The sequence below is a fragment of the Ornithorhynchus anatinus genome, chromosome 9 (assembly GCF_004115215.2).
Source record: "Ornithorhynchus anatinus isolate Pmale09 chromosome 9, mOrnAna1.pri.v4, whole genome shotgun sequence".
Classification (NCBI taxonomy): domain Eukaryota; kingdom Metazoa; phylum Chordata; class Mammalia; order Monotremata; family Ornithorhynchidae; genus Ornithorhynchus; species Ornithorhynchus anatinus.
The window spans coordinates 58,367,350-58,439,033 of NC_041736.1; the positions used below are offsets into that span (position 1 = coordinate 58,367,350).

Consider the following 71,684-nt stretch of genomic DNA (forward strand, 5'->3'; position numbering starts at 1 on the left):
ATTAGTAGTAGTAGTAGAAATACCCTGGGCCTGTGAATCAGAGGGCCTGGCTTCTAATTCAGCCTCTGCCTCTCGCTTGTTGTGTGATCTTGGGCGAGTTACTTAACTTCTCTGGGCCTCAGGTTCCTCATCTGTAAAATGGGAATTGGATACCTGTCCTCCCTCCTACTTAGACTGTGAGCCCTCTGTGGCACAGGGACTGCGTCCAATCTGATGATCTGGTCTCAACTCCAGCGCTTAGTACAGTGCTTGGCCCAGAGTCAGGGCTTAACAAATTACACAATTATTGTGATTATAGTTATTGTTATTATTATTCTTGGGCCACTGGGCCTCTTCAGCCTTAGCTGCCTCTGCCTTCCGCGAGCGTCAGCACTATTCCTTTCCTCAGGAACTTCAAGTCTGACGTGTCAGCTCAGAACATTCTTTTTTGTGGTACTTATTGGGCGCTTACCATGTGTCAAGCGCTGTTCTAAGCCCTGCTGAAGATACAACTTAATCAGGCAAGAGTGTCTCCCTCTCTAGACTGCGAGTTTGTTTTGGGCAGGGAATGTGCCTCTACCAATTCTGTTATACTGTGCTCTCCCAAACGCTCAGTACGGTGCCGTGCACCCGGTAAGCGCTCAGTAAATTCCACTGATCGATTGAGACTAAGCTGGCAAAACTGGTATCTGCCAATCTTGCTTTTGGTTATAATAATAATAATAATAATGTTGGTATTTGTTAAGCGCTTACTATGTGCCGAGCACTGTTCTAAGCGCTGGGGTAGACACAGGGGAATCAGGTCGTCCCACGCGGGGCTCACAGTCTTCATCCCCATTTTACAGATGAGGGAACTGAGGCACAGAGAAGTTAAGTGACTTGCCCACAGTCACACAGCCGACAAGTGGCAGAGCTGGGTTATGCCTGGTGCTCTATTGATTCTCTTGTTCTTGTCCGTCCGTCTCCCCCGATCAGACCGTGCGCCCGTCGAAGGGCAGGGACCGTCTCTATCTGTTACCGATTTGGCCATTCCAAGCGCTCAGCACAGTGCTCTGCGCATAGTAAGCGCTCAATAAATACTATTGAACGAATGAATGCTCAGGTGAACAATATTGAGAAAATTAAGCTTTTCCACCAGGAGAGCTCTTATTGAGTTACTCAGCCCATATTATTAGTACGAGTAAATCACATGCAATATGCTCACTGATATATTTCCAATGAATCATGATCATTTTTATTACCCTTCAAATGATTAAAAATTTCAGGGAAAGGTTAAAAAAACCCACCAGTTTGGAAAAAAACGTGGCTTCTCATTGTTGGATTGCTAGAGTCTCTTAGAAAGGGGATGGTTACTTGTGCCATAGACTAAAGAACGATTTAATCTTTTCTTGCTCTTTCAACTGCCTCTCAGATCACTCTCCAAATGATGTGGGAATTTCTCGTCGAGTTTTGAATTTGAATTCGCCACCGATCTTTCACGTCCGAACACTGGCACCGCGGACTGCGGACTGTCAGAATAACGGTCGTGTGTCTGGAGAACGTTGCGGTCATAATACTAATGGTGGTATTTGTTGAGCGCTTACTGGATGCCAAGCACTGGGCTAAGGGCTGGAATCAGATCAGACGCAGTCCCTGTCCCACGAGGGGCTCACGGTCCCAAAAGTATTTCATCCCCGTTTTACAGATGAGGGGACTGAGGTCCAGGGGAGTAAATCGGGTTGGACGCAGTCCGTGTCCCACACGAGGCTCACGGTCTCTATCCCCATTTGACAGACGAGGTCACGGAGGCTCCCAGAACTGACTTCCCCAAGGTCAGCCAGGAGACGAGTGGCAGAGCCGGGATTAGAACTCGGGTCCTTCTGACTCTCAAGCCCGGGATCTATCCACCAGACCACGCTGATTCTCATTCTGCTCCTCAAGTCCCAGTTCCCTCCTGATTTGACCTCTATTTTGTGTATTTGTGTTGTGGTTCACTGCTGCGTCATTCCTGATATGCTTGGCTCTGGTCCCTTTTCCCCCCTTCGACTCTTAGATTGTGAGTCCAGTGCCTGGCACATAGTACGCGCTCAACAAATACCATCATCATTATTGTTCAAGTACTCGCGACACCATCCTGCCATTGTTCACTCTCCTTATTTAAATATCCGGGATTTATTTCTTTGCATTCATGTCCGTCTCCCGCTCCGGGCTGAGAGCTCGTTGTGGGCAGGGAGTGTGTCTGTTCATTGTTGTATCGTCATCTCCCCAGCGCTTAGTACAGTGTTCTGCACACAGTAACTGCTCAATAAATACGACTGACTGACTGACTGGAGATACATCCTGCCCAGCGGAGTTGCGTGGCCGGGAGCGTTGCTTCGATGCGGATCAGGCGACTGGCCCACCACCTCACTTACGCTGATTTTGTCCTGCTATTGTTTATTCACTCATTCAATTGCGTTTATCGAACACTTACTGGGTGCAGAGCACTGTACTAAGCGCTTGGGAGAGCGCACAAGCACAACAAACGGACATATTCCCGGCCCACAACGAGCTGTATGGTTGCCCATTTTCGGTGCAGCCTGGTCCGGACTGCCTGAGGGAGAGCAGCTGCGTAATCCCCATTTTACAGATCAGGAAGCCGAGGTGCCGCGTGGTTAAGTGACTTGCCCAAGGTCACACAGCACTCGGACGACAGAGCCGGGACAAGGATCGGGGTTTCCAGACGCCCGGTCTCTGCGCTATTGCGGCTGGACCACGCTAAACCTCCCGCTGGCTAGTGATGATGGCATCTGTTAAGCGCTTACTATGTGCCAAGCACTGTTCTAAGCACCGGGGGATACAAGGTAATCAAGTTGTCCCACGTGGGGCTCACGGTCTTCATCCCCATTTTCCAGATGAGGTCACTGAGGCCCAGAGAAGTGAAGTGACCTGCCCACAGTCACCCAGCTGCCAAGCGGCGGAGCCGGGATTCGAACCCATGACCTTCTGACTCCCAGGCCCGGCCTCTTTCCACTGAGCCACGCTGCTTCTCTGGGCTTACAGTCTAGAGAGGGAAAGAGACATAAATAGAAAGAAAAGAAATAGAGATACGTACGTAAGTGTTGCGGGGCTGAGGGAGGGGTGAACGCAGGGAGCAGATTCAAGAGAGGGTGACGCAGGAGGAGAGAAAATGAGGGTTAAATCAGGGAAGGCCTCGTGGAGGGGATGGGCCTTTGAAGACGGGGAGAGAGCAACGATCTCAAAACAGCTTCGGTGTGGCTGTGGGAGACAGAATCCTGGGCTGGATCTTGGTCTTGATCAAGCAAGGTGACGCACAAGGATTTTTACTCCTTTGTCTCCCGCCCTCCTGCCTCTCCATCAGTCAATCCCCAGTATATATCGAGGGCTAACTGGGTGCCGAGCACAGCACTGAGTGCTCAGGGGAGAAGCAGCATGGCCCTCGTCCTCGAGGCCTTCGCTGGTGAGATGGTAGATGAAGTCATTCTTCTTCTTTAAGAAAGAAGCCTTAATGCCAGGCAAACCGTAAAATCCTCCGCGGGGCCGAGGACGGAGCCATTTATCGTCCCCGTGTTCTTGCCGATTCTCCTCGCCGCCCACGCGGACCACCGCGGAGTGGGGCGTTGGCGTTCCAGCTGCAAATTCTCCCCGCTTCACCGCCCACTTGCTCTGGCAGTGACATGACACCGGAATCTGGGGGAGGCGCCTGGGTGCGAGCACGCACGTGTGTGCCTGCACGCGGGTCTCCGCACACGCGTGTGATGGGCAGAGCCCCGGGCGACGGAGGAGGCGGAGGAAGGAAAAAGCGGGCGGTGGGAGGGAAGAGCTCTCGTTCCCACACACAAATCTTCCCATAATTAGCCACTACCGGGGGAATTCGGGAAATTGCCGGCAAAGTAAATTGCTTTTCGTTTGAATGTTCGAGCCGGTCCCGGAGCGAGAGTCTTCTCTTCCAGGCTGACTCTGCCTGGCAGCGAGGCGGGACGGTGAATGCCTTTCGAGAACGGCTGGAAGCCGGAGTCCGGGCGACCTCTTTTCCATTAACCCGGTTCCCTTTGGGACCGTCTACCCTGCTCTCGGTCGGCGCTCAGTAAATACCCTCGATTGAGCGACTGAGTGGATAAACGGGGTGCTGGGTCTGGGGGAAAGAGACACGGGGCTGGGGCAGAGTTGTTCCGGGCAAGAATTTCCTGAAACCCGTTATAAATTTTCCCCTAAATGCAATAGGCCAAAGCCTCCGATCCATCGACGAGCGGCCGCGCGGACCGGTGGATAGAACTTGGGCCTGGGAGTCGGAAGGACCTGAGTTCTAATCCCTGCTCCGCCGCCTGTCTGCTGGGTGACCTTGGGCAAGCCTCTTCTCTTCTCTACCCCGGTGATTAGAACAGTGCCCGGCACATAGTAAGCGCTTAACGGATAAAAAAAATCCATCAATCGTATTGATACGGAGCGCTGAACTAAACTCTCCCCTCCCCAGTTAAGAGAAGCGGTGCGGCCTAGTGGCTACGGCCTGGGTCAGAAGGAGCTGGGTTCTAATCCTGGCTCCGCCGCTTGTCTGCTCTGTGAGGTTGGGCGAGTCACTTCACTTCTCTGGGCCTCATTTACCTCATCTGTAAAATGGGGATTGAGCCCCATGTGGGACAGGGACTGTGACCGATCCGATGAGAGCTTAGTCCAGGAAGGTTTCCCGGTGGAGCGGTGATTTCAGTAATAATAATGTTGGTATTTGTAGCGCTTACTATGTGCAGAGCACTGTTCTAAGCCCTGGGGTAAATACAGGGTCATCAGGTCAGGCCACGCGAGGCTCACAGTTAATCCCCATTTTCCAGATGAGGTCACTGAGGCCCAGAGAAGTGAAGTGACTGGCCCACAGTCCCACAGCTGCCAAGTGGCAGAGCCGGGATTCGAACCCATGATCTCTGACTCCCAGGCCCGGGCTCTTCCCACTGAGCCACGTTGCTTCTCTAAGCAGGGGAGCAGTAGGGGAGCGGTGGTCTTTGGGACGTGTAGGGGAAGGGAATTCCAGGAAGACAGGAAGGAGGGCTCGATCACGGGGTCCAGCGAGGGGCGGTGAGCGGGTGGGTGTTGGAGGAGCAAAGCGTGCGGGCTGAGTTCTTTTTTCCTTCTTTCTCCGTCTTCTTCTCCTCCTCCTGCCCTCTTACCTCCTTTTCTTAAGAGAGGCAGCATGGCGTAGCGTGCGGAGCCCCGACCTGGGAGTCAGAAGGTCGTGGGTTCTAATCCCGGCTCCGCCGCTTGTCACTTCACTTCTCCGGACCTCAGTGGCCTCATCTGTAAAATGGGGATTGGGTCTGTGCTCCCCACGTGGGACGGGGACTGTGTCCAATCTGATTTGCTTGTAACCACCCCAGCGCTTAGCGGAGTGCCTGGCACACAGTAAGCGCTTAAATGCCACAATTATCATCATGACTATTATTCTCTTCAGCCGAGCGGAGGGGTCTCTCGGCGGCCACCCTTCTGCTCCTCTCAAACGGAGACGGTGGCCTCGTTGGACGGGACGCGGGGAAGACCGATCGAGTGATGTGTGAAAGGGCCTTTAAGCTCCCCGGAGACCGCGGCTCTCAACTTTCTGTTCAAGCTATTTTCTGCGGTTCACTTTACCCACGGAAAAATTTGCAGGCAGGAGTAGCCCATAAATATTTGTTCTGGTTCAGTAGCCGAGAGGCAGGACGATGTTTCCGGTACACTATTTTATTGATAGAACAATCTGGCTGAATTCTGCGGGGAAATCCCGACTAGGAAAGGCACGACTGCCATGCTAGAATGATGCTTCAGAGACGTGCGGCGCTACCGACTTTGCCGGCGTGGTCCTTGACTTCAGAGGCTTCGCGGCGGGGTCGTCACCCATCTTCGTCTGCCTCGCTCCCCTCGAAGGATTTGTCGAACGCTCAGAATAACTCGCGGGAGACTTACTTCTTGGGAAACCCGCGTCTCCTCCGAGAAGCCTTCCCCGACTAAACCCTCCTTCCCTCTTCTCCCGCTCCCTTCCGTGTCACCCTGACTTCCTCCCTTTATTCATCCTCCCTCCCAATCCCACAGCATTTCACTCATTCATTCGATCGTATTTACTGAGCGCTTCTTGTGCGCGGAGCGCTGTGCTAAGCACTCGGAAAGTACGATCCAGCAACGGATAGAGACAATCCCTGCCCGCGGTGGGCTCGCATTCTGGAAGGGGGGAGGCAGACGTCAAGACAAGTAAACAGGCATCAGTCGCATCAATATAAATAATTATGGAGAAGCAGCGTGGCTCAGTGGCAAGAGCCCGGGCTTGGGAGTCCGAGGTCATGGGTTCCAATTCCGGCTCTGCAACTTGTCAGCTGTGTGACTGTGGGCGAGTCACTTCACTTCTCTGGGCCTCAGTGACCTCATCTGCAAAATGAGGATTAACTGTGAGCCTCACGTGGGACAACCTGATGACCCTGTATCTCCCCCAGCGCTTAGAACAGTGCTCTGCACATTGTAAGCGCTTAACAGATACCAACATGAATGTATTCACATCCTTAATTAAACAAATAGAATTATAAATATGTACATATATACACAAGTGCTGTGGGGTGGGAAGGTGGATAAAGCAAAGGGAGTGAGTCGGGGCAGAGGGGAGGAGAAGTAGAGGAAAAGGGGGGCTTATTCTGGGAGCATTTATAAACATATCCATAATTTATTTCTATTAATGTCTATAATAAAAATGATAATTACGGTATCTGTTAAGCGCCTACTATTTGCCAAGCACTATTCTAAGCACTGGCGCCGATACGAGGCAATCAGGCTGTCCCACGTGGGGCTTACAGTCTTAGTCCCCATTTTACAGAAGAGGTAACTGAGGCACAGAGAGGTTAGATGACTTGCCCAAAGTCACACAGCTGTCAAGCAGCCGAGCGGGGATTAGAACTCACGGCCACTGACTCCCAAGACCGGGCTCTTTTTGCTAAGCCACGCTGTTTCTCCCCCTCTAGACTGTAAGCTCCTTGAGGGCAGGGAATGTATCTGTTCTACTGTTATATTGACCAACAATAATAATAATAATGTTGGCATCTGTTAAGCGCTTACTATGTGCCGAGCACTTTTCTAAACGCTGGGGGAGACACAGGGGGATCAGGTTGTCCCACGTGGGGCTCACAGTCTTCATCCCCATTTTCCAGATGAGGGAACTGAGGCCCAGAGAAGTGAAGCGACTTGCCCACAGTCACGCAGCTGACAAGTGGCCGAGCCGGGATTCGAACCCATGACCTCGGACTCCCGAGCCCGGCCTCTTTCCACTGAGCCGCGGACCAAGCGCTTAGTCCACAAGATCAGTACCCAATAAAGACGATTGATTGATAGATTACAGTCTGGAGGAGGGGACCGACCTTATAAAGATTTCAGAGGTGGAAATAGTAAGAGTGCAAGGATCTTGACCCAAGTGCCGTGGGGCTGGGGTGAGTATCGAAGTCCTGACTACTTGCTCATCCTTCAACTAGCGCTCGGTCTTCTCTCCTCCAGAAGAGATAACCTCCATTCTCTCGGCCAGGTCTTATTTTCAGCGCTTTGATGACTCTTTAGGCCTGCCTGGCGTCCAGAGGATCTACTCTGAGTTGCTTACATTTTCTGAAAAACGTAAATGGGTCAGAGCAGGTGGAAAGGGCGTTAACCGAGGGCCTGTTTGGTGCAACGCACTGTACTAAGCGCTCGGGAAATAATGAACCGGAAAGGGATACGGGCGAGGCCAGGCTAATACATAAATCGCTCGTTAGTCTATTTTAATTAGTAAGAAGTATATTTTGGACTCTTCAAGGTAGTTAACTGACTTTTGGAATGGCTTTATTCAGGTAGCGTCTTCCCTAACACCGGCTGCGCCGATGTGACGTCCTCTTCTTATTCTTGATTCTATTTACTCTCGATTCTATTTGTTGCGCTTGATTCTATTTATTGCCATCGTCCTCGTCCGTCCGTCTCCCCCGACTAGACCGCGAGCCCGTCAGAGGGCAGGGGCCGTCTCTATCTGTTACCGATTTGTCCATTCCAAGCGCTCAGCACAGTGCTCTGCGCATAGTGGGCGCTCAATAAATACTATTGAATGAATGAGAGTCTTTTTTTTCTCCAAGGCAAAGGGTAAAAACCCGTATAAAAAAACCAAACTGGGCTTGTCATTCGTTCAGTAGTATTTATTGAGCGCTTACTATGTGCAGAGCACTGTACCAAGCGCTTGGAATGTACAAGTCGGCAACAGATAGAGACGATCCCTGCCCATTGCCCGGCTCACGGTCTAGTCGGGGGAGACGGACGGACGAAAACAATAGCCATAAATAGAATCAAGGGGATGGACGCCTCATTGACCAAATAAATAGGGCAGTAAAAATCTATCCAAATGAGCACAGGGCAGAGGGGAGGGGAAGGGAGAGGGGGAGGAGCAGAGGGAAAGGGGGGAAGGAGCTGAGCTGAGGGGAGGTGAAGGGGGGCTAGAGGGGGAGCAGAGGGAAAAGGGGAAGCTCAGTGTGGGAAGGCCTCTCGGAGGAGGTGAGCTCTCGGTAGGGCTTTGAAGAGGGGAAGAGAGTTAATTTGGCAGAGGTGAGGCTCTAAATCAATCAGCCAATCAATAGTATTCGATAGTACCATACTGTGCGCAGAGCAGTGTATTAAGTGTTTGGGAGAGGACAAGAGATTTGGAGGACACAATCCTTGCCCCCAAGGAGTTTTGAGTACAGAGCCCTGTAGTAAGGGCTTGATAGACTACAAAAAGGAGTCCTAAAAATCCATCACTCTACAGTTCGGGATACACGCGGGGCATGCCGATAATTCTGTTGTACTCCGCCGAGAAATTAGTACAGTGTTCTGCACGTAGTACGCGCTCAGTGAATGCCGCTGATCCATCGACTGACTTGGGTTCTAATCCCAGCTCTGCCACCTGTCTGCTGTGTGACCTAGGGCAAGTCACTTACGGGGCTCAGTGGAAAGAGCCCGGGCTTTGGAGTCAGAGGTCATGGGTTCGAGTGCCGGCTCGGCCACTTGTCGGCCGGGTGACTGTGGGCGAGTCGCTTCGCTTCTCTGGGCCTCAGTGACCTCATCTGCAAAATGGGGATGAAGACCGGGAGCCCCACGGGGGACAACCCGATTCCCCCGTGTCTACCCCGGCGCTTAGAACGGTGCTCTGCACGTAGTAAGCGCTTAACAGATACCAACGTTATTATTATTATTAACGTCTCTATGCCTCGGTTATCTCATCTATAAAATGGGGACTAAGGTTATGAGACCTATTTGGGAAGAGCATGTGTTCAAACCTGATTATCTTGTGTCTACCCCAGCGCTTAGAACGGTGCCTGTCACATGGTAAGCGCTTAACAAATACCATAAAAAGTGGTATTTACTGAGTGCCTACTGTACTAAGCGCTTGATACTCTCCCAAGCGCTTAGTACAGTTCACACTGAAGGTTCTCCGCTGGTCCACCTTGGAATGAAATACAGTCCTCACTCCTACTTTATGGGCAGTTCACAAAGGGAGGGGTGATCACGTTGTTTACGAAGTTTCCAGGTCTTTGAAAAAGGCACTTTTGCCTTGCTTCCACGCAAGACTCTGACCCCAGTCAGATTCCGTCAGAATTCGATCTTGCCTCAGTCGGCCAGTTGCATTTATTGAGCGCTTACTGGGTGCACTGTACTAAGCGCTTGGGAGAGTACAGGATAACAATATAACAGACACATTCCCTGCCCACAACGAGCTTACAGTCTAGAGGTGGAAGAAAGGACGGAAAGTTGGCTGAATTTCCTCCCCATCTTCTCCCTCTCCCCCTACCCTTTTCCCCTTCACCAGAAGCAGAACGAATCGGCCCGGAGCGGTGTAGTTACCGTTCCGAGCATTTTGAGGTTCGCGTTTTCCTATTTATGAGTTGTCAGGGAAACGTGGTTTTCCGGGGTGGTCGGATCTGTTTTTGTGACCTTTATTCAGGCGTATCCTTCGTCCGTGCCTGGCACAGCGAGGCAGGGCTGATTCGGAACACCTCGGGAAAAAGATCAAGGCTCCACTTTATAAAAGGTCTCCGGATTAGAAAATTTAGTCCATCCAGTTTTGCGATAACGGTGGACGGAGGTGAGGAGGGGGCTGGGAGGGTGGGGAGAAGCCGGTGAAATCACTGTTTTCTGCTCAGGCCTCTGGCCCTTCCATGCCAACGATGACCCCCCCCCCCCCCCGCCACCCCTTCCCGCCCACAAAAAAAATCTTCCACTGCGAAAATGGAGATTTGGTTTTTTAAACACAAAACGGCTTATCAGGTCGAGCCAAACAACCGGCGTGTTTCCGAGCGAGTTAATCTTGGCAAAAGGCTGCCGCTGGGAAGAGGGGAGGGAACAGAACTCGTGAGGCAATGAAGAAAAGGATTGGGTGGTTCTGCAGATTTAAAGATCAGAATTGGGCTAATTTCCCCCCTGTAAACTCCTTGGGGTGCAAGGATTGTGTCCACCAGAGCCCGGGGGGTGATTTCTGGGGCCTCCGAGGAAACGTATCAGGTACAAGATCCTGTCGGATGATAGTTGCGGAACCATCCTGGGAGCCTGTAGGTGGTAAATCCGCATCCATGGCCTAGTGGAAAGAACTCAAGCAACGAGCTCACAGACTAGGGATGAACTCCCTTGCCTTCCGTGTGATCTTGGGCAAGTTGCTTCATTTCCCTGGGCCTCTGTTTCCTCACCTGCAAAATGGGGAATAAATATCTGATCTCACTTCACTTGGATTGTGAGCCTCATATGGGTCAGGGACTGTGTCTGACCTGATGATCTTTTTTGTGCTCCAGGGCTTAGCGCAGTGACAGATAATAAATGCTTAACAAATACCAGAATTATCATCACTAACATTAGGACCTGTGTCTGTATAATAATAATAATGTTGGTATTTGTTAAGCGCTTACTATGTGCAGAGCACTGTTCTAAGCGCTGGGGTAGACACAGGGTCATCAGGTCCGTCCCACATGGGGCTCACAGTCTTCATCCCCATTTTCCAGATGAGGTCACTGAGGCACAGAGAAGTGAAGTGACCTGCCCACAGTCACACAGCTGACGAGTGGCAGAGCTGGGATTTGAACTCATGACCCCTGACTCCAAAGCCCGGGCTCTTTCCACTGAGCCACTGTATCGTATCTATACCAGTACTAAGCACAGCGCTTGGCACGCAGTAAGTGCTCAATCACTCAGTGGTATTTATTGAGCGCTTACTAAGTGCCGAACACTGTTCTGAGCACTTGGGAGAGTACAACTTTCCATCACGACTTACCGTTCAGAAGGGAGTTTACAATCTAGAGGGGGATTTAAATACCCTAATAATAATAATGAGAAGAATAAGAAAAATTCTTCCTTCTTTTCTTCTTCTTTCCATTAAGAAAAAAATGAGACCAAATATTCCAAGGGGTTGGAGAGTTATTTGGAAAGTTCGAGGGGAGAGATCTTAGGAGGATTTTCAAAGAAGGAGGCGGACTGAGATCTTCAAGAAGGAGCAGATCCTTCTCAAATTCCTCACCTGGCTGTCAAGCACCAGGACTGAGTTACTTAAGAAACTCCCAAAACCCCAGATACCCTGAACAGCGAGGAGGGCTCCCATTTTTCTTTCATCTTCCAGATGAAATTGAACCTGGTCTCCAAATCCTGGTAGCTCTCAGGATGGCTTTTCATCCGGCGATAATCGTGGAACTAGAGGCCTCTCTTGGCCAAGGTGGGCTGGCTCGCCTGCCTTTTAGAAAAACACACACAAATTTAGAGTGGAGGAGCATTTTTCTTGGCACGCAGAGAGAGGCGATTTATTCTGATCTCTGTTCGTGTTCTCCTGTTTCCTAGCACCCTCCCTCCTCAAGAAACTCCGCTGGTGGCTCATGAACCTCTACATCGAAGAGAAACTCCTCACCATTGGCTTTAAAGCCCTCCCTGACTCAACCTTCCTTCCTCTTCTACTCCCTTCTAGGTCACCCTCACTGGCTCTCTTTATTCATCCCCCCCCTCCCAGCCCCACAGCACTTACGTACATATCTGTCATTTATTTACTTCTATTAATATCTGTCTCCCCCTCTAGACGGTCTATCTGTTGCCGAATTGTCCATTCCAAGCGCTTAGTACAGTGCTCTGCACATAGTAAGCGCTCAGTAAATACTATTGAATGAACGAATGACTGTAAGCTTGGCGTGGGCAGGGAAGGTGCCCGTTTATTGTACTGTCGTATTCTCCCAATTGCTTAGTACAGTGCTCTGCACACAGAACGTGTTCAGTAAATATGAAACCGAGCCACCTGCGAATGAATGAAACACTCTCACCTGTCACACCGCTTGGTACTGTGGGTGTCTGATGGCGGAGATGGGGGAAATGCCAGATTCATTCTTATTTATTGAGCGCTTACTTTGTGCAGAGCACTGTACTAGGCGCTTGGAGTGTACAGATCGGTAACAGAGACAGTCCCTGCCCCTTGATGGGCGCACAGTCTAATGGGGGGGACGGACAGACAAGAACAATAACAATAAATAGAATCAAGGGGATATAAATAGAATCAAGGGGAGATAAATAGAATCAAGGGGATAAGATGCCACGAAGAATTTGGGGTCAAGCTCAAAATGGCCATCGACTTGCACCTGAAAAGCAGGCCTGGAGCGTACATCTGGATTGGTGATACAGAGCAGCACGGCCTAGCGGGGAGATCCCAGGCCGGGGACTCGGGAGACCTGACTTCTAAACCCGGCTCCGCCCGTTGCTCGCTTTGTGACGCTGGGCAAGTCACTTCACTTCTCTGTGCCTCAGTTTCATTCACTCATTCATTCGACCCTATTTATTGAGCGCTTACTGTGTGCAGAGCACAGAGCCGTGCTGCTTCTCTGGAGGTGGAAGACACACTCTCTGTCTTCAAGGAGACTACTAATATCACGACTTTTATTACTGCTATTACTCTCCCAGCCATTACTATCTCTACGGCTAGTACTGCTATTGCGAGTCTTATTCGGTCAGTAGTATTTATTGAGTGCTTACTATGAGCCGAGCACTGTACTAAGCGCTTGGAAGGGACATCTGGGCAACAGATAGAGGCAATACCCCTGCCCAACGACAGGCTCCCGTTTAAACTATTACTACTGGTTGGGGTGAGTAGATGAGCCATGCAGAGTGAGTAGAGAAGAGTAGGGAAACCCCATTATTCCCTGCTCTCGGGGAGCTTCCAATCTCACCGCAGGAATTGTTTCTGCGGCTAAACGATGAGCCAAGCGCGTCGTGCCCACGTAGGCTTTTTCAGCCACCCTCGCGTGCGGGGATGAGACTTGACCATCCGTGGCTTCATCCCGAGGGTGAGAGGGCGGTGAGAGATGAGACAAATAGCAGTGTTTGAAGTCCAGTGTGGAGTTCAGGCTCCTTTTTCACGGAAAAATTATTTTTTACTACGTTATTAGGATACATTATATTCATGCCTGTCTCCTCCCCCATCTAGACTGTAAGCTTGTTGTGGACAGGGAGCGTTATCTGTTTATTGTTATATTGTACTCTCCCAGGTGCTCAGTCCAGTGCTCTGCACACAGTAAGAGCTCAATAGAGCCGATCGAAGGAATGAAAAGTTACAGATTACAATGGCACGAAGACGTTAAAACTCCACGTGTCCTTCAGTCATGGTTTGCAAACCCAGTTGGGTTCTACTGATTCTGGAACGGGGGGGGGGGGGGGGGCGGTATAAGTTTGCATGGGGCTGAAATAGGAAATGGAACAAAAAAGGAATTAGAGCTAACGAAATTGTCCCTCCTTTCGTCTCTGCGTGCCTCCAGATCTTTACCTCTATCTCTCCTCAAAGAGGAGGGAATACGTCTCCCAACTCTATTATATCGTACTCTCCCAAGCGCTTAGTACGGTGTTCAACGTACAGTAAACGCTCAATCGTTACAGTTGATCTATCGGTTGTGTGGCTCTTTTCGTCTCCGCGTGTCCTTGGTTCTTTCCTTCTCCACCTCTCCTCCGGGAGGTCGTCCCTGATTAATCCTTCATTTCCTTCACTCCCTCTCACTTCTTCATCACCCTTGCACTTGGATATGCGCCCTTTATTCACCCCACCCTCAACCCCTCAGCTCTTCTATACCCATCCATAAATGCCCAATAAATACGACTGATTTATCAACGGCGTGCCTCTGCATTTCTGTCTCTTGGCTCCAGTGTGTCTCCGTATCCTGTCTCTCAGCGTCTGTGTGTCTCTCTCTCTTCCCATCTCTTTCTCTTGACTGCTTAGCCCCTGCGTCTGTGTCTCTGAGGCTTTGTGTGTGTGTGTGTCTCTCTGCATCTCTCTCTGCATCTTTATTTTCCTCTTCATTTCTAGACTTTATGGTCCCCTCTAGTCCGTAAGCTCCTTGTATCGTACTTTCCCGAGTCCTTAGTACAGTGCTCTGCAAACCTCTGATTGATTGATTAATATCTGTCTCTCGGGCCTCTGTGTCTCTCAGCCTCTGTTTCTTAATAATAATAATAATAATAATAATAATAAAAATGTTGGTATTTGTTAAGCGCTATGTGCAGAGCACTGTTCTAAGCACTGGGGTAGATACAGGATAATCAGGTTGTCCCACGTGAGGCTCACAGTCTTCATCCCCTTTTCCAGATGAGGTCACTGAGGCCCAGAGAAGTGAAGTGACTTGCCCACAGTCACACAGCTGACAAGTGGCAGAGCCGGGATTCGAACCCATGACCTCTGTCTCCCAAACCCGGGCTCTTTCCACCGAGCCACGCTGCTTACGTCTCAGTCTCTGTGGGCCTCTTTCTTCATCTCTGTCTCTCGGCATCTCTTAACTCTCGGCATCTCTGTCTTCGGCCTTAGTGTCTCTCAACCCCTTGTGTGCCTCTGTCCATCTCTGTCTCTCAGCCTCTTTGCGTCTCTGTCTCTCCATGTCTGTTCTTCCATCTTGGATTGTAAGATTGATCATCGGTGGTCTTCTCCTTCTCCCTCCCCAGAATTGCTTGAATACTCCATTTTCATCTGACTCTTGAAGAAAATATTCATCATGAAGTAATCTTCTTGAAACAGAGCTTCAGACCACCTTTTATGACTAACATCATTCTCTTCTGGCTCAACATCATTCTTTTAAGGGTTGGGAAATAGCCATTTTCCCCATTTTCGTCAGTAATTACTTTAAAATCATTTTGTGTAGAGCCGAAATGGTGTCTTCTTCTACTATCCCTCTCCAACTCCCCCTTCTTCTCTCCATCCTTCTCCCTTTCTCTCTCTCTCTCTCCCCCTCTCATGTTGCTTATCAACAATTTCTGAGTATAAAATGAAGAGAGAACAGCAAATACCAACCTCTCATGAGTCACTAATTTGCCTATTACAGTTTCAGTGCTGCTTCCCAGTCCTGTGAGTCACAAATGAAGAGGAACTTTTTGCTGGCTCCTTCTGTCTCCAACAGTAATGGAGTCTGTGGTGTTAATATAATTTTACTCAACCGAAAGGGGTGGGAAAATCTGGACTTTCTGAATCCGGGACTACATAGGCAGAAGCTGTGTATGTTGTCAGCGACTCTACTGCTACAGTAGATATAAAAAAAAATATTTTTAGATGAAAATTTATAACCATTTCCAGAAAAATGCCCCAGACAAGATGTCGAGTTAAGAGTAGTAGAAATAGTCGCCGTCGTCGTCTCCTCCTCTAGACTGCAAGCTCCTTGTGGGCAGGTATTGTGTCTACCAACTCTGTTGTCCTTTCCCAAGCACTTAGTATAGTGTTCTGCCCACAGTAAGCGCTCAATAAGTATCATTGATTGATTGAGTGATAGTAGTATTTATGGAGCACCCAATTAGGGCATTGCATACTAGTCCCTAATTCTTGAAGTATCCAAGGTGACTCCCTCATCGATGAGTTTATTAAAAGTTAACGTTTTAGCCAAGTAAAGCGGGCACAGTGCTTAGTGGATGGTGCTCTTTGAGAGTCTAGGGAGAGACAAAAGAACTTTCTGCAGAGCAGAAATCTGAGGGATAAAGGAAACATGAATGCGATTGGCTTATTTAACTGGTAAATCTTTTTAGGCGTTATTATTATTATTGCTATTATCAACATCACGGGTTTATTAAGCTCTTATGTGTCCAGCACTGTGCTAAATGCTGGGGAAGATACAAGATAATCAGACTGGACACAAACCTTAAAGCTCCCAGGGCTCAGAATCTAAGAAGCAGGGAGAGCCGGTATCTTACCCCCAATTTATAGACGAGGAAACTGAGGCCCAAGAAAAACTAAGTGAGTTGTCCAAAGTCGGCGGGAGAGCCGGGGTGAAAACCGCAGTCTACGGACTCCCAAACTCTTTCCAACAGTCAGTCGATTGTATTTATTCATTCATTCATTCAATCGTATTTATTGAGCGCTTACTGTGTGCAGAGCACTGTACTATGCACCTGGAAAGTACAATTCAGCAACAAAGAGAGACAATCCCTGCTCACAAAGGCCTCACAGTCTAGAAGGGAGAAGACAGACATCAAAACAAGTAAACAGGCATCCATAGCATCAATATAAATGAATAGAATTATAGACTGAGCACGTCCTGTGTGCAGAGCATTGTACTAAGTGCTGGGTAGAATGCAACAATAAATAGACACATTTCCTGCCCACAACGCGCTTACGATCTACAGTTAACAGAATGCTACAGGCCATGCTACAGTTGAGTTAATAGAAAAAGCCCAGAAAAGAGGGTTCTTGTCCCATCTCTGTCGCTGATCTGCTGTGTGGCCAAGGGCCAGTCATTTAACCTCTCTGGGACTCGTTTCCTCATCCGTAAAATGGGATAAGATAGATGGCGAGCCCTGTGCAGGGTAAAGACTGCGTCTCATCTGCTAATTTTCTGTCTTCCCTAAGCTTAGCACACGATATATGCACTCAACAAATGCCATAATTTTTCTAGATCTGTGTAGCGTTTTCGATCTGGGAAAGCTTTCATTGGCCACTAGCCTCGGATCGCCGTGATTGAAGTTTTCAGAACGGACGGGAGAACCGATAGCTTGAAGCTGCTCTCTCAACTCTAGAACGGTATCTATAATTCTTACCCTGATCGTTGGTAAGATAATAATGCTGATAATAATTAGTAGTGTGGTAAGCACTTACTATGTGCCAAGCACTGTACCGAGTCCCGAGGTAAATACAAGATAATCAGGTAGGACACAGTCCCTGATCCACTTGGGGCTCACGGTCTGAGAGGGAGGGAGAACCCGTTATTAAACCGAGGCGCGGATACGTTAAATGACTTGCCCAAGGTCACCTAGCCGGCAAGTGGGAGAGTTGGGATGGGAACCCGGGTGCCTCGACCCCGAGGCCTGGGATCTTTTCACCAGGCTGCGCTGCTCCTCTACTTGGCCAAAAATAATTCAAGGTGCCCGAGAGCCCTGTCGAAGCAGAAGATTTTGCATCCCGGTGTCCTTTTGCTTTGCTTGGCGACACTAATACAGATTAAATACCTCAGAGGATCTCCCTGGAGTTAGACTCAAGGATTTGTTTTGACATCTTCAGGTATCCTCCTCAGCCTTCCAAGCGGGAGGGAGGTTGGACGAAAATGTAGGCCGGTGAAGGGACAGATCATGATTCCGTGCTGGCGAGAGGGACGATTTATGATGTCTTTGAAGATACGGGGAGATTCTGCTTTCAGGTGAGTCGGGTGAGCGGGAGGTAATAATCATGGTGATGGTGATGATACTTGTTAAGCGTTTACTGTATGCCAAGCTCTGGTCTAAACACTGGGGTAGAAACGAGGTAATCAGGATGTACCCAGTCCCCGTCCCACATAGGGCTCTCACTCCTATTTCCATTTTGCAGATGAGGTAACCGAGGCCCAGAGAAGTGAAGCGAGTCGTCCAGGGTCTCGCTACAGATGCGCGGTGGTGCCGGGATTAGAACCCAGGTCCTTCCGTCTCCCAGGCCCGTGGTCGAGGGGGAGAGACCCTCGACAACTTTCCGAGACAGAGGGCGGAAAGGGGGGTGAAGCGGAAGCTTCCTCCGCCAGAAATGCAGCTTTTCTGGTCCAGAGGGACCCCAAGTCTCAGGACCGAAGCTCGTCGTGGGCAGGAAATGTGTCGGTTGGATTTGAGGAGGGAGGGCGTTCCAGGCCTTTGTCAGGACATGGGTGAGGGGTCGGCGGCGAGATAGACGAGGTCGAGGCACAGTGAGAAGGTTAGCATTAATTAGTCAGGAGTGTCCCGGGACGTTGGAAGGGGCTGGGGAGACTGGGAGGATCCAAGGAAGTTCATGGAGTTTGGGAGGTTATGGAGATGGAGAGGATCGTGAATCCAAGGAGCCTAGTGGAAGTTCAGAGGACTGGTAGATGCTGGGACCACCGTGGGGGCTCAGAGAATCCATGGAAGTTGGGAAGGACACGGAGGCCAGATAAGAGTGACCACTCTCTTCTCAAAAGTTGTATGATTGCGAGCCGTGCCCCTCCGCTAGTCCTCTAAGAATGCAGCTCGTTGTGGGCGGGGAATGCGTCTGTTTCTTGCTATATTGTACTCTCCCCAGCGATTAATACACGGTAAGCGCACAGTAAGCGCTCAGTAAATACGATTAAATGAATGAATGAATGAAAGCTTTTGTTTTTTTGTTTGTTTTTATGGCCTATGTTCAGCATTTACTAGGTGCCGGGTTCTCGTCTAGGTCCTGGGGTAGAAACGAGCCCAGCAGGCTGGACACAATCCGTGTCCCACGTGGAGCTCACCGTCTTTATTATTATCATTAGTCCCCAATTTATAGAGGAGGCAACTGAGGCACCGAAAAGTGAGATGACTTCCCCAGGGTCACCCAGCAGACAAGTGGAAGAGACAGGATTCGAACCCAGGTCCTTCCGACTCCTCCAGCCGCTGGGCCACGTGGCTTCTCTTTCGGGTAGCGAAGGAGGCGGGAGGGGGTTCGGCGAGTTATCTGGGATCAGTCGCACCCTGGATCGGGGCGAGGCTCTGCCGTCCAGGGACCTCTGTCAGGGATCAGCAGTTCGGCGGGGAGGATTCCGAGGGCTTCCCGAACGGACGGGGGAGAGGGAATCGCCGTCGTCTTGTCCCAGCATTGTTCGGCTCTTTCAGTAAATGACAAGAGGCCAAGTCTCCGACAAGCGTATCTCCTTCTGCCGGAAATAAGAGGGGGCTTGCCGGCCAAGGGGACTTCGATCGTGAGAGATAACCGAGTCGATGGAGAGGAGCCTCTGCGGCCGGAGACCTCTAGCTCTATCGATTATGTCGCTCCTCTAGATTGGGAGTGGAGCGGGGAGGGGGCCGTCGAGCGCCGCATCGAGATCCAACCAAATTCAGAAGGCTGCAGCGGACGTTCGCCGCGTGGAGAACGCTGTGCTGGGCGGCTACCTCGGGCAGAGCGCTGCGCCGGACGCCCGCTGTGGCAGAGCGCTGTGATCGGCACCTATTGTGTGTGGGGTATCGTGCAAGGTACTTGGAGCACTTATGGAGATTATGCCCTCGAGGAGTTTATGGTCTATTAATAATAGTAATGGTGATGGTGTCTGTTAAACGCTTACTATGGGCCAAGCACTGCTCTAAGCGCCGGGGGAGATACGAGGTGATCCGGTCGTCCCACGGGGGGGGGGCTCACACTTTCAATCCCATTTTACAGATGAGGTAGCTGAGGCACAGAGAAATTAAGTGATTTGCCCGAGGTCACACAGCAGACCAGAGGCAGAGCTGGGATTCGAACCCACGACCTTTGACTCCCAAGCCTGGGTTCTTTCCATTAAGCCATGCTGCTTCCCTGCTTCCCTCTTAATAATAATAATAATAATAATGTGGGTATTTGTTAAGCGCTTACTGAGAAGCAGCGTGGCTCAGTGGAAAGAGCACGGACTTTGGAGTCAGGGCTCATGAGTTCGAATCCCAGCTCTGCCACTTGTCGGCTGTGTGACTGTGGGCGAGTCACTTAACTTCTCTGTGCCTCAGTTCCCTCATCTGTAAAATGGGGATGAAGACCGTGAGCCCCACGTGGGACGACCCGATTCCCCCGTGTCTACCCCAGCGCTTAGAACGGTGCTCGGCACATAGTAAGCGCTTAACAAATACCAACATTATTATTATTATTATTACTATGTGCAGAGCACTGTTCTAAGCGCTGGGGGAGATACAGGGTCATCAGGTGGTCCCACGTGGGGCTCACAGTTAATCCCCATTTTCCAGATGAGGGAACTGAGGCCCAGAGAAGTGAAGTGACTCGCCCACAGTCACACAGCTGACAAGTGGCAGAGCCGGGATTCGAACCCATGAATTATACTGATAATTCTGGTATTAGTTAAGCGCTTACTATGTGCCAGGCACTATACCGAACACCGGGTTAGAAACAAGTAAATCGGGGTGGACGTGGTCCCTGTGCCAAATGGGGCTCGTAGTCTTAATCCCCATTTTCCAGATGAGGAAACTGATGTGTAAGAGAAGGGAAGTGACTTGCCCAAGGTCACAGGGTGGGCATGTGGGCGGAACTGGGATTAGAACTCAGGTCCTTCTGACTCCCAGAGTTGGGCTCAATCTACTAGGCCACGGAAGGGAGGAAAAGATCGCAAGCGTAAGAGTCAGTGGTGGACTCCTACTCGACTCCGTGTTACAAGCTGGTCAAACCCGTCGTCAGATTTTTTTTTAGTTTTTTTTCTAATGGCATCTCTTCAGTGCTTACCGTGTGTCGGGGACTGTACTAAGCGCCGGAGCGGATACTAGCTACTCAGGTCGGACACAGTCCATGTCCCACCTGGGGCTCACAATCGTCATCCCTATTTGACAGATCAGGAAATGATAATAATAACGATAATGACTGTGGCATTTGTTAAGCGCTTACTGTGTGCCAGGCACTTTACAAAGCGCTGGGATGGAGACAAGCAAATGGGTTTGCCTCGGGCAACCGAGGCACAGAGGAATGAAGTGACCTGCCCAAGGTCATACAGCGGACAAGTGGTGGAGTCAGGAGTAGAACCCAGGTCCTTTGGACTCCCGGGCCCGTGCTCTGATCACTTACGGAAGCAGCGTGGCTCAGCGGAAAGAGCCCGGACCTGGGAGTCAGAGGTCATGGGTTCGAATTCCGGCTCTGCCCCGTGTCAGCTGGCTGACTGTGGGCAAGTCACCTCACTTCTCTGTGCCTCAGTGACCTCATCTGGAAAATGGGGATAAAGACTGTGAGCCTCACGGGGGACAATCTGATGACCCCGTATCTCCCCCAGCGCTTAGAACAGTGCTCGGCACGTAGTAAGCGCCTAACAGATACCAACGTTAGTATTATTATTAGGCCACACTGCTTCTGCGTTCCCCAGAAAGAATACTGAAAATTATAGCCGCTTTTGGCAGCCAGTGGCATCAGGGTGCTCCTTGGGAATCCACTAGGTGCCTTGTGATTTTTGATTCCAGGCGATAATAACAATAAACGTTCGGGTATCTGTTAAGCGCTTACTATGGGACGAGCACTGTACTAAGCGCCGGGACAGATCCGACACGATCACGACAGACCCGATCCCTGTCCCACAGGGGGCCTCACTGTCTAAGTAGGAGGGAGACCGGGCATTGATTCCTCATTTTAACAATAATAATTATAGTTGTAGTATTTGTTAAGCGTTTACTACATGCCAGGCACTATACTGAGTGATGCAAGGTAATTGCGTTGGGCACAGTTCCTGTCCCACACTGGGCTCACAGTCTTAATCCCCGTTTTACAGATGAGTTAACTGAAGCAAAGAGTTGTTCAGGGACTCGGCCAAGGTCACCCAGGGGCTGAGCCGGGATTCGAACCCGGGTTTCCTGACTCCCGGGTCCGAACCTTTTCCGCTAGGCCCCCTGGCCATAATGCCAGGGTGTGGGCGGCATCGATCGATCGATCACTGGTATTTATAGAGAAGCAGCGTGGCTCAGCGGAGAGAGCACGGGCTTGGGAGTCAGAGGCCATGGGTTCGAATCCCGGCTCCGCCACGTGTCAGTTGTGTGACTGTGGGCGAGTCACTTCACTTCCCTGTGCCTCAGTTCCCTCATCTGTAAAATGAGGATGAAGAATGTGAGCCCCTCGTGGGACGACCTGATGACCCTGTATCTCCCCCAGCGCTTGGAACGGTGCTCTGCGCATAGCAAGCGCTTAACAAATACCGACATTCTGAGAAGCAGCGTGGCTCAGTGGCAAGAGCCCGGGCGTGGGAGTCAGAGGTCACGGGTTCGAATTCCGACTCTGCCCCTTGTCAGCTGTGTGACTGCGGGCAAGTCACTTCTTCACTTTGCCTCAATCCCCTCATCTGTAAAATGGGGACGAAGACTGTGAGCCTCACGTGGGACAACCTCGTTCCCCCGTCTCTACCGCAGCGCTTAGAACAGTGCTCTGCAGGTAGTAAGCGCTTAACAAATACCCACATTATTATTTATTGAGCGCTTATTGCGTGCAGAACGCTGTACTAAGCACTTGGGAGAGCACAATCCAACAGAGTTCGTAGACAGGTTCCCTGCCCGCTAGGAGCTTAACCCTCCGGGGGCCTCGACCTTTCAACGACGCGTGACGGAGCCCCTCTTCTCCTACGGGGGCGACGATGGAGTCGACCCCTTCTTTCCTCCCGGTTTTTCCCGAGATCCTGACAGAGTCCGACCGACTTTTATTGGCTCCAACGATCTTCCCGGCACGTGGCCGGTCACGAACCTTCAGTTACGTCCGGATGTCTCCGATCTTTCGCTATTACTCACGCTTCAGACCGCTCGTGCGGGATAGTAAAAATAAATTTCGCCTTCAAGATTGTAAGTGTTGTTTTCCAACGAAAAGTCCACACGGAACCATCTTTCATTCCCTAAAGAAGAAGTATATATCTTCCTCCCCCTCCCCCTACATTTAAAAGCCATTAGTTTTAAATTATAGTGGCGTTTGGTGAGAAATTCTGTTCTCCGACCGCTAATGCCTTTTCATCCTTCAAACTTGGAGTAAAAGTAGCTGTGAAAATGGGGTTTTAGTCAGGAGGCAGAGAATATATTAGTATTATATTTTGAGCCTCTCGAGTGATATTATAGAGCCAGTTCCGCAGGTGGAACGTGCTTGTTTCCGGTGCCTATTTGGGCTAGAACGTCAGCGTGTAAGACATTCTGGTCTAAGGCCGTCGAATCGTCCCCGATCCAGAGCGACTCCGTGGACGCGTCTCCCCCAGAAGGAGCCACCTCCACCTGCGATGGTTCCGATAGCGGACCCGTAGAGTTTTCTTGATGAAAATACGGAAATGATTTACACTCCGCATGGTAAACTCGAGTCTCCGCCCTCGACCCTCTCCCGTGCCGCCGCTGCCCGGCCCGGGTGAGTTTTGACTTGTAGCCGACGGCCTTCGTCTCGCTGGCCGCTGCCCGAGCTAGGAGTGGAACGGACAGGCCTCCGCTTGACTCTCCCTCCCGTCGCCGAGACCGGTAGAGGACTGGAAACTCTCCAGGTGCGATCCGCAGAGCGGTGTAGGGCATTAGAGGGTGTTTCTCCTCCGACGTGAGCCTGCCTGGATCCAGCGGAAGAAAACACGGCGGATACTTCGACGTGAGTTTTTCTTTGCCCTGGATATTTTAAGAATGCAAGTCCCGGCTTTAAGAGAGCTGGGTGTATAAGGAGATGTTCCTTCGGGAGATGGTTTTCTTCAAACCGAATCCCGATTTTACAGGTGAGGAGACTGAGGCACAGAGAAGACGAGTGACTAAAGGAGATTAAAACCGTGACCGCGAACCCCTCGTGGGACAGGGACGGTCTCCAATCGGCAGAGATTGTGTCTACCTACTCTGCTTTATCGTCCTTTCCCAAATCTTTGGTACAGTCCTCTGCACACGGCAACGGCTCAATAAATACCATTGTTCGACTGCTACATCCACCCCGGAGTTTAGTAAAGCATCTGGACCATAGTAAGGGCTTAACAAATAGCGCAATTCATCCATTCATTCATTCAATAGTATTTATCGAGCGCTGACTGTGTGCAGAGCACTGTACTAAGCGCTTGGAATGGACAGTTTGGCAGCAGATAGAGACAATCCCTGCCCAGCGACGGGCTCACAGTCCAATCGGGGGAGACGGACGGCAGAGCGAAACAGAAACGAGACAACATTATCGCGATAAATAGAATCAAGGGGATGTACATCTCGTTAACAAAATAAATAAGGTAATTAATAAGAGATACAAATGAGCACAGGGCTGAGGGGAGGGGATGGGGGAAGAGGGAGGAGCAGAGGGAAAAGGGGGGGCTCAGAGCGGGAAGGCCTCTTGGAGGAGGTGAGCTCTCAGGAGGGCTTTGACGAGGGAGAGAGAGTTAGTTTGGGAGACGTGAGGATGTGTGCGATTGTATTATCATTATTATTATGACTGTTATTATATATAGTCCAATATAGGACGTTCTTGGACGACACGTCCTCCTGGATAGTGCGTGTGTGGGAAAATATGAGCTCAGTTTCCTATAACTCTAGACCTTTCCTCCCTCTCCTCGATTCTGCCTTCTCATCCTTGTACTTCCCAAACGCTCAGAACAGTGCTCTGCACGCAATACGATTGAACTAACGAACGAATGTGCCCGCCAATTCCGTCGTATTGTACTCTCCCGAGCGCTTACTACAGTGCTCTGCACGTAGCCAGCGCTCGATAAATGCCACCGATCGATTGAACGGGCAGAGCTGGGACGGGAACCCAGCTTCTTTTTCCACTAGGCCACGCTGCTTCTCTGTGAATTAAGTACCCAGATGGCTCACACGCTTACGACGTGAAAAATATCCCGTGGAGTTTTTTGACAAACTGACAGAAAACTAATTTCCGTGAGCGGCGATAGTGCCCGGGCTGAGTTGCAGTTCCGAGCGAACGCGGACGGCTGAGTTAGATCGGACAGAAAATTGGGGATTGTGTTGCTTTTGGTTCCCCGGCTTCTTAAACTATTGCTCATTACAATGTTTATTGTGGCATGTCGTAGTGAAGACTTATTTACATTCCTCACCTATGGATCTTTCTTACTTCACGACAGGCCAACGAGAACCCACGAAGACGTGTGATTTACAATATTGCTTCTAATCAGAAAGCAAAATAAATCGGGGGAAGCTGGAGGTGGTTTTCTATGTCTATTTCCCAAAATAGGAACCGACAGACTGTAGTTTCTCGATGTTATTAAAATGGATGGTTGTAATTAAAACGAGCTGGCTCATCCCTTCCGAGGATGCATATGCCACCCATCAAAGAGCAAACGGATCATTTTAAGGAAACAAATTCTCTCTATTCCGACGTGTCGTCTTCTCCCCATCCGTGGGTCGTCATGGCAACGGCCGACTTCTCCCGGGCCCGAATCGGCTCCTCGGAGCCCGAGCGTAAAGGGGAAACGTCCCGTTTCCGGAAACGGGGAAGCAGTGGGGCCTAGTGGCCTTCTGGCCGGGGGGGTTGGGATGATGATAATAATGACGATGGTATTCGTTAAGCGTTTACTATGTGCCAGGCGCTGTACTAAGCGCCGGCGTGGATTCAAGCAAATCGGGTTGGTCGCGGTCCCTGTCCCACGTGAGGCTCACGGTCTCAGTTCTCATTTTACAGATAAGGTAATTGAGGCACAGATAGGTGACGTGACTCGCTCCGGTTACGCAGCAGACAAGGGGCAGAGAACCGACCACCTTCTGACTCCCGGGCCCGGGTTCCACCCTCTACGCCATGCTCCTTCTCTAGAAACCTGGGTTCTAGTCCTGCCTCTGCCACTTGCCTGCTGGGAGACCTTGGGCAAGTCATTTTACTTCTCTGGGCCTCAGTTTCCCCATCTGCAAATTAGGAATAAAACACCTGACACCTGCTCTCCCGCCCTCTTAGACTGTGAGCCCTCAGTGGGAAGGGTTTGTCTCTGACCTGATGAATCCTATATCTATTCCTGTGCTGGCCGCAGAGTAGAGAAGCAGCGTGGCTCAGTGGAAAGAGCTCGGGCTTGGGAGTCAGAGGTCATGGGTTCGAATCCCAGCTCTGCCACTTGGCAGCTGTGTGACTGTCACTTCACTTCTCTGGGCCTCAGTGACCTCATCTGTAAAAATGGGATGAAGACTGTGAGCCTCCCGTGGGACAACCTGATCACCCTGTATCTACCCCAGCGCTTAGAACAGTGCTCGGCACGTAGTAAGTGCTTAACAAATACCAACATTATCATTATTATTACTAAACCCGGCTCCTCCCCTTGTCTGCTGTGCGACCTTGGGCAAGTCACTTCATTTCTCTGGGCCTCAGTTACCTCATCTGGAAAATGGGGACTAAAAGTGTGAGCCCTATGTGGGGCAGGGACTCTGCCCACCCTGATTAATTTGTATCTTCCCCAGTGCTTAGAACGGTGCTTGCCACATAGAAAGTGCATAACAGCTACCATTATCGTTATTATTTTTAATTATTATAATTATTCAATGCTTTAAGTCACTGAATTTATTTTCTTAGGCATTTTGGGAGAGGGAGGTGAATCTAATCTCGCTGAAATGTCTTGTCTGGTGGCAACAAAACAAATATCTACTCTTCCAAGTTACAGTAGTTTCCATAGATTTTGACTTTTCTGTTTTGGGTTCCATGGCTACTGTTTTTTTATGGTATTCATTAAGGTTTTCCTAGGTGCCAAGCACTACACTAAGCTCCGGGGTAGACACAAGATGATCGGGTCGGACGCTGTCCCTGTCCCACAGTGGGCTCGCGGTCCTAACCCCCATTTTACCGATGAGGTAACTGAGGCACGGAGAAGTGAAAGTGACTTGCCCAAAAGGAGTGGCGGAGTGAGGATTAGAATTCAGGTCCTCTGACTCCGAGGCCCTTGCTCTTTCCGTCAGGCCGTGCACCTTCTCATCTCAGCAGAGTTTCCCCCACCGCTTCTCGCTGCACTTTTGAAGACATTCCTTTCTCTGCTCTATTATTTGAACACGCCTTTCTCCTAATACTCAGGTATTTTTCTTCCATTTTTTCGACTGGACTGTGAGATCCTTGAGGGCAAGGATCAAGTCTTCTTCTTTTGAACCTTCCCTTTGACTGACTGAGCGCGTAGTAGAGTAGATGCTCAGTAAATTCCACGGATGGACCGACCCCCTGTTAAGGATAACTCGGCGGCGTAGCAGTCGTAAGGAGCGAGAGTCCTCCAGAAACGTGGAAAGTATCCTGGGATGCGATCTCGTCTCGTGGTGAAAACCGTGGCAATTTCCAAGAATTATTGCTCTTTTGCGTAGGTTCTGACTGTTTACAGCTTTTTATTTTTAAAGATACGTTCCTGCAAGATTTAACTTCCAAATTAGACCCGTCAAGAGAAGAAATGGAAAAAGTAAGAAACAAAGCACTGTAGATCCACTATGCTGAGCATTTTTAGGTTAAAAGCCAATAAATTATTCAGCATGTTAATCTAAGAAGGTGCAAATGTTTTTGAAGTAAAATTGTAAATTAATTTTGGACCCTCTCCACGATACAAACAGACCGGCATGCTAAGAATTCCCTAAAACGGCAGCTACTTTTAGAATATGAGGGATATCTTACAATTTCTGAATGAAACGGATTCAGCCGTCTCATTTTTTTAAAAGTCATTTCCTCTCGGTTGACTGGAGGGCCATTAGAAACAGTTTTCGTCTCTGCGGGGAATTCCGGCAAGATCTTTAGGTGGCCCATACTCAACAACACAAAGCGAGAAAAAAGCATATCCTCTTTCCTCTTTAAATTGAAACCAGATTAACCTTAGGAGTTATATTTGTATTATGGGAGGCAGGCCGGTCTAGTCGAAAGAACATCGTCTGGGCGTTTTCGAGGGTCAGACTGTAATCCCAGTTCTGCCGCTGGGCTTGCTGTGAGACCCCGGGACAGTCACCTAACCTCTCTGGGCCTCAGGAAATGAAGTGAGCCTCTTGGTCTCCTCAGTCTAGGGTCACCAAACTGAGGGAACAACTCTCCCTCTGGCCGAGAAAGAAGCCACAACCACCATCCACCGCCTTTTAATAACTGTGCCCGTTTAACGCGTGAGTTAAAAATGGGTAATGCTAACTGGAAAAACCCAACTGAGTCCTTTCGGAGTTAAACGAACATTATGGCGTTTTAACGGATGCCCCAATTAGGCAAAGTTTCTAATGGGAATTTGGCCTAAATTAAAATCAGGATAAATATGTGCAATATACCGGCTGGTGCTCACGGGGGAGTTTGGAGCGACTGCGTGACGATGCCTAGCGGGAGCCAAATGTTTGTCGGGCTTCTATGTCCGACTTCCTTGCATCATCTCCTTCAGGTGACCCTTTTCCGGCAGCGCTGGTCGGGGCTACGGTTGTTCGTCCTCTGGGGTCCCCCCGTATGTCAGGGGACGCACAGGTGGCCATCCTGGTATGAAGGGGGTTCTGGGAATGGGCGTTTCCCAGGATTATCCCCCTCGATGGCAGTGGGGAGGAGGGGAAGGGAGGAGCGGGTGGTCTCGTGTCAGGGCGACGGTGGCTTTCCCGTCAGGTCCCCACACACGTCGGGGGATAAGCAGGCAGCGAAAGGGCTCTGGGTATGAGCATTTCCCAGTATTCCCCCGTCGAAGGGAGTGTGTTCTCATGACAGGGCTATGGTGGTTTTCCTTTCAGGTTATATCAAGGGATGAGCTGGCAGCCATTTTGGTCGAGAAGAGGTTCTGGATCTGGGCATTTGCCAGGATTCCCGATAGCGACGGGGGATTGCCTCATGTCAGGGCTGTGGCGGTTTTCCCCTTAGATCTCCACACGCATCAGGGGATAAGCTGGCAGCCGTCTTGGTTGAGAAGGGGTTCTGGGGATGGGCCTTTTCCAGGATTCCTTTTGTGGATGGGGGGCGGTCTAATCGAGAGCAAGAGCCTTTCAAGAGGTGGCGAAGCGGGTGGCTGCCCGGGGGAACCATTTTAGGGGGCGTGTTTAGGTGTTGAGGGGCTGCTACAGGGGTACTTTCCAAAGCTGTCTGGTCAGGGGCCACAGATGTCTCCGGGCTCGGTCCGAGAGGGATCATTTAAGGGTTGGGATTCCCGCTTGCCAAGCAGTCCCACTCATTTACCTTCCCCACTATCAAATCTGAGGGCCAAGGGGAGATCGCCAACCGGGCCGCCATCCACTCTCATACCCGCCCGAACCCCGTCCTGTTTCTATATGGCTCTGGATGCTTTTGTGACCTCTTTAGAAAATTTTCAACTCCAGATGTCTCTCTACCCCCGAGTTCCTCAGTTCAGACACTACGGCCCACTCCACGTGGACCAGGAAAGGGAATGAAAAGGATCGAGAACAAGTAGGGGGTTAAGTTGTAGGAGCCAGTGAAATCGGTTGACTTCCACAAAATGGCACCGGCGACATCATCACCTTATCCCCGGGGCCTGGCGTTTCACTTTTGACCCGGTACAGTCTTCTCTTCTCCCGTCAATGGCCACGCTCATCCAAGCCGGCTAAGAAGTGGGTGGAGATGAGAGATCTTCCCATCACACTCATGCCTAGAGGTTGTTCCCACGCTGCCGACCACTTTGGAGTTAAGTGCCATTTCTTCAAGTTTTTTTTCTGCCTTGAACTTGCCATCTGCTCCATCCCCAGTGTGGCCCTAAAGTATTTCTGAATACCTGGTAGCTACCAGTTAGACCCTTTGAATTTCAGATTTTTGATTTATGCGTGGGGCTATTTGACGCTCAGCCCTTAAAATGCTCATTTTGTTTAGTGCATAAGCTCCTAAATATGTGTTTAGTACAGTGCACTGCACCGGGGCCTCAATTATCCTCCACCTCCTTGCCCTCCTCCTCTCCTATTGCTACCTCCTTCCTCCCCCACTCCTTCTCTTCTTCCTCCTCCTTCTCCTACTCTTTTGCCTTCTTTTCCTCCTCCTCCTTCTCCTTCTCCACCTCCTTCTACTAGACCTCTTCCTCTCCCTCCTCCTCCTCCTCCTTGTCCTCCTTCTCCACTTTCTCTTCCTCGTCCTCCTACTCTTTCCTGATATCTCCTAAGTGTCTGGAATTTGGGAATCTCCGCAATATTCATCTTTTGACTTTGTATGAGTTGTTTTACCACCTACTAGGGTTTCAAGCAGAGCACAGAATGGTCAAATGTTTGCAGGTGACTTTCCCTTTAAGGGAGCATCCTGAACACCGTTTTTCTGGATAATCTCTCTCTCCTCTTCCCTCAATCAAATTGTAATTATATCTCACTTAACATTCTCCCCGCCCCTGCCTCTAGAACAAGGATCTACTTTTTCATTTTCAAACGGGATAGAGAGTAGGAGAATGGAAAAAGAGGGCGAGGAAAGGTAGTGTGTTAGAGGTGTCACCTTTCAACCCTGTGATGAGCCCTCCTCTTGAATACGCAGCAGACTGACAGGTTCTTCTCCTTTTCCTCATCCTTAAATGACTGTTGCCACCCATCAATCAATCAATCAATCACTCATATTTAGCTCACAGTAAGCGCTTGATACGTGTTATGAAGAAGATGATGGGGATGATTAGTGAGATTGAAGGAAAAACCCGGAGGACCCTTCGAGGGGCAATGTCTGGATTCCAATGATGGCATTTAGTAGAGTGCTTTGCACACAGTGAGAGCTCAGGAAATATGATTGAATTTATTAAGCGCTTGCTGTCATACGAAGAGAAGCAGTGTGGCCTAGTGGAGGGAGCACCGGCCTGGGAGTCAGAAGGACCTGGGTTCTAATCCCGGCTCCATCCCTCGTCTGGTTTGTGACCTCGGCCCGGTCACCTCACTTCTCTGTGCCTCAGTGACCTTATCTGTGAAATGGGGATGAAGACTGTGAGCCCCATACGGAGAAGCAGTGTGGTTCAGTGGAAAGAGCCCGGGCTTTGGAGTCAGAGGTCAGGGGTTCGAATCCCGGCTCTGCCACTTGTCAGCTGTGTGACCTTGGGCGAGTCACTTCACTTCTCTGTGCCTCAGTGACCTCATCTGTAAAATGGGGATGAAGACTGTGAGCCCCACGTGGGACAACCTGATTCCCCTGTGTCTACCCCAGCGCTTAGAACAGTGCTCTGCACGTAGTAAGCGCTTAACAAATACCAACATTATTATGTGGGACAGGGACTATATGCAACCAAATTATCTTCTACCTTCCCCAGTGCTTAGTACAGAGCCTGGTACTTAGTAAGCGTTTAACACTATACTAATCGCCGCGCGCTAAGTGCTGCGAGCTAAGCAATGTGTGCTAAGCGCTGGGGTGGGTAAGTGCAAACTAATCAGATCAGACACAGACCTTGACCAAGAGGGACACTCAACTGCTGACGAACAAATGATTCACTGATTATATTTATTAATAACATCGACATTACTAATGATGGTGCTGATTAACAATCATGCTAAGAATATTTGTGGTATTCATCAGTAATTATGCTCATTACATGCTTACTCTGTGCCGAGCATTGGGGAGGACGGAGAAAATGAGAACAGACACGGTGTCTGTCCCATACAGGGCTTGCAGTCAAAGAGGGAGAGAAGCAGTGATTTTTACCCCCGTTTGACAGATGAAGGAAATGTAGGCTCAGAGAGGTTAAGTGACTTGTCCTAGGTCACCCAACCTGCAAGTAAGGCAAGTAACCTGCAGAGAAGCAGCGTGGCTCCGTGGAAAGAGCCCGGGCTTTGGAGTCAGAGGTCAGGGGTTCGAATCCCGGCTCTGCCCCTTGTCAGCTGACTGTGGGCAAGTCACTTCACTTCTCTGTGCCTCAGTTACCTCATCGGTAAAATGGGGATTAAAAGATTGTGAGCCCCACGTGGGACAACCTGATTCCCGTGTGTCTATCCCAGGGCTTAGAACACTGCTCTGCGCATAGTAAGCACTTAACAAATACCAACATTATTATTATTATTAAGTAACTAGAAGTTGGCAAAAGGTTCATTGTTTGTGTGAGAAGGAGCAGGGGAACATTGAGCATGTGGGAACAAGGAAAATTACACTCTCAATGGAAGAGTGGAGAACACTCTTTTCTTCTTAAAGAAAAATTGGATTGCTACGAAATATCATTAAGGCGAAACTAATCCTTCCGGGGAGAGATGAGAAAGAACTGCCCCCAACCCCGGCCGGCAGAAAATAGAATTTGGGGGGTCTGTTCTCCAGAGTTAAGTGCTGGTGCATTGCAAATTTCATGAGAGAGGCTCATAATGCAGTCATAAAACTCCAAGTCATATTAATCTTCTCAGTGACACATCTGGTATTACAAATCACTCCCCCTCCCTTTCGTACACGCACACATACAATCCCACTCGTATTTTTCCTAGACGTAAATTACTTATATTAACGACTGTTCCCCCCCAGGCTGTGGGCAGGGAACGTGTCTACCAACTCCGTTGTATGGTACTCTGCCAATCGGCCCTCAATAAATGCCGTGGATTGATCGATTGACCTTTCCGGTACCATTCATTCCCCTAAAGCCCACAGGCCTATTCATTCATTCGTTCAATAGTATGTATTGAGCGCTCACTATGTGCAGAGCACTGGACTAAGCGCTTGGAATAAACAATTGGGCAACGGATAGAGATCGTCCCTGCCCAGTGACGGGCTCACTGTCTAATCTGTCTTCCACGCTGGGGAAGCGGCGTGGCTCAGTGGAAAGAGCCTGGGCTTCGGAGTCAGAGGTCATGGGTTCGACTCCCGGCTCTGCCGCTTGTCAGCTGTGTGACTGTGGGCGAGTCACTTCACTTCTCTGTGCCTCAGTTACCTCATCTGTACAATGAGGATTAACTGGGAGCCTCACGGGGGACGACCTGATGACCCTGTATCTCCCCCAGCGCTTAGAACAGTGCTCTGCACATAGTAAGCGCTTAACAAATACCAACATTATTATTATTATTATTATTAATCGCCGCTTGTCAGCTGTGTGACTGTGGGCGAGTCACTTCACTTCTCTGAGCCTCAGTTACCTCATCTGAAAAATGGGGATTAAGACTGTGAGCCTCACGTGGGACAACCTGATTCCCCTGTATCTCCCCCAGCGCTTAGAACAGTGCTCTGCACATAGTAAGCGCTTAACAAATACCAACATTATTAATCGGGATCTTCTAAAGCAGACCGTGATATCTGAGTGTCTTCTTCTGTCTCTTGCATCTTGTGGGAATTTGAGAGTGACGAGGGAAACGTTCGCGAAGTGGAAGGCAGAATGGCTCAATCTACTGACCGTGTCTTTCCGCAGCCTGAAGCGAAGGACTGCGGGGGAAAAAAACGCAGGATGTCATCCTCCCCGGAGAACTTGATGACGAAGATGACGATGTTGAAAATGGAGGCGCGGTTGGAATTCCAGGAGGGTTATCCTCTGTTTTCCCTTCCTCCCCTTCAGTGTACTAAGCGTTCGGGAGAGTCCCAAAGAGTTACCAGCCACGATCCACGCTCTGCTTGCAATCGACTGCTTGCAGAGCACTGGATTGAGCGCTTGGGAGAGTACAGTAGGGTAAGCAGACACCATCCTTGCACTCAGAGGCTTCCAGTCTACTGTGAAAAGAGCCCCGTACTGAGCGCTTGTGAGAGCACATTAGCATTAGTTGGTGCGATTCCAGACCTTGAAGCATTTGTAATCTAGCGGGGGAGATGAACCCTAAAATAATTAGAGTGTAAGCTCCTCGCAGACAGGAAACGTGTCGGTTCTTTATTCCGTACTTCCCAAATGCCCAATACGGTGTCCTGAACCAAGTGGGTGATCAGTAAATGATTACTAAGGAGAAGGAAATGGATCCGTAGGCCCAGAGCGGGTGGGCCAGAGAGAATCCATCAATCAGCGGTATTTATTGAGCGCTTACAACGTGCAGACCTCTGTATTAAGCGCTGGGGCTGCGGCATCGGGCTAGGAAGGGTCCGGCGGGAGCATGGCAGCGATCTCCATCTCCCGAGGTCTGAACGTAGGGCAGAGACAAAGAAAAATAAAGTTTGCAGGAAAAAGACTGTGGCTTAAGCAATGTCTGGATCGTTCTTTAGCACGAATGGCGTTTTCTCCAGCCTCCATTTCCTGAGCCAGCAATTCCGATGTCTGCTAGGACTATAAAAATGAAATGGGATAGAGGACGGGTGGAGAGGAATGAAAAATCTGACTCTAAAAAGAACTTGGGGGCACGGCGGCAGACCGTCGCTTTATCGACCCGTGTGGCCGGCGGTATCTTAGAGACTCTGCGTGGTTCTTGGGACTCCGCCGCTTAGGCTGAAAGGAAGGGAGAGAGGTAGCCCGGAGAGCTGGGATGTGAAAAGAAAGATTTCCCTTAGTGCATATCGAGGGATTGAGAAGCAGCGGAGCCTAGTGGAAAGAGTCGATGAATCGATCGGTCCATCAGTGGCATCTACTGAGCGGGTTCTGTGTGCAGGGAGCTTACTAAGTACTTGGGGGAGTACGTTACATGTCCCCTGCCCATAACGAGTTTGCAGTCTGGAGGGGAGACAGGCATGAATATAAATAAATAACCTGTGGATATTTTAATTAACGCTGTGGGGCCGACCTGGGGGCAGGGGCGGGGGGAAAGGACGAGAGGTCTTTGAGCCGAAAGTAAACTTCGCTGCGTTGTGTCCAAGAGGAGCAGCATGGCCTGGTGGAAAGAGCATGAACCTGGGAGTCAATGGACCTTTTTTTTTTTTAACGATGTTTGTTAAGCGCTTACTAGGTGGCAAGTTGGACTGCGTCCAATCTGATTTGCTTGCATCTACCCCGGTGCTTAGCACCGTGCCCGGCATACAGTAAGCGCTGAACCGATACCGTAAAAAATGGGGGAGGATCGTAGGTGGAGGTCAGAGGCCTCCCTCTCAGTATTTGGGGTTCAGAAGCCCCCGCGCCCCAGTCCACAGGCCCGTGGGATGATTTTGAGATGCGATTCCTGGAAGCGATGACAAGGGTGACATTGGACTTGATTCATGTCAGCAAATTTGACAATGACATATCCACTTCCACCCACGATGTCTGTGAGGGGACAGTCCGGGGACTAAAAACAGCAGCGCCGCCTTCCTCGGAAGGGATGCCGATTGGTGACTGGGACCAAGGAGCGCTCCAAACGTCGCGGGTTGAGGACCGCCTGTGTCCTTCCGGCAGCTGCCTCATTAGACTGGTAGCTCTCCGTGGGCTGGGAGCGTGTCGCTTCTCTGCTTCGTGCCCCGAGCCCAGTGGATGCTGTTATTGCTACTAATATTAACCATCACGGTTTCCATCGACCGCACGCAGGGTCCGAGGAGGAGAGGGACCAGTTATTGAATCCCCTTTTTCCAGTCGAGGAAACCGAGGCGCAGAGAAGTGAAGCCCAAAGTCACCCAGCAGACGAGGGGCAGAGCCGGGATTAGAACCCACGACCTCTGACTCCCAGGCCCGGGCTCTTTCCGCTAGGCGGCACTTCCTGGTGATGCCGTGATAGGGGACGAGCTTTTATCTAGACTGGGAGCTCGTTGAGGACAGGGATTGTCGGTCTTTATTGCTGTATTGTACTTTCCCAAGTGCTCTGCACACAGTAAGTGCTCAATAAATAGGATTGATCGATCTTTTTCCTTTCTCTCCTGTGGTGTAAGAGGAGCAGCGGAAAGAGGAACGCTAACCCACCCCCCCTCCGGTGACGATCCTTCCATTCCCGGCAGGTTCCTGGGGTCGTCACTTCTGCCTTCCCGCCTTCTGCTCGTGCGGAAGACCCGTCGATTCCATCGCTGCGGATCGATATTCTTCCGCTCTCTTCAAGGTCCGGAGACCAGACGCCTCGTTCCCCAACAGAGGCCGTCTCATTATTCAGCAGCGGAGCAGGGATGCCTCAAAACGGGGCCCAGTCACTGCTGATTTTCCGATCCTCTGAGTACCCAAGACCGAGAGACGACGAAGGGCCATTTACCCAGCTGATCGGCCGGTTCTTTAAAAAGCAATCAGCAGTCGGCTCATTGCCTTTCCGCAGCCCAAGCCGGCGATTCGCCAAATGACGTGTACTCGGGATATAGACGGGGTCTGCGTGTCGACGCGTGTGCTTCCTCTTCGTGTCTCTGTAGTGGACGTTCGGGTCCTGCCTGTCCCACCGCCGCTCTGTCCGTCTGTATTCTGCTCTCCCCGTCCTCAGAGCCCTTCTGAAATCGTGTCTCCTCCAGGAGGCCTACCCTGATTCAATTCCAGGTTCTCCGTCTCATAACGCCCTCAAAACCACCACGTTGTCACTTTCTTGCCTCACACGGTGCAAAGCACTCCACTAAAGGCTTGGGGACGTAAAATAGAACAATAAAACAATAAACACAGCGAGGTGGCCTTGAGGCCTTTTTTGTACATCCCTATAAACTGTATTGCTTCCTCCTATCTAGAATTTATTTTATAAAATGCCAATATTTATAATTATTATTAAATGATTAATTATATTAAAATTATAACCTTTATAAAAAATGTATTTATTATTCTCCCACTAGACTGTGAGCATCTTGAGCGTGTCTACTAATTTCACTGTTCTTTCCCGGACTCTTAGTACAGGATTATTCACAGAATAAGCTCTCCATAAGCGTGGTTCAGTGGAAAGAGCCCGGGCTCGGGAGCCAGAGGTCATGGGTTTGAATCCCGGCTCCGCCACTTGTCAGCCGTGTGACTGTGGGCAAGTCACTTCACTTCTCTGTGCCTCAGTTACCTCATCTGGAAAATGGGGATCAAGACTGGGAGCCTCACGTGGGACAACCCGATGACCCTGTATCTCCCCCAGCGCTTAGAACAGTGCTCTGCACATAGTAAGCGCTTAACAAATACCAACATTATTATCATTATTATTATTATTATTCTCTGTGCCTCAGTTACCTCATCTGGAAAATGGGGATTAAGACCATGGAGCCTCACGTGGGACAACCCGACGACCCTGTATCTCCCCCAGCGCTTAGAACAGTGCTCTGCACATAGTAAGCGCTTAACAAATACCAACATCATCATCATTATAGACTGATTAACTGGTCGCAGGCAGGGATCGTGACTACTAACCCTATTTTCCTCTCCCAAGCCCTTAGGACAGAAGACCACCGTTAAATATTAGCTTGTATCTACGCCTGCACTTTGTACTGTGTCCGGAACATAGTAAGAAGTTAACAAATACCATTAAAAATGCCGTTTTTAATGGTATTTGTTAAGTGCGCACTATGTGCCAGGCCCCGTACGAAGCGTTAGAGTAGATACAAGCTAATCAGGTTGGACACAGTTCCTGTCCCACATGGGGCTCGCCATCTTAATCCCCGTTTGACAGATGAGGTAACTGAGGCAGAGGGAACTTCAGTGACTTGCCCAAGGTCACACGCCGAGACAAACGATGGACTGGGATTAGAACCCAGGTCTTCGTGACTACCAGGCCTGTGCTCTATCCGCTAGGCCATGCAGTTGATTGGCTTGACTCGCCGTTGGTCTCATCACCGGTCACGACTTCTTTGAACCTTCTAATTCAGCAGTCCGCGTTGAAGAAGAGAATTTCTTTGGCAGAATTTCTGTGCATTCGATCTTCTCCTTCTCCACCGCTACTATCTGCTAGCTCTGGTTTCTTTTTTTTCCCCGCCGGTGAATTCCTAGAGGTGAATGTGTTAATGTGCTCTGGTAGAGCCCAGGATGCGAAAGTCAGGAGATCTCTTTCCTTCATTCATTCAATCGTATTTCTTGAGCGCTTACTGTGTGCAGAGCACTGTACTACGAGCTTTGGAAAAGACAATGCAGCAGTAGAGACGAGCCTCGTCCGCAACGAGCTCGCGGTCTAGAAATCTGGGTTCTGATCCTGCCTCTCCCCCCCTTGCCTGTTGTGTGACCCTGGGCAAATCGTTTAATTTTTCTGAGCCTCAGTTTCCTCATCTGAAAAATGAAGAATAAGTGTCTGTTCTCCCTCCCCCTAAAGACTGCGAGCCCAATGTGTAGGGCAGAAACTGGGTCTGATAGCACTGGAGAAGCAGCGTGGCTCAGTGGAAAGGGCACGGGCTTTGGAGTCAGAGGTCATGGGTTCAAATCCCGGCTCGGCCACTTGTCAGCTGTGTAACTTTGGGCAAGTCACTTCACTTCTCGGTGCCTCAGTTACCTCATCTGTCAAATGGGGATGAAGACTGTGAGCCCCACGTGGGACGGCCTGATTCCCCTGCGTCTACCCCAGCGCTTAGAACAGTGCTCGGCACATAGTAAGCGCTTAACAAGTACCAACATTATTGCAAAAAATGCTACAGTGATTAATTTCCCAATTTTGGAAACTCCATTTCTTACATTCAGAAAATTCCACGAAGGCCGGGGGTGTCCAATTCAGAAGACTGTGGGTCCAACCACCCCCATCGCCCCCATGGAGTAGGGATCTACTGTCCAGAAGCTCTGTTCCTTACAGGCAGCAGTACAGAGTCATCAGCTAAAGAAAGCAGTTTGCGATTCCCGGATGAGTTTCCGTCCCTGGTCCGCGTCCTCTGCCGTTTTCTCCGGTCGCTCTGCGCCCTGCAGCGGAGATGTAATGGTCCTGGAGCCAGCGGGTTGGACTTACAAATAACGGAACTCCATCCATCCATCCAGCCATCCACCATCCGTCCATCCACGCACTATCCATCCAACCGCCGTCATCCTTCGATCATCCATCAGTCATCCATCCATCCACCATCCATTCGTCTACCACTCATCCCCCGTCGATCCGTCTTCCAACCATCCACCATCCATCCGACCAGCCGTCCGTCCATCTTCACCGATCCAGTCATCCACCTGCCCATCCGTCCTTCAATCCCACAGCTTTTATGTACGTATCTTTTAAATTACACATTGTGAATTACTTATTTACACGAACGTGCGTCTGCCTGTGTAAACTGTAAGCTCATTATGGGCAGGGGACGTGCCCGATGATTCTGTTGTATCATTATGAGAAACGGATCGGTGTAGCGGATAGACCCCGGGCCTGGGAGTCGGAAGGTCATGGGTTCTAATCCCGGCTCCACCGCCTTTCTGCTGGGTGACCTTGGTCAAGTCACTTCTCTTCTCTGGGCCTCAGTTACCTCATCTGGAAAATGGGGATTGAGACTCAGAGCCCCACGTGGGACATTCCTCTATCTACCCCAGTGCTCAGAACAGTGTTGGACACATAGTAAGCACTTAACAGGTGCCATTATTATTATTATTTACTCTCCCAAGTGCTTGGTATAAATCAGTCAATCAACCAACCAATCAATGGTATTTACTGAGCACTTACTATGTGGAGAGCACTGTACTAAGTACTTGGAAGTGTAGTGGAGTGGATAAAGAGTGGACCTGGGACTCAGAAGGTCATTGGTTCTAATCCCGGCTCCGTCTGCTGTGTGACCTTAGGCAGGTCACTTCACTTCTCTGGGCCCACACTCTTAATCCCCATTTATTGCAGATGAGGTAACTGAGGCACGATCTGAGATAGGGACTGTGCCCAACTTGATTAATTTGCATCTACCTCAGTGCTTAGAACGGTGCTCTCCACGTAGTAAGTACTATAATTATTATTATTATCACTATATAAAAGAGTTGGTAGACACGTTCCCTGCCCACAGTGAGCTTACAGTCTAGAGGGGGAGACAGACTGTGTGGTTATACACATGCATATATAAATTATGGATATATTTCAGTACAGTGCTCTGCACATAGTAAGTGCTCAATAAATATCTTTAACTGATTGATCGGTCCACCCCAGTATTTCCCCAGCCATCCTGAAAACGGCTTTTGGCCTCTCACGGTACCTCCTGCTCACGTTAACAGTTTATTTTGATTATTAACACGCGCTCAGTCCATCGATGGTGTTTCTTGAGCGCTTACTATGTGCGGAGCTGGGGAGAGTACGATACGACCGAATTAGCAGACAGCGTTCCCTGCTCGTAAAGCGCTCCTAGCCAATCCCTGCGCTAAGCATTGGGCCTAGGTCCAGGATAATCGGAGCGGAAGTGATTTTTGTCCCTTGTGGGGCGATAACCTATTTTTGTAGATGAGGAAACCGAGGCTCAGGGAGGCTTAGAGCCTTAGCCAAAGTAAGCCAGCGGGCTGGTACCGGAGTAAAGACTGGAACCAGGGTCTCGTGACTGTCCTCTTCCTTCTTGACTCCACTGCCTTCAGACTTCATCCAGTTCACATCCCAGACCTGGAGAAAACTAACATAGCAGCCTGGGTGGGTGGGTGGGAGGGAGGGAGGGAAGGCCAGGGGAGGGCCACAGAGCAAGTGAAATAGGTGTGCCGGGGAAGAGCGAGAAGCGGCAGGGCCCCGGGAGTCAGAAGGTCATGGGTTCTAATCCCGCCTCCACCATCTGTCTGCTGGGTCCCCTTGGGAAAGTCACTTCACTTCTCTGTGCCTCGGTTACCTCATCTGTAAGATGGGGATTGAGACTGTGAGCCCCAAATGAGACAGGGACTGCGCCCGATTCGATTTGCCTGTATCCGCCCCGGCGCTTAGTATAGCGCCTGATACAGAGTAAGCGCTTAACAAGTACTGCAATTATTCGAATAGATTGTGAGCCCGTCATTGGGCAGGGATGGTCTCCGTCTATGGCCGAATACTACATTCCAAGCGCTTAGTCCAGCGCCCTGCACATAGTAAGCGCTCAATAAATATTGTTGAATGAATGAATATTATGAAGAAGGTCAGAAAACCCTGCCTCATTCCCTTTAATAAGCTGGTTTGCCCAGGGACACTTGTGGTGTTGGTTGTTTTGGATCTGTGATGTTTTCTTTCTCATAGGTGACATGAGATTGAAATCTCTCCATTTCCCCCTGCCTCCTCTTAGCAAGCAAAATGATTCCCCCGGGGGGGTTCCTGGCATAAACCTGCAAGTGAAATGTTAATGAAGTCTTTCCCGGGAAGAGGTGTGGAACTGGCCCCGGTGAATATCTTGGTTTTTCCCCTGGGATGATTATTTCTCTGCCTGGATTATATCGATAATTCTTTTTCTTGATAATGATGCTACCGATGCCTGTTTACGCGTTTCGCTGCCCGTCTCCCCCCTTCTAGACGGGGAGCCCGTTGTGGGCAGGGATGGTCTCTCTTCGATGCCGAATTGTACTTCCCAAGCGGTGGGTACAGTGAGCGCTCAGTAGATACGATTCGAATGAGCGGATGGTTGCTGGGGAGGGATCTGGAAGGAAGTTTTCCTTGAAGAAGGGAATGCAATCGTGACTCGTCTTTGACACTCGGACGCTCGCTAATTTGTTGATTTGAGAAGCGGCGGGACCTAAGGGGGCAGGGGACCAGGGTTCTGATCCCGGCTCCACCACCGCTGCTGACTTTGGGCGAGTCATTTCACTTCTCCAGGCCTTACTCTCCTCATGTAAACTCGACAGGGGTGCAATAACTTGTCTTCCTCCTGCTTCGACTGTGAACCCCTTGTGCGACTGCTTGCGACCTGATGATCTTGTATCTATCTATCTATCCCAGCGCTTAGTACAGTGGCTTTTTCATGGTATTTATTAAGCGTTTACTATATGCCAGGCACCGCACTAAACGCTGGGGTCGATACGAGTTTGTCGGGTCTCCTTGCTGATGATTTTAATCCCGATTTTACGGATGAAGGAACGGAGGCCTAGAGAAGTAAATTGACTTGCCCAGGGTCACGCAGCAGAAAAGTGGCTGAACTAGGATAAGAACCAGCTCTTTCTGACCCCCAGGGCCGTACTCTGGCCACTGGGTCTTGCTACTTATAATAATAATGTTGGTATCTGTTAAGCGCTTACTATGTGCCGAGCACTGTCCTAAGCGCTGGGGTAGACATAGGGGAATCGGGTTGTCCCACGTGGGGCTCACAGTCTTAATCCCCATTTTACAGATGAGGGAACTGAGGCACGGAGAAGTTAAGTGACTTGCCCACCGTCACACAGCTGACAAGTGGCGGAGCTGGGATTCGAACTCATGAACCCTGACTCCAAAGCCCGCGCTCTTTCCACTGAGCCACGCTGCTTCTCCTCTTGGTATACAGTAAGCGCTTCCTGACAGAAGTAAATATCGGCTTTAATATTAGCTAATATTAGTAAATATTAGCTTTAAGATCTAGCCCGAAGGCTCTCATTATTCCCCATTAGTCCAGCTCCCTTAAATCGGAAGATTAATTAATTATGAAGAAATATGCAAAGTCAAACGTCTTTAGCTTCACTGAAGCCTTTATCTTCAATGTCTTTTCTACGAACTCTAGATTTATTCGGGCCGAGGGCCCCTAACTAGGGATTTTTCCACAGTTGTTAATAATAACAATAATAATAATAATAATGATAATAATGATAACAATGGTATCTGTTAAGCTCTTACTACGTGCCACACTCCAGGCCAACCAACTAATTCCCCCTGAAGAAAGAGGATCTATCACTGATCCTGTTAGCAAGAGGTAGTGAGGCTTAGAGGAAAGATGCTGGGCTTGGGAGTCAGGAGGCAGAAGGCCTGAGTTCTCAACCCCCTTCACCTGCCTGCTGGGTGGCCTTGGGCGAGTCACTTCACATCTCTGGGCCTCAGTTTCCTCATCTGTAAAATGAGTTTACAGTTTCCTCATCTGTCGTCCTTCCTGCATAGTTATAACGATAATAATAATGATAATAATTATGGTATCTGTTAAGCGCTTACTACGTCTCAGGCACCGTACTGCACTGTACAAGAAAATAGGGTTGGACACAGGCCCTGTTCCATAGGGGGCTCACATTCTCAATCCTCATTTGACCGATGAGGGAATTGAGGCAAAGAGGAAATGAAATGACTTGCCCAAGGTCACTCAGCAGGCAAGCGGTGAAGCAGGAGTTAGAACCCATGACCTTCTGACTCCCAAGCCAGTGCTCTTCTCACCACGCTGCTTCTCATAGTTCTGTGGGCCCCATGTGGGACAGGGACTATGAATCCGCTCCAGTGTTTAGCTCATGGTAAGCGCTGAACAAATGCTACATCATTATTTTTATTGCTATTATTATTATTACAAGCACGGCAGCCAATTGGCAACTGGTGGTGCAGATCATTTCTAGTAGACCCCACAGAAAATTGCAAAGATTTTTCCAGCCGTGTTCGGAACTGACTGCAGTTTAGATAGTCCAGCCTCTCTCTGTTCAGCAGGGAGCTGGTGACGAGGCCCGTTCTTCCCCGGAGAATGGCCTGGATGGGAATTCCCAAGGTCAACGAGTCTAAACCCGGCTCCGCTGTGTGATCTGGGGCGAGTCACTTCTCGGTGCCTCAGTCCTCTCATCTGCAAAATGGCGATTAAGACAGTGAGCCCCGTGTGGGACAGGGATTGTGTCCGACCTGATTTCCTTGTATTTACTCCAGCACTTAGGCGCACAGTAAGCATTTAACAGATAGCATCATTATTATTATTTTTGTTTTTTATTAATGGGTCCATCCCCCTGTCTCCAGGTCACCCAGAATGTAAACGAGTATTAGACTCACGACAGGAATTTGGGGAGTGACCAGTGGGTGACGACCTCTCTGTCACCCCAAGTTTGTAGCAGCCATAAATCCCACTCTCCAGGAGCTCCTGCATATTCCCGCCGCTTTCTTCCGTTCAGTCTCCATCTACCATCCCACGCCTCACCGTCTCCTCCAGCCACCGTCACCGATGTTCGCCAGACTGCCTCGTGGACCCATTGCCTGTAGCCTCTCGGTTTACCGCTCTAAAAAGTGGGTCAGTAACACCCACTGCTCCCTTACTCCAAGGATGCTAAGACGTTAAGAAGGAAATCTGAAAGTCCACCGGAAACCCTCTCTGTCGTTTTATTATTTAATAGATTAATTAGTCGATTTTATTTATACATGTGTGGGCGTGTGGTCTTTCGTAAGGATGATAATAATAATAATAATGTTGGTATTTGTTAAGCGCTTACTATGTGCCGGGCACTGTTCGAAGCGCTGGGGTGGACACAGGGGAAACAGGTTGTCCCACGTGGGGCTCACGGTCTTAATCCCCATTTTCCAGATGAGGTAACTGAGGCACCGAGAAGTTAAGTGACTCGCCCAAAGTCACACAGCTGACAAGTGGCCGAGCAGGGATCCGAGCCCCTGACCTCTGACTCCCAAGCCCGGCCTCTTTCCACTGAGCCACGCTGCTTCTCTAACAAGCCTCATTAAGTCATAGATCATAAACCCCTCAAGTGACGGAGTCTGTGTCTAATATGCTACGTGATCTTGGGCAAGTCAGATAACCCCAGTGCTTAGTACAGTGCCTGGTGCTTCGTAAGCGCTTAACAAATACCTCAGTTATTATTATTACCCGGTGCTTAAGCCGGTGCCTGGCACAGAGTAAGCGCTTCTCAAATACCATTACGACTATCCTGATTTTGGGGTAAAGCTTTACGTGCAAGAGAAGTTTTCCTTTGTGCAGAGCACTGTACTGAATGTTTGGGAGAGCACAACGTAGGTGGAGCGTCATGGCAGCCTGGCCGCTATGGGCTCTCTCACGCCCGCACACACTAACGTGGGAACACGTGAGGAAAAACGTACAAACGCACCCATCGCCAGCATCATCTTCCCATCCCACTGTTGCTCCTCAATCATTCCTATCTACCGAGCGCTTACTGAGCACTGTACTAAGCACTCGGAAGAGTACAGTCGAACAACATAAGGGACAAACTCCCCGCCCACAACGAGCTGACCGTCTCGTCAGACCGCTTGCTTCCCCGGCCGCGTCGAAGTTCTCGTCCTTCCTTGGCTGCCCTTCTGGTCATGGAAATCACTCTCTGACTGAGTGTCTTCAACCTCCGCCGGGAAAATCTCAGCAGATGTCAAAGGTCAGCGAGGTGGGATGGGATATTCAAGGTGGGATGGGATAAGTGCTTGGATTAACGTCGCAGCAGGTTGGAAGGAGAGGAAAATGTGGATTTTAATGGTTAGGTGACGTGAGTTGGTGACAGATATTGAATAGGTGGGCTGAACGAGTGAGATAAGCTGAGGAGAACGCCAAGGTTAAGGGCTTGCGAGAGAGGGAGGACGGTGGTGGTGTCTACAGCGATGCCCAAGTCACTAAGCCAGTGTTGCTTCTGTTTTCCGGCGGCGACTAAGAGCCGAAGGTTCTTTTCAGCTCCGTGGTTTGTCTCTTTCCCCCCTCCTGTGTAGAAGCCACGTTTGTTGGTGATTTAATTTCCTGTTATTTGAGTTTCTTTGTCTCCTTTTCAATTACTTTTCACGCCAGCAGTTTCCACTTCCCCAGTTGTTTAATGAAGGTGAGAGGGTCCCAATTCCAGAAAGACTTGGGAACTTTACATTAAAAGGCAATAATTCAGGTAGCGAGGCTTTTTATGATATCCTTCACGCAAGCCCGACCGGAAAACTTTCGGATGCCTTCGCCGACTCAAGAGAGAAGAGTCTCGGCGCATCACGGGGTTGCGGGAGAGTCGATAGCAAACCGAGGTGACAGATAATTCAACGTTCACCCAAGGCTTACGAGGTTATCAGATGAAAAGCAGAATTATGAATCGTCAAAAGTCTTGACGCCGCCTCTGGAGTTCAAACTTTTTAGGAGGAGAGGAGAGCAAAGAGAGAGACAAGCAAAAAGTAGGGTTTTGCTACTAGCAATGATGGCGGTATTTATCAAGTGCTTATTATGGGCCAAGTGACATGCTAAAGACGGGTAAATTGAGGATAATTAAATTGGACACGATCCTTCTCTCCCACATGACAGCCTAAGAGGAAAGGCGGACGCGCTTTTTATCCCCAATTCGCAGATGTGAAAACTGAGTCTCAGAGACCTGCCCAGGGTCACGCAGCGGGCAGATGGCAGAGCCGGGATGAGAAACTGGGTCCGGAATACCTTGTGGTGGCATCTGCTAAGCCCTTACTCCGTGCCGAGCACCGTACTAAGTACCGGGGTAGATAGAAGATATTCAGGTCCCACACGGGGCTCGCGGTACAAATATTGAATCCCCATTTTACAGATGAGAGAACTGAAGGTCAGAGAAGTTGTGATTTACCCAAGGTCACAGAGCAGGTACCGGTGGTGCTGGAATTAGAACCCAGGTCTTCTGACTACCGGGCCGCGATCTTTCCGCGAGGCGACACTGCTTTTTTTGTCAACGGATGCGTGTCTTACCTCCTGGAGGGGTAGCTCCAGGGACGATAATATCCTCCTGCCTCTTCTCTCCTCTCTGTGGCGCATCTGGGGGTGGACTGGGGGGCGCCTCTGTGTTCCTCAGTCAGTCAGTCAATCGTATTTATTGAGCGCTTACTGTCTGCAGAGCACTGTACTAAGCTCTTGGGAGAGGACAGAAGCACAATGAACAGACAAATTTCCTACCCACAACGAGCTTACAGTCTACAGAAGCAGCGTGGCTCAGTGGAAAGAGCCCGGGCTTGGGAGTCAGAGGTCAAGGGTTCGAGTCCCGGCTCTGCCACTTGTCAGCTGGGTGACTGTGGGCGAGTCACTTCACTTCTCTTTGCCTCAGTTCCCTCGTCTGTAAAATGGGGATTAACCGCGACCCTCCCGTGGGCCAACCCGATGACCCTCTATCTCCCCCAGCGCTTAGAACGGTGCTCTGCCCATAGTAAGCGCTTAACAAATACCAACATTATTAGAGAAGGAGACAGACATGAAGGCTCACAGTGGCCAAACCCAGAGCAACCCCTTACTGGGCTGACCCAGGTCAGGAGAGTTTCCCTTCCAGTTTTGTAAGTTTGTTGTGGCAAAGCATGTGTCCATGTACTGTAATAATAATAATAATAATGTTGGTATCTATGTGCCGAGCACCGTTCTAAGCGCTGGGGGAGACACAGGGTCATCGGGTCGTCCCACGTGAGGCTCACGGTCTTCATCCCCATTTGACAGACGAGGTCACTGAGGCCCAGAGAAGTGAAGTGACGTGCCCACAGTCACACAGCTGAGAAGCGGCAGAGCCGGGATTCGAACCCATGACCTCTGACTCCCAGGCCCGTGCTCCTTCCCCTGAGCCACGCCGCTTCTCTACTCTCCCAAGCGCTTAGTACAGCGATTTGCCCACAGTAAGCGCTCAATAAATATGACCGAGTGAATGCTCAGAAGCGAAAGGAAGAATTTTCCGTCATTATGATTCGTTGAGCCCCCGCCGAGTAGCAAGAACTGTACAGAGCGCGTCGTAGGTCAGGGAGAGAGGGTGTTTAAGAATGAGCGGGGATAGTTCTGTCAGGATGAAGGAGACGCCGTCGGCTTAATCCCTCTGCTGCTGCTGATGGCATTTAAGTGCTCACTCTGTGGCAAGCCCTGCTCTACGTGCTGGGGTAGATACACGTGAGTCACGTCGAACACAGTCCCTGTCCCATACGGGGCTCACAGCCTTAATCCCCGCTTTACAGACAATAATAATCGCGTTGGTATCTGTTAGGCGCTTACTATGTGCGGAGCGCTGTCCTAAGCGCCGGGGCAGATTCAGGGTTGTCCCACGTGAGGCTCCCAGTCTTCGTCCCCATTTTCCACATGAGGCAACTGAGGCCCAGAGAAGTGAGGCGACGTGCCCACGGTCACACAGCTGACACGCGGCGGAGCCGGGATTCGAACCCGTGACCCCCGCCTCCCAAGCCCGGGCTCTTTCCACCGAGCCCCGCTGCCTCCCTACAGTGAAGCGACTTGCTCCAAGTCACGCAGCGGACGAACGGCGGAGCCAGGCGTCGAACCCGGGGCCTCCGACTCCCAGGCCCGAGCTCCGTCCACGGGGCCGCGCGACCTCTGAACCCGACCCCCGCAAGACCTCGAATCGCCGGCAGCAGTGTTGCCGGAAATGAAAAACCCCACCGGAGGGGGCGGGGAACGACCCAAGGTCGGAAAGTTAAAGCCACCTCAGAGCCGCCACTCAGAGGAGTTGGAAAGTTCTTTCCAAGCTCCTGCCTGGCTTCTCTTCCCCATTAAAGACATGATTTCACGATTTTTTATTTTTTTTCCGCAGCCGAGAGATAGAATTTAAAATAGGTCAGAGGGTCGTCTCAACTCGCATTCTCTCCGGAGAGGTTAGGCTGACCCCTTCGCCCCCGTGGATGACGGCGCCGCGTGAAAAGCAGGAGACTATAAAGAGCAAAAATCTCCTCGGGCCCAAATTTCCTTTGAAAGGTGACAGCTATTTCAAACAAATTGACTTGGGCCCAAATTTATTCCTGGAATACGTCTCCGCTTCACGCGTCAGTACTTGGCCAGGTATCCGAATTACATCGGAGAGACGTTGGCCCGACGTGCCACGGCCTCGTCTCTCCCGCCATCTTGCTCGCCCCCTCTGCGTCAGATCCCTTCCTCCTCCGCAGCCGGCGGACCGATCAGCCGGGTCGATCGATGGACGGCGTCGATCGAGTCCTTACCGCCTGCAGCGCACTGAACTAAGCACTTGGGAGGATGCTGTGCGATGGAGTTGGTGGACGCCATCGCTGCCCTTAGGGACCTTACAAGTCATCCCGACCTTCTGGAACCCTTCCGAAAGCCCTTCTCCTCCAGGAGGCCTTCCCTGATTAATTTCTCACCTCTTCAGCTTATATCCCGGCTCTGCCACTCGTCGGCTGTGTGACCGTGGGCAGGTCACTTCACTTCTCTGTGCCTCGGTTACCTCGTCTGGAAAATGGGGATTAACCGGGAGCCTCACGTGGGACGACCTGATTGCCCTGTATCTACCCCAGCGCTTAGAACAGTGCTCTGCACGTAGTAAGCGCTTAACAAATGCTAACATTATTATTATTATTATTGTATCTCCCAACTCCCACCTCGGCACTTCTGCGTTATCTAAGCATTTACGCGCTCGGAATCTCCCATAACGCTTCTATTTCTGTTTTCTATCTGCTACTACCTAAGTACCAAGTTACGTGCCTATCCCTTTATTCTTCTGTAATCTGGGGGAGCGGCGTGGCTCAGCGGAAAGAGCCCGGGCTTCGGAGTCCGAGGTCGCGGGTTCGACTCCCGGCTCTGCCACTCGCCGGCTGTGTGACCGTGGGCGAGTCACTTCACTTCTCTGGGCCTCGGTTCCCTCATCTGTAAAATGGGGATGAAGACCGTGAGCCCCACTTGGGACGACCTGATTCCCCTGTGTCTACCCCAGCGCTTAGAACAGTGCTCTGCACATTGTAAGCGCTTAACAGATACCAACGTTATTATTCGTCTTAACGTCTGTGTCCCTGATCAATTGTAATCTCCCCAGGGGCAGGGATCAGGGCTACTAACTGAGTTGTTTCCTCCCAAGTGCTCAGTAAGGCCTCCCTCTGCACCCAGAAGGACCTGTCTTCCGCTCCCGGCTCCGCCGCTCGTCCGCTGTGTGACCTCGGGCAAGCTGCTTAACTTCTCTGTGCCTCCGTTCCCTCATTCGTAAAATAGGTGTAAGACTGGGAGCCCTGTGTGGTGCCGGGTCTGTGTCTTACCCGAAGATCTCCCACATAAGCAGTATGCTTCTGGATCTCATCCGGAAGCAGCGTGGCATAGTGGAAAGTGCCCGGCTTGGGAGTCGGAGGTCGTGGGTTCTAATTCCGGCTCTGCTACTTATCAGCTGTGTGATTTCACTTCTCTCCGCCTCAGTTACCTCATCTGTAAAATGAGAATAAAGACTTTGAGTTCCAGGTGGGACAACCCGATAATCTTGTATCTACCCCATTCATTCATTCATTCATTCATTCATCCATCCATCCATCCATCCGTCCGTCCGTCCGTCCGTCCGTCCATCCATCCATCCATCCATCCATCCATCCACCCACCCACCCACCCATCCATCCATCCATCCATCCATCCATCCATCCAGTAGTATTTATTGAGCGCTTACTATGTGCAGAGCACTGTACCAACCTCTTGGCATGTACAATTTGGCAACAGATGGAGACAATCCCTGTCCAGGGATGGGCTCACAGTCTAATCAGTGGAGACGGCAGAGCAGCGCTTAGAAGAGTGCTTGGCACGTTAGTAAGCGCTTAACAAACACCATCATTATTATATCTACCCCGGTGCTCAGTTTTGTGCCGGGCACATAGTAAACACTTACTAATTACCATCATTACTAATGTTATTATTATTATCAGTGCTGTGGGACTGAGACTGGGGTGAATACGATGCGCCTAAGGGATACGATAAACAGCATCGATCGATCGATTGATTGAAGACCTCAGCAGTCGGGAGGAATGACGGAAACCTGTCCGATACAAAATCTTGCCTCTGAAATCTTGAGCTAGTGGAAAGAGGTTGCCAAACATAAGGAGGTCAAAGTCACAGGCGTTTTCTGGACAAACCATGGATGGGAAACTTGGAAATATGGCAAAGAATAATAATAATAATAATAATAATGACGGCATTTGTTAAGCACTTACTATGTGCAAAGCACCGTTCTAAGCGCTGGGGGAGATATAAGGTGATCAGGTTGTCGCACGTGGGGCTCACAGTCTTGATCTCCATTTTACAGATGAGGTAACCGAGGCCCAGAGAAGTGACTTCCCCGAAGTCACCCAGCTGACAAGTGGCAGAGCTGGGATCCGAACCCATGACCTCTGACTCCCGAGCCCGAGCTTTTCCCACTGAGCCACGCTGCTTCTCTAAGAATCAAAGTTTAGGGATGAGGGTGAATATTATCAGTCTAGAAGATCCCGAAATGATTTTCACATTAAGAGTTACGGATTGAATGATGTTTCTGTCTTCTCACCCACGAAGGTCTTCGTCACGGGCGAAGTGGGATCCTGGGAATATTCACACAGGCCTCTGTCCCGATCCTTCTCTCCCGCCTGCACTGTCCCGGTGGAAATCTTTCGTTCGGACCCAGACACTCTGGCCTTTCTCGAGGGAAAAGAAAAAAAAATCAGTTGTCAGTTATATTGCAGGGCAGGCATCAGTAATCCCGTGAACAGCCATTAATTTTACTGCAGTTAATAAAGCTTTAATGAAATGAAATACAAAACCCAGCTGGCTAGTTAATCAGAAATAAGAATACATCCACTTGTTCAGAACTTTCAATAAAAGCATTTAACAAATTAGAGAGCAGAAATCGGAAATTGCAGAGGGCCTCCGAGCTGCCGCGGTGTCTTAACCCGAGGGAGTGATGCATAAAGTCGCTCCAGCGGATACCCAGGACACGCATCCGTTCAATCCTATTTATTTAGCGCTTACCGCGTGCAGAGCACTGTACTAAGCGCTTGGTACCGCGTTTAGGACAGCGCATCCCAACCAGGAGACGTTTCATAGTCCTGCTACCGGCACGACGCCAGGGAGTGATGACGAGGGAAGGAGAACCCTTTCACGAAAAGTCTAAGGATCGGGCGAGAGGGATCCAGGACGGTGCTCGGCACCCAGTAAGCGCTCAATAAGTTCGATCGATCGACCCGCCGGTTTGCGGCGAAGATGAAATCCCACATTCACCATGCTCCACATCCGCCCGTTCTCAGGCCTCATCGGGGAAATCCAAATTAACGAAAAGAAGACGATCACACTCGGAAAACCCATCGCTCTTCAGGATGGTGTTTTCGGGGGTGACCGGAGACAGCTTCCCCCCCGCCCCAGTTTCGGATCTTTCCGGGTTCAGGATCTGCTCCGCCGGTGAAACGTGCGAGACGGGAAAATAGCTTTGGGCTCTGGGGATCCTGGCTTTACTTTTGAAAAGCAAGATGAAATGTAAGGAAGGCAACCCAGAATTGGCACGGAGGAAGAGGGATGATAAATCGTATCGCGAGAGACCCGAGAAGCTACGGCAGAGAGCGGGAAGTGGAATTCTATTTATACGGAGCCAGTGTGTTCTGCCCGAATTCTGTCTTATTCGCTCCGTGCTTTCCCTTCTCAAACGTCCCCTGCGACACGACGTTAGCCGCAGAGTGTGGTGTTCGACTAGGAGCCAGGACGAGCGCCCGGTGGAAGTTGGAGGAAGGGTAATCATGGCCGAGAAAGGGATATTGAACCGGAATAGCCATAGGAGGAGTGATCAGTGGATCCATCGGTGCTATTTATTGAGCGCTGACTACGGGCAGAGCACTGTACTGAACACTTGGGCCGGTATAATGCAACGGAGTCGGTATTCATCACTTCACGGGAACTGGAAGTCCTGGTCCGAGAACCTTGGAGGATTCAAGAGAGGGGGAATGAATTCTTGGACAAGTGGATCTGTAGCGGGTGACCGGGTTGACTGGGACCGGGAGGATCCATCCCGCCAGCCATTAAGGTCAAGGAGGGTAACCAGCACACAGAGGCTCTGAGTTAAATAATAGCGTTGGTATTTGTTAAGCGCTTACTCCGTGCTGAGCACTGTTCTAAGCGCTGGGGGAGATACAGGGTGATCGGGTCGTCCCACGTGAGGCTCGCAGTTCATCCCCATTTTCCAGACGAGGTAACTGAGGCCCAGAGAAGCGAAGTGACTCGTCCACGGTCACCCAGCTGACAAGGGGCAGAGCCGGGAGTCGAACCCATGACCTCTGACTCCCGAGCCCGGCCTCTCTCCGCTGAGCCGCGCCGCTTCTCCGGAAGTGTTGAAACAGCGCTGAGAAACCACGCAAGCCACTGGGGAAGTGCAAATTGACATTCGCTGGCTTCGTAGGGAATGACGTAGGGACAGTTAGGAACCCAGGCCATTCGGAGGAAAACTGGGAAGGGGCGTTTGAAAAAACTCGTGAGATAGCTGGAGAGGCAGAGAAGAAACAAGCTAGAATGATGATGAGGGAAGAGGAAATCTCGTGTGTCATTCCCACGGTATTCCGACTACCCTTAAGTGGTTTCGCCGATGTGTATGAGCCACAGACAGGAGAGAGAGGTGGTCCATTTCGGTGGGTTACTGCGAAACTGGAAACAGATAATCAGGAAAAGACACGTTGGAAAACAGCTATTTACCTTCTGCTTTCCTGGAAGAGAGTAGAAGGAAGAAGAGCCTACGGTAAGTAGCAGATTTTTTTTTATAGCGCAATAGCGAGCAGGATGAACAGCGGCACGAACGATCCCGGGCCGGGGAGCCAGAAGGACCTGGGTCCTGATCCCGGCTCTGCCCCTTGCCTGCTGTGGGACTCCGGGGAGATCGCTTCACTTCTCTGGGCCTCGGTTCCCTCATCTGCCAAAAGGGAATTCAATGCCTATTCCTCCTCCTACTTAAGGCTGGGAGCTCCATGTGGGACCTGAGAAGCGGCGTGGCTCAGTGGAAAGAGCCCGGGCTTGGGAGGCGAAGGGCGTGGGTTCGAATCCCGGCTCCGCCACTTGGCAGCTGCGGGACTGTGGGCAAGTCACTTCGCATCTCGGTCCCTCAGTGACCTCACCTGTCAAATGGGGATGAAGACCGTGAGCCTCGCGTGGGACAACCTGATTCCCCTGTATCTCCCCCAGCGCTTAGAACAGTGCTCTGCACAGAGTAAGCGCTTAACAAATACCAACGTGATTATTGTAAAATCTATCCCAGTGCTTAGTACAGTGCTTGACCCACATAGTGAGCGCTTAACAAATACCACCATGATCATTGTATAATCTATCCCAGTGCTTAGTACAGTGCTTGACCCACAGAGTGAGCGCTTAACAAATACCGCATTTATTAGGGAAGAGAGCTCCCAGCTCTTTAATGAATATTAAATCCAAAGGTCCCTAATTCAGGAATAATAATATTGGTAGTAACAGTAATGATAACGATTGTCGTATTTGTTAAACACCTACTACGCGCCCGGCACCGGACTGAACGTCGGGGTGGGTACAGCCGGGTCAGGTTGGACCCGGTCTCCGTCCCACATGGGGCTCACAGTCTTAATCCCCATTTTTTTACAGATGAGGAAACCGAGGCACAGAGAAGTTAAGTGACTTTCTCATAGTCACATAGCAGACACAGGTGGTGAAGGCAGGATTAGAACCCAGCTCCTCCTGACTCCACGGGCCTTACCCTTTCCATTAGGCCGTGGAGTGAACGGAGTCTGATTTGGAAAGAAGTATCTCTCCAAGTTCCTAGAAACCCAGGGCATTTGATACTTAGCCGTTCAAATACCCGAGAGCAGGAGGCGGCAGCGCGGCCTGCTTGAAACAGCGCGGGCCCGGGCGTCAGAGGACCTGAGTTCTAATCCCGGCTCTGCTGGTGTGACCGTGAGCGAGTCACTTCACTCCTCTGTGCCTCGGTTTCCTCAGCTGTAGAAAGGGGATTACGACTGCGACCCTCACGTGGGTCAGGGATCGGGTCCAACGTGATTTGCTTGTGTCCACCCCAGCGCTTAGTACAGTGCCCGACACATAGCAGGCGCTTCACGGGTACCGCTACTGGCCACACCCTCTGCCTTCAAGGAGTTTAGAGAACTGACAGGAAAGAGGACCAGGATCCGTGGCGAGGTTATGAGCGATTGATAAAGCACTTGCCCCTCCTCCATCAGCCGTCTCACGGGTCTCAGGTTCAGAGCGATATTTGCGGGCATTATTTCATTCCCGTTCAAGCCTGAATGATCGAATCGGAAATCCTCCCAACGAGAGTGTTCCCGGGTGCTGCTTTCGGGTTTCCTTTAGGCCCCCGGAGCAGAGTGCCCGTGGGCCCCGGCACGTGAATTTTACCTAAATTTTAGGGAGGGAGCGTAGCCTAGTGGAAAAAAGCCCGGGCCTGAGAATCGGAAGGACCTCCGACTCTGCCACTTGTCTGCTGTGTGACCGTGGACAAGTCACTTCACTTCTCGGGGCCTCAGTTCCCTCATCTGGAAAATGGGGATGAAGACTGGGAGCCCCACGTGGGGTGGGGATTGGGTCTGACCTGATCAACTTGTGTCTACCCAAGGTGCTTGGGTAATAGCGAGTCCTTCCTAATCATCGAAACGGATACCGTGATTTAAAATATCTCTTGCAAAGATGGTCTGCAAAGAGGTGCTTAATCCTAAAGAAGCTCATTTACGTGAGTCTGTTTGTTAGTCTTCTTCAGTCCCCTGCTGGTGCGAATACAAGCGTTTGGGTGGAGAGGATGGTAAGGTGTGTTGCAAGGGGCCTCGTTGAATGCCGTTACGAAATCCTCTCCCCAAGAATCTATGTTTCCCAATTATTTAGTAATAATAATAATAATGTTGGTATCTGTTAAGCGCTTACCATGTACAGAGCACTGTTCTAAGCGCTGGGGTACATACAGGGTCGTCAGGTTGTCCCACGTGAGGCTCCCGACCTTAATCCCCATTTTCCAGATGAGGTAAATGAGGCACAGAGAAGTTAAGTGACTCGCCCACAGTCACACAGCTGAGTGCTTACTGTCTGCCGTGCTAAGCACTCGGGAGAGGACGATACGACAGAGTTTATAGAGGCGGAGTCGGGGGAGCGAGTGTGTGAGAGAAAGCGTACTTATCTGGAAGGGAGGGGCGGGGAGGGAGACTGAGGGTGTGAGGCGAGAGGAATTTGCCGACAGCAAGCCCAAGGGGGAGCGTCCCTGAGCCGTGAGGTAGAGTTTTCCCGCTCTGGACAGGGAGGTTTTTTGACAGGAAGTCACCCTGAGTTCAGGGGTCGACCTGGTTTTGTAGCGATATGGTAATAGCACCGCTAAAATGCCTCTCTCCAAAAGGATAATTGGATTATTATTACTAAATCGATGAGAAAAATCAGTGCACGGCATTCACATCAATTATAAGGAGTGAGGTCAAGGCACTGAGACTTTGGAGAAGTCCTCCCGATGCGAGCGTTTCCGCCAAGCAGCCACTCGCCTTTGGCCTTCCGACGTCCGACCGGTAAACGAGCGGTCGTGACCCCTCCCCTGGAGCTTGGGTGAACGCCCCCGCGCCCTGGGGGGGCTCAGGCTATTGTCACCCCGTAAGCAGGAAGACGGGGTGCTAGAATGCCGCGAGTAGGGTGCCGTGTCATCGGGTGGAAGACGATCGTCATGATGGCATTTGTTAAGCGCTTACTACGTGCAGAGCACTGTTCTAAGCGCCGGGGACGACACAAGGTCATCGGGTTGTCCCACGTGGGGCTCCCGGTCTTCATCCCCGTTTTACAGTTGAGGGAACTGAGGCCCGGAGAGGTCAAGCGACTTGCCCGAAGTCACACGGCTGACCTGCAGCGGAGCTGGGGTTTGAACCCACGACCTCTGAGTCCAAAGTCCGGGCTCTTTCCGCTGACGGGGAACACCAGCTGGGCTACGCCATCGGCGGAGAAGGATTCTGACCGAAGAACGCCCTGCGGCTTCTCGTGAGGCGGACGGGGCCGGCACCCATCTTGAAAGTCAGCTAGCCCCGGGTGGGCGGCGGAGCCCGAAACGGCTATCGAGGCAACCGCCCACGAGGTCAGTCGGTCGATCGTATTTACTGAGCGCTTTCTGTGAGCGGAGCACTCTACTCAGCGCTTGAAAAGTACAGTTCAGCAATAAGGAGAGATGATCCCTGCCCACCACGGGCTTACTGTCTTGGCGGGGAGACAGACATCGCAACAAGTGGATAGACATCAATATCAATAAATAGAATTTTAGATATATATGTATGGACACAGTAACGTTGGTATTTGTTAAGCGCTTACTATGTGCCGAGCACTGTTCTAAGCGCTGGGGGAGATACGGGGTCATCGGGTTGTCCCCCGTGAGGCTCACGGTTAATCCCCATTTTCCGGATGAGGTAACCGAGGTCCAGAGAAGTGAAGTGACTCGCCCACAGTCACACAGCTGCCAAGTGGCAGAGCCGGGATTCGAACTCTTGACCTCTGACTCCCCAGCCCGGGCTCTTTCCACCGAGCCACGCTGCTTCTGTGGGCCGGCGGGGGGGGGCGGGAGGGAGCAAAGGGAGCGAGTCAAGGTGATGCGGAACGGGGGGGGAGTTGAGGAATGGAACTCCTGGGAGTAGGAGGACCTGAGTTCTAATCCCGCCTCTGCCGCGTATCTGCTGTGAGACCCTGGACAAGCCATTTCACTTCTCTGTGCCTCAGTTACCTCATCGGTAAAATGGGGATGAAGACCGCGAGCCCCATGTGGGACACCGCCTGTGTCCACCTGGTTTTCCTGTATCTACCTCAGCGCTTAAGACAGTGCTTGGCACGTACTAAGTGTTTTACAGATACCATAAACCCCCCCAAACTGTTGTATTGTTCTCTCGCGAGTGCTCAGTACAGTGCTCGGCACACAGTAGGCACCCGATAAATACGATTCATTGATTTACCCCCTTCTGACTCCCTTAAAAATGCGTTGTATCTGGTGATCTCCACCCTTAAACCCCTCGAGGGCGGGAAGCTCTGCAGTTTCCCAAGCGCAAACCACAGTGCTCTTCACACAGCAGGTACCTAATAAATATTTTTGCTGGATTAATCCTTCAATTCAGGGCAGCTCTCAGGTGTGCAGGTGACGGTGGGTAATGAGGGAGGAGGAGACATAGGCCAAGAGAGAGAAAATGCAGATTGACTGGCTGCCTTTGAGGAAGGAGAAAAGAAGGAATATGGGCTTTTAACAAAAGGATGAATAAGTGCTAGTGCTCAGGAGTTCGATTGCCTGTGAAGGAGGAAGAGCATTCATTCATTCAATCGTATTTATTGAGCGCTTACCGTGTGCAGAGCACTGTACCGAGCGCTTGGAAAGTCCAAGTCAACAACGGAGACGAGCCCTACCCAACGACGGGCTCACGGTCTAGAAGTAATAATAATGTTGGTATCTGTTAAGCGCTTACTATGTGCAGAGCACCGTTCTAAGCGCTGGGGGAGATACAGGGTCATCGGGTCGTCCCACGTGAGGCTCACGGTCTTCATCTCCATTTTACAGATGAGGGAACTGAGGCCCCGAGAAGTGAAGCGACTCGCCCACCGTCACACAGCTGATAGGTGGCGGAGCCGCGATTCGAACCCATGACCTCTGACTCCCAAGCCCGGACTCTTTCCACTGAGCCAGGTACTGAGATAGCCACAGTTGTCAAGGTAGAGGAATGCCTGGACTGAGGTAAGAAGATTTTCCCAGAATTCCACTCTACCCTAGTAAATGCCTCAGTTTGCTCATTTGTAAAATGGGGCCTCAAAATCTGTTCTGGCACCTACTTAATAATAATAATAATAATAATGTTGGTATTTGTTAAGCACTTACTATGTGCAGAGCACCGTTCTAAGCTCTGGGGTAGAATCAGGGTCATCAGGTCGTCCCACGTGAGGCTCACAGTCTTAATCCCACAGATGAGGGAACTGAGGCCCAGGGAAGTGAAGTGACTTGCCCACAGTCACCCAGCTGACAAGGGCCAGAGCCGGGATTCGAACCCGTGACCTCTGACTCCCAAGCTCGGGCTCTTTCCCCTGAACCTCGCTGCTTCTACTTAGCTGTGAGCCCCCCGTGAAACAGAAACTGTAATCCATCTGATTAGCTTGTGTCTATCTCATCACGAGTGCTTGGCACATAGTACGCACTTAAATACAGCAGCTATTATTATTATTATTATTATTATTATTATTATTATTGTTGTTCTTGAAGCAGAACCAGGGTCAACCGGCGCCGTTCCTTTGGGCCCTAATGGATCCCGCCTGGGAAGCGCCGGGTTCGTTTCCTTCTCACTTAGAGCAGGTCACGAATTAGCTCTTCAGCAGGGGAATCTAAAGAGCGTCGTTCTATTTCTTCTGTGTCGTATAATTACGGATTGATTTACTGGCCACTGTAATACTACAAATTAATGTATTTGCATAATACGTCGTTTCATAAAAGATCAATTATAATACAGCGTTTGGTAAATGTACCATGAAAACAGACACAGTAGGGGGGAGAGGGAGGGGGAGGGAGGGAGAGGGAGACAGAGAGAGAGGAAGAGGGAGGGAGAGTGAGAGAGGAAGAGAGAGAAAGAGAGAGAGGGATACAGAGAGTGAAAGAGAAAGAGAAGGAGAGGGAAAAGAGAGCGAAGAAGAGCCGAAAAAGAGGGAGGAAGAGACCTATCTGTCACATATGCACTGTGCGGCCTAGATTACATCACTTCCTTTCTCTGGGCCTCAGTTCCCTCATCTGTAAAGTGGGGATTAAGACCGCGAGCCCCCCGCGGGACCGGGACTGGGTCCCACTTGGCAATCTTGAATCGCCCCCCGCGCTTACCGCAGTGCCTGGCATATAGTAAGCACTTCACACGCTCCATGAAAACAAAACACGACGCTCTTGCACTTTGAATTGCTCCCTTTATTCACTCCTCCCTCAGCCCCACAGTGCTTCTAATAATAATAACGTTGGCATTTGTTAAGCGCTTACTATGTCCAGAGCACTGTTCTCAGCGCTGGGGGAGATCCAGGGTGATCAAGTTGTCCCATGTGGGGCTCACAGTCTTCATCGCCATTTTCCAGATGAGGTCACTGAGGCACAGAGAAGTGAAGTGACTTGCCCACAGCCACACGGCTGACAAGTGGCGGAGCCGGGATTCGAACCCATGACCTCTGACTCCCGAACCCGTGCTCTTTCCACTGAGCCACGCTGCTTCTGCTTACGTGCAGCTCCGTAATTCATTTCTGTAAACGTCCGTCTCCTACGTTAGACTGTAAGGTCGCTGTCGGCAGGGAACGTGTCTACTAGCTTCTGATAAACTGTACTCTCCCTAGCACTTAATGCAGTGCTATAAATAATAATAATAATAATAATAATAATGACGGTATCTGTTAGGCGCTTACTCTGGGCCAAGTACCGTTCTAAGCGCTGGGGTAGATACAAGGTAATCTTGAGGTAAGAAGGTTTTCCGAGAATTCCACTCTATCCTAATAAATGCCTCAGTTGGCTCATTTGTAAACTGGGGCCTCCATATCTGTTCTGGCACCTACTTAATAATAATAATAATAATAGCGTTGGTATTTGTTAAGCGCTTACTATGTGCAGAGCACTGTTCCGAGCGCTGGAGTAAATACAGGATAATCAGGTTGTCCCACGTGGGGCTCACAGTGTTAATCCCCATTTTCCAGATGAGGTAACCGAGGGAGAGAGAAGTTAAGCGACTTGCCCGAAGTCACACAACTGATAAGTGGCGAAGCCGGGATTAGAACCCACGACCTCTGATTTTCCAGTCCGTGCTCCTGCCCCTAAGCCATGCCGCTTCTCCACACACGGTGACGCAATCGATACGACCGATGGATCGATTGAAACCGTGCCGACTGCCGATGGCCACCTTCCTGCCGTGGCCTCTCACACTCAGATGGGGGAACCACGGGAAGGCTGGGGAATCCGGATGCGGTGCCGAAGAGGGCCGTAAAGAGCCAATCTGGAAAACGCCGAATCGACACGTGATTGGGACAATTGCTCATTCCTCTATTTCCTGTTTCCTGAGGAGAGCCATTTCTTTTCCCAGTGATCATTTTAGCACAAAGATGGTGGAAAATAAACGACGCCCCTAAAATGCTATAAAACGGAATCATCCAATTCACTAAATGGGACGGAAGCCCGGCCCGGGATTTAACTGTCCAGGACTGAGGGAAACGGGGTAATCAGCTCCCCGGCAGTGACCGTAAACCCGTCAGTGGGCGGGGAGCGTCTCTATCTGTTTGCCGAATTGTCCATTCCGAGCGGTTAGTACAGTGCTCTGCACATGATAAGCGCTCAATAAATGCTATCGAATGAATGAATGAAAGGTTCCCCCCCAGACGGTTCCGTTTCCCATTCGAGCACCATTTTAAATAGCTTTGCCACCAATTCACAAATTTAAACTGTCCTCCTACGCCGCCGGGAACGGGAAACACTCAGGACGGCCCAGGTTGCCGTGCGAAGACCTTGGGGATAAGATATATTTATAGAGTTGATATATGTGCGGTGTCTCATCTCCCTAAGGAAAATGAATATGCAGGGATTGTAGTGACAAAAAAAAAAAAGACTTTAAGATTCGACCTACGGGTAAATACAAGTAGTTGCCTATTAATTCTGTCGGGAACTGTTTGTTTCACCTCTTTCACCTAAAAACATGTACCCGGTGTTTTAAATCGTGTAATATGAGGCCTCTCTTCCCTCCACCGACACGAACCAAATTAAGCCTCCTTTTAGCTGCAGTTTTTCTTTTCTCTCTACTCCTCTGAACCTCCTCCAATTAATTCTCAGAGTCCCCAGTTATCTAAGGGCTATCCCTAGCACTTATGCACGTAAGTGTATTTAGCTGTTTCATTATTTATTTCGATTATTCAAAAATACTTTCACGCCTGTCTTCCCTGGTGGAGCGTAAGCTCCTTGTGAGCAGGGAATGCCTCCCTTCTTTAGCTTGGGATTTTCCACGTGCGTAGTCGAGCGCGTCGATTTGCAGGACCTGGACCTGTCTTCTCTTTAGCTTCTTTGTTTCTCCTTCCTCAGGGAGATTTCACTCAAACACAGCCTCTGCTTTCTTGCTAAACTACTTTCACCCTTAATATTCAACTCCAGCTCCAGCCCAAGAGGCGTCTTCGAACGTGTTCTGAGTGGCCCTGATTCCCCAGAAGGACAAATTTATGTTCACGGATTCAGCTCTTGAAAGAGTGGTGGCTCTTCAGATCCGCTTCTGAGATTCGTCGGTCAAAGACCGCTGGGGCGAGCGACGACATCAATCAATCGATTGTATTTATTAAGCACTGCCTGCGTGCAGAGCGCTGTACTGAGTGCTGCGGAGAGCATAAGAGTCGCTGGACGCAGTCCCTACTCTCAACGACATTAGTAGGAAATGGAGGCAACAGCCTCAGGAGCGGTAGGGACTCCCGGAAAGAGCCTGGGCCATCGGGGGACCTGGGTTCTAAATCTGACTTTGCCCCTCCTCGGCCGTGTGCCCTTGGACCAGTCACACTGTGTGCCTCAGTTTCTTCATCTGTTCATCTGAAATGAACGTTACAACAGAAGAAAAGATCCAGTTACTCCTCGGCCCCCGAATTCTCCCGCAAAGGGCGTGATTCCTCGTGAATCGACGACGCTCCTTCGCGGCTTGGGGCCCGCACCCGACGCTTAGGACCTTATTCTGTAGCGGGAAATTCTTGAGTTGCCCTCTGCCGAGACGCATCGATTTAACTCGCCCAGCCATCGAGACGGTAGCATCTGCTGGAACAAGATCCGCCTGGGTCGTTGACGTGTCGCAGGAATTGGAAACCTTTCCGGGATGTTTGAGACGCTGAAAGGATGGACGGCAGAACGGGGGACGTGAAGCGCTCAGATCCACCGTCTCTCATTCGTGTAAGACAGGTCGCCAGCCCAAATTTAGATTTGGGAAGCCATCCTCAGGGGATTCCACACAGTGCTGTTGGGGTTAACGCTATAGAATTTATTAATGTCGCAATTAAACTGCTATTATCCCCCTGGAAGGAATTACATTAATAACGTCCCTTCCTGCTTCCCTAACAGAGGCACACGGAGAGCGTTAGTTCGGCAGGAGAAATTTGAAGAGGCGGCTTTCTCTCTCTCTCGCCGGATCGGAAACTCCGTCAGAGAGGGACTCTGGTGTCCTGACTCTATTTTAATAATGATGTTGGTATCTGTTAAGCGCTTACTATGTGCAGAGCACTGTTCTAAACGCTGGGGTAGATACAGGGTAATCAGGATGTCCCACGTGAGGCTCCCGGTTTTAATCCCCCTTTTACAGATGAGGGGACTGAGGCCCGGAGAAGTGAAGTGACTTGCCCAAAGTCACCCAGCTGGCAAGCGGCGGAGCCGGGATTCGAACCCATGACCTCTGACTCCCAAGCCCGGGCTCTTTCCCCCGAGCCCCGCTGCTTCTCTGCCACTGATCGACTGAACTTCACAAAGAAGCTTTCCTGCGGTAGGACCGTTACATGGCGGAGCGGATAGAGCACAGACCTGGGAGTCAGAAGGTCATGGGTTCTAATCCCGGCTCCGCCGCCTGCCTGCTGTGTGACCTTGGGCAGGTCACTTAGCTTCTCCGTGCCTCAGCGACCTCATCTGGAAAATGGGGATGAAGACAGCCCCACGTGGGACAACCTGATCATCTTGTATCTACCCCAGCGCCTAAAACAGCGCTCGGCACACAGTAAGCGCTTAACAGATACTATTATTATTAATATTATTGCTCAGCCTCTCATCGGCGATCACAGTAGCATCACCGCTCCATCGAGGAGCGTTTCCCCGGCCAAAACCAACCGGGTCAGAAAAGCGAACGGCAAGGCGAGAGAGAGGCGGCCACTGGAATCGTTAGCAAGCTCGGAAAACAGCTGGGAAGGCTTATTCCCTACCAAGAAAGCCACCGATCAAAGAAAATTAATTAACAAAGGGGCCCGGTAATCAGTCCCTTTGTACCGCATGACTCGGGTAAAGATAAATTACTCTAAATAATGGATTCCACCCGTGCAGACATTGGCAGCTCACTCAAAACGACGGATTCTCTCAGTGGGAGGGAAGGCCGGAAGACGGAAATAAAATCAAAATCAGAGCGGGCAGAGGGACTCAGAGGATGCTTCGGGCCTAGCGGCAGCCAACCGGAGTGGGAAGTATCTGAGGATTAAGATTGGGAAGGAATTTGGGATGGGAATCTGGGAAGGTCCCAGGGCAGTGAGGATGTGAGAAGAGCAAACGACGTTGGGTGTCTACCAACTCTGTAACGTTGGATTCTCTCAAGCACTTAATAGTAATGTTAGTATTTAAGCGCTTACTATGTGCAGGGCACTGTTCTAAGCGCTGGGGTAGACACAGGGTCATCAGGTTGTCCCTCGTGAGGCTCGTAGTCTTAATCCCCATTTTCCAGATGAGGGAACTGAGGCCCAGAGGTTCCCCCGATCAGACCGTGCGCCCGTCAAAGGGCAGGGACCGTCTCTATCTGTTACCGATTTGTCCATTCCAAGCGCTTAGTACAGTGCTCTGCACATAGTAAGCGCTCAATAAATACTATTGAATGAATGAATATGGGACTTTTGCCAGCTGTGTGACTGCGGGCGAGTCGCTTCACTTCTCTGTGCCTCAGTGACCTCATCTGTAACTGTGAGCCCCACGTGGGACGACCCGATTCCCCTGGGTCTACCCCGGCGCTTAGAACAGTGCTCTGCACGTAGTAAGCGCTTAACAAATACCATCATTATTATTATTACCCCAGCGCTTAGTACGGTGCCTGGCACGTAGTAAGTGCTTAACAACTACCGTGAAAAAGGGGCGCTCTTCATGCCGACGATTTTATTAACACGCCAGTCCTCCCCAGCAGCGAATCAACACGCTGTGAGGGGGCGGAAGACGTGTGGGTGGCACACCTTATCCTCGCTGAAGGATGAGAAAAAACAGTAGGAAGGCAGCGGTTGATTTAACCTCTCCGCCCCGGCCTTCAAGCTACGTTGCCTTTTACTGCAGTCGAAGGATCACCCGTATCTAATGAGGCCGTCCTTGCCGATCAGGACGTGGAAGAGCTCTCCTGGAATTCTCCACCTCTCTCTATCTCGCTCACATCTCTCTCCTTCTCTCTCTCTCGCACACACAAACGTACTCCAAGAGAAACACCCACGCAACGGCCCTCTCACCCCAGATATGGGTGGAAGATGTAAATCCCTCCGGTCGGCCCCGTGAAAACCTCAGCTCCCTATTCCACGCTCTTGGCTTAGCTCCGGATTAATTTCAGATTGCGTGATGACTTGGGATCGCCCCACTTGGGGGAGGAGAAGGAGCAGCGCGGCTCGGCGGAAAGAGCCCGGGCTTAGGAGTCAGAGGTCACGGGTTCTAATCCCGGCGCCGCCACCCGTCAGCTGGGTGACCGCGGGCAAGTCGCTTCACTTCTCGGTGCCTCGGTTGCCTCAGCTGTAAAGTGGGGAGGAAGACTGGGAGCCCCACGCGGGACAACCTGAGTCCCTTGTACCTACCCCAGCGCTTAGAACGGGGCTCGGCACGTAGTGAGCGCTTAACAAATACCAGCGTAATAATAATCACAAGCCACCTCTCCGACTCTCGCCGGCCCGCAGAAGCGGCGTGGCTCGGTGGAAGGAGCCCGGGCTTGGGAGGCAAAGGGGATTCTAAGCCCGGCTCTGCCACTCGTCAGCTGTGCGACCTGGGACAAGTCACTTCACTTCTCTGGGCCTCGGTTACCTCATCTGGAAAATGGGGATGAAGACCGTGAGCCCCACGCGGGACAACCTGATCACCTTCTATCTACCCCAGCGCTTAGAACAGTGCCTGGAACAGAGTAAGCGCAGAACAAATACATTTAAAGAAAAAAAGTCTCAACACCGGTGAATAAAGAGCACTGGGACGGAGGGCGTGTTTCTCCTCACCGCATCAGAAGAGTTGCGGGTGGGGCATTCATACATTCAATTACATTTATTGAATGCTTGCTGTGTGCAGAGCACTGTTCTAAGCGCTGGGGTAGATACAGGGTAATCAGGTTGTCCCACGTGAGGCTCGCGGTTAACCCCCATTTTGCAAATGAGGTAACTGAGGCCCGGAGAGGTGAAGTGACTTGCCCACAGTCACCCGGCTGCCAAGTGGCAGAGCTGGGTTTCGAACCCATGACCCCTGACTCCCAAGCCCGGGCTCTTTCCGCTGGGCCAGCTGCTTCTCACGCTGCTTCTGCAGTAGAGACACACCGTGGCCTAATCCTCGTTGAGAAGGTCGGTATCTGTTAAGCGCTTACTATGTGCCGAGCACCGTTCTAAGCGCTGGGGTGGACACAAGGGAGTCAGGTTGTCCCACGAGAGGCTCACAGTCCTAATCCCCATTTTACAGATGAGGGAACAGAGGCACCGAGAAGTTAAGTGACTTGCCCAAAGTCACACAGCTGACCCAGCTCGTTCCGCCCCGTGTCGGCTGGGTGACCTCGGGCAAGTCACTCCGTTCATTCGGTAGTTATTTATTGAGCGCTTACCGTGTGCAGAGCACTGTACTAAGCATTCGGAAAGCACAATACAGCCAAAAGGGACAATCCCCGCCCACACCGGGCACCTCACTTCTCCGGGCCTCAGTTCCCTCGTCTGTGAAATGGAGATCAAGACTGCGTCCCACCTGGCAGAAGCAGCGTGGCTCAGCGGAAAGAGCCCGGGCTCGGGAGCCGGAGGTCACGAGTTCGAATCCCAGCTCTGCCACTTGGCAGCTGGGTGACTGGGGGCAAGTCGCTTCACTTCTCTGGGCCTCGGTTACCTCATCTGTAAAATGGGGATTAACCGTGAGCCTCACGTGGGACAATCCGATGACCCCGTATCTCCCCCAGCGCTTAGAACGGTGCTCTGCACACAGTAAGCGCTTAACGAATACCGACATTATTATCATCATTATTTATCCCAGCGATTAGTACAGCTCCCGGCACATCGAAAGCGCTTAACAAATGCCGTAAAAAAAAGGAGAGGTAGGGGACCAGTAGACACGTGGGGAGGGTGTGTGTGTGTCTGTGTGTTCGGCCGTACACGAATCTTTTTGCGTTTCCCTCTTCTTCAGGTCAAGCGGTTTGGTCTTCTGTCTTGATTTCCCCTCCCGACGGCCCTTTTCATCAACGGTGTTTCACTCCAGCCGTAGAGAACGACGCTTAACTCGCTCACTTGAGGGTGGCCTACGTCCCCACCCAGAGTAAGCAGAGGGGAAAATCGATCTTGCCTCCCCCCGACGGAGCCCACCTGAGGGGGAGAGAGAGGGGCCGCTCCCCTCCGTGGGAAGGAGACGCGGGGGGCAGCCGTGGCCTCAAGCAGAAAATGGAGAGAGGTTGGCGTTGACAGAAGCCTTGACCTTCCGGAGCCCAGCGCCGTCCATCGGCTTTCGCCAGCCCTTCCTCCCGATTCCCGGCTCAGTCGGGAGACGTGGGAGGGGCCCCTGAGTGGATTCTGATGCCGCGTTTATTCGAAGAGAGCGCGCACCATTACACTCGCTCGTCGAACCGTGTTTTCGGGGATGGCTCAGAGTGCTGGAGGAGGCGCAGGTTTTCGCTTGGGGCCGAGGCCTGATGGGATCGGCCTAACGATTTCCCTTCTCGCGGTGGATTTGATCGTCGCGAGGCTTCTCCGCCTAGGACCGCCGGGCCTCGATCCCGCCGCTCCGTCCTGCGCTAAAAGAGGGTCCGGCTCGGGACGTGTTTGAAGACCTCGGATGGCGGCTCCTTTCCCAAACTGATCGAAATGGTTCCTTTTTCGCCATCGGTGTTTCGCTCCGGCCGTAGAAGGGGGAGCCCCGGGGAAATGACCTCAAGCGGGAAAGGGAGAGAGGCTGGCGTGCCAGGAGTCTTGTCCTTCCCAAAAGCAGACCAGAGGCCTCTCCTCTTTGTACTGTGCGGCACATGAGATCAATCAAAAGAAGCTATGACTGAATGAATGGTAATAATAATAATAATAATAATAATTTGTTAAGAGCATCCTGTGTGTGTCAAGAACTGTTTTAAGCGCTGGGACGGATACAAGTTAACCGGGTTGGACACAATCCCCGTCTCACAGGGCGCTCACAGTCTAAGTAGGAAGGAGACCGGGTATTGAATCTCCATTTTACAGATGAGGAAACTGAGGCTAAAGAGGTTAAGTGACTTGTCCAAGGTAACACAGGTGGCAAGTGGAGGAGCCGATATTTGAGCCAGATCTTCTGACTCACGGGTTGGTATTTTATTTTTTCCCACTAGGTCGTGGCTGCTCTTACCGGGCAGAGCGCTGTACTAAGTGCTGGGGAGAAACCAACATAGTTGGCAGATCCGAACGCTGCCCTCAAGGAATTTATAATCTAGCCGGGGAGACAGATGTTAAAATAAATCACAGGTAGGAGGGAGCAATACAATTTAAATTTCAAAAAATTTAAAGAAATGTACATGGGTCTTACCGGGATGTCTGAATATCCTCCTCTAGACTGTCCGCTCCTTGTTGGCAAGGACGGGGCCTACCAGTGGTGCTTTCCCCCAGTGCTTAGTACAGCGCTCTGCACAGAGTGAGTGCTCAATAAATAGCCTTTATCGATGGATCCAGATGGTTAAGCGTCAAGGAAGTACTCAAGTGTCAATTCTGGGAGAAATTAATCAGAGACGGCCTCTCGGAGAAGACGCGATTTCAAGGGGTCTTCGAAGCAACGCGGGCTAGTGGAAAGAGCACGGGTCTGGGAGTCTGAGGCCCTGGGTTCTAATCCTGGCTCTGCCACTTGTCTGCTGACTCTAGGCAAGTCACTTCATTTATCTGGGACTCAGCCACCTCATCCGTAAAGCGGGGGATAAGAATGTGAGCCCCAGATAAGACGTGGACCGCGTCCATCCCGATTAGCTTTTGTCTGTCCCAGCGCTTAGCTCAGTGGACGACACAGAGTAAGGGCTTAAAAAATGCCGTAAAAGTAATAACGATGATACAAGGAAAAAGCTGGGGAAAGGAGTGGTCCACCAGGTGTGAAGTGGGAGGGGGTCTCCAAGCGAAAAAGCGGGGATGAGGAGAGGGAGAGCAGAGAGAAATTATGAACGGGGCACTGACCTATCCGTATTGTACTCTCTCAAGCGCTTAGTACAGTGCTCCGCACCCAGTAAGAGCTCAATAAATACGATCGAATGAATGAATGAATGAAAAAAGCACTATAGAAACCCGTGGTTCACCTACTTGCTACATCCCCAGGGGGTAGGAGGGGAGGTCACGCGCCCCGGTTGACGACGGTGGTATTTTTTAAGCACTTACTGTGTGCTCTGGTACTTCGGTAGCCGTGTCAGACACATCCTCCGTCGATCAGTCAGTCGGTCGTGATTATCGAGCGCATACTGTACTAAGAGCTTGGGAGAGTATAACGTAATGATACGACGGACACATTCCCTGTCCACAACGAGTCTAAAGGGGGAATGAATCAGTCGTGTTTTTAGTGGGTGCAGAGCACTGTACTAAGTGCCTTCCCGCACAGAACTCACCGTCCAAGTTGCCGTTGCTGTTTTCCGTGCTTTCCCAAGCGCTCGGAGCAGCGTGCTCCCGAATTCGTTGGATGAGGCGGGAGTTGAGGAGGGTTTCGAAAATGGGGAGAGCTGGGGGGGGGGGGTGCACTCCTTTTTGGGGAGGGGGGAGGGAGTTCCACGGAGGTGGAGGAGTCTAGAGGATGCGGAGGCCGGCGCTGGAACGACGAAGGCCGCCCGAAACGTGGCGGGTGGAGATGGTGGAGAGATGGTGGAGACGGAAGGAAATGGGAAGTCAAGGGAGGCATTTTGAGGAGGGGAGAGAGAGGAACACGAGCAGGAAGATGATCTGAACCACGACTTGTCATACAGATTGGAGGAGGGGGGAAGAGGCCGGAGGCAAGCAGATCCGTGAGGAGGTCGATTCGATTAGAAGTACGGCTTGCTCTGATTCTACTTCAGCCCTCCGCCTTCGTCGTATCGTCTTTCGAGAAGATGAGCTCATCTCCGTTATCTTCTAACGGGCCTCACCGTTACGACATTTCGCGGGTATCGAGGTGAAGAACCACGGAGACGGTAAAAGTGAATTTCGGGCTGATGATCACAGCGTCTTTTGAGAGCGGCCGGAGATGCGAAAGACGTAATTACTGAAGTGTTTACCTTAATTGAGGTCTGTTGGCAAGGAGCGGCCATCCCATTCTAAGAAAATGCCGACCATCTTGCAGAATTTGGGGCGTGGAATAGACCGGTATTGGAAGTCGTTAAAAGCTCGAGAGCGAGGAAGGCAGCGTGAGAGTGTTCGGCATTTCTGATCCGGTTCCGGAGCTAAATCGGAACAGAGTCACTCTCAGTTTGCTGCTGAGGCTGAGATCGTAAAGTCCTGATGTTAGAAAGGATCCAAGAGGAAGACCCTCGGAGACAGGAGAAACTGCTCGTGGAGAGATCGGTGGTACTTACTGAGCGCTCCCTGGGTGCAGAGCTCCGTATTAAGCGGTAGGAGAGTACAGTACAGTGGACACGAGCACCTTGCAGCCTAAAGAACAGCCAGGAAACTCATTTGATCTGTGCTACTTACTGACTGCCCCGCGTACTCAGAGCTCTGTATGAGACATTCATCCACTCCCATTTACTGAGCGCTTATTGTGGGCAGAGCACTGTACTAAGCACTTGGAAAGTACAGTTCAGCAACAGGCAGAGAAAATCCCCACCCAACAACGGGCTCACAGTCTAGAGCTCTGCCACTTGTCAGCTGTGTGACTGTGGGCAAGTCACTTCACTTCTCTGGGCCTCAGTGACCTCCTCTGTAAAATGGGGATTAAGACCGTGAGCCCCAGGTGGGACAACCCGATTCCCCTGTGTCTACCCCAGCGCTTAGAACAGTGCCCTGCACATAGTAAGCGCTTAACAGATACCAACGTTAGAGGATAATTACGGTATTTGTTAAGAACTTATTATGTGTCAAGCACCGTTCTAAGCGCTGGGGTAGACACGGGGCAATCAGGTTGTCTCGCGTGGGCACTTTTGATCTCCATCTGACGGATGAGGTAACTGAGGCACGGAGAAGTTAAGTGACTCGACTGAGGTCACACAGCAAACAAGTGGCGGAGCTGGGATTCGAACCCACGACCTCTGACTCCCAAGCGGGTGCTCTTTCCACCGAGCCACGCTGCTTCACCAGGGATCATTTTATGTTAAGTTCCCAAAGATCAGAAATGTGTGTGTTGTTGCTAGTATATTTGCCCAGGCGCCTAGTATAGTGTTTTGTGCTCTTTAGGTGCTCAATAAGTATTGCTTCATTGATTGACAGAGTACATTAAATGGAAAAATCACGACTCCTGTCTTCAACGAGCTTCCAACCTATTGGTTATTGCCCACCAAGGAATTTACTGAAAAAATGAAAAGCAGCATGGCCTAGTGGAAAGAGCACCGCCTTCCCTTAACTTCTCTGGGCCTCAGTTCCCTCATCTGTGAAATGGGGAGGAAGACTGTGAGCCCCACGTGGGGCAACCCGGTTACCCTGTATCTCCCCCAGCGCTTACAACAGTGCTCGGCACATAGTAAGCGCTTAGCGTATACCAACATCGTTATTATTATTATAAGTCTGAGGACCTGGGTTCGAAGCAGCGTGGCTCAGTGGAAGGAGCCCGGGCTCGGGAGCCAGAGGTCATGGGTTTGAATCCCGGCTCTGCCACCTGTCAGCTGTGTGACTGTGGGCGAGTCACTTCACTTCTCTGGGCCTCAGTGACCTCATCTGGAAAATGGCGATGAAGACTGTGAGCCTCATGTGGGACAACCTGGTTACCCTGATTCCACCCCAGCGCTTAGAACAGTGCTCTGCACATAGTAAGCGCTTAACAAATACCAACGTTAATCCCTGTTCTGCCACTTGTCTCCTGGGTGAATTTGAGCACGTCACTTCACTTCTCTGTACCTCAGTTTCCTCGACAGGGATTCAATGTTAGTATGTGTTAAGCGCTTACTATGTGCAGAGCACCGTTCTAAGCGCGGGGGTAGATACAGGGTCATCGGGTTGTCCCACGGGAGGCTCACAGTCTTCATCCCACAGATGAGGGAACTGAGGCCCAGAGAAGTGAAGTGACTCGCCCGCAGTCCCACAGCTGCCGAGTGGCAGAGCCGGGATTCGAACCCATGACCTCCGACTCCCAAGCCCATGGTCTTCCCACTGAGCCCCGCTGCTTCTTAAATAGGGATTAAAGCCTACTCTCTTCTACATAGAGACTGAGCTCCATGTGGGACGGGGCTGCGTCCACCTGGATTATCTTGTATTTACTCCAGTGCTTAGTAAAGGGCTTGGCACATAGTAGGTGCTTAAAAAGTTCCATAAAAAGACCCATAAAAAGACTAACAGGATGCAAATGATAATGATTATAGTGTTTATTAGAAGCTTATGGACTGAGTACTGGAGGAAATAAAGGATAATGAAATTGGACACAGTTCCCGGCTCCCATGGGTTTTACCGTCTAAGAGGCGACTGAGACCAAAAATATACAGAGAAGCAGCGTGGCTCCGTGGAAAGAGCCCGGGCTCGGGAGTCAGAGGTCATGGGTTCGAATCCCGGCTCCGCCACCTGGCAGCCGTGTGACTGTGGGCGAGTCACTTCACTTCTCTGGGCCTCAGTGACCTCATCTGGAAAATGAGGATTAACTGTGAGCCTCACGTGGGACGACCTGACGACCCTGTATCTACTACAGTGCTCTGCACGTAGTAAGCGCTTAACAAATACCAACATTATTAGTATATTAAGAAGACCCTCCTAAAGTACCATGCTGATCATAAACCATCTTGTGGGGGGTGGGGGGGAGGGGCGAAGAAGGTCCCACATCTGGAGAATGTGACTACGAGCCCCCCGTTGGACCGTGTCAGGTTTGTATCTTGTAGCTTCCGTCGTCCCCAACGCTTAGTACGGTGCCCGGCGTATAGCGGCTGCTTAACAAATACCA

General features: G+C 50.8%; 1 long non-coding RNA gene across 2 annotated transcripts; it reads left to right on the plus strand.

Annotated features, from left to right (window-relative positions):
- Positions 1-9,898: 9,898 nt before the first annotated feature.
- LOC103167777 lies at positions 9,899-34,269 on the plus strand. Of its 2 annotated transcripts, none has more exons than XR_003762058.1 (4): positions 9,899-10,033; positions 16,824-16,948; positions 17,426-17,561; positions 32,991-34,269. It is a non-coding gene; the product is annotated as an uncharacterized LOC103167777 (long non-coding RNA). The 2 variants fall into 2 exon arrangements; XR_485235.3 differs by lacking the exon at positions 32,991-34,269 and adding an exon at positions 17,729-18,021.
- The last annotated feature ends 37,415 nt before the right edge of the window (positions 34,270-71,684 follow it).